The sequence below is a fragment of the Channa argus genome, chromosome 16 (assembly GCF_033026475.1).
Source record: "Channa argus isolate prfri chromosome 16, Channa argus male v1.0, whole genome shotgun sequence".
Lineage (NCBI taxonomy): Eukaryota > Metazoa > Chordata > Actinopteri > Anabantiformes > Channidae > Channa > Channa argus.
Genome location: NC_090212.1, coordinates 15,489,070 through 15,561,158, shown reverse-complemented (window position 1 = coordinate 15,561,158; position 72,089 = coordinate 15,489,070). Strand labels below are relative to the sequence as shown.

General features: G+C 38.9%; 2 protein-coding genes, 1 long non-coding RNA gene and 9 gene segments (V, D, J or C); 10 read left to right on the top strand and 2 right to left on the bottom strand.

Moving 5' to 3' along the window:
• The window catches only part of slc1a8b (solute carrier family 1 member 8b), a 10,928-nt gene extending 9,994 nt beyond the window's left edge, over positions 1–934 (bottom strand). The window contains exons 1-2 of the mRNA XM_067478563.1: positions 243–934; positions 1–108 (exon numbers count right to left, since the gene is read on the bottom strand). The exon at positions 1–108 is cut by the window's left edge and continues 1,784 nt beyond it. The gene's annotated coding sequence lies outside the window, so the exon portion shown is untranslated. The remainder of the gene's footprint in view (positions 109–242) is intronic.
• LOC137101731 (Ig lambda-1 chain C region-like) overlaps positions 1–2,317 on the top strand; it is a 3,877-nt gene extending 1,560 nt beyond the window's left edge. Inside the window, 2 exon segments of the C gene segment in view lie at positions 903–1,007; positions 1,746–2,317. Coding sequence covers positions 903–1,007; positions 1,746–2,065 — 425 coding nt within the window.
• Positions 2,318–11,565: 9,248 nt separating this feature from the next.
• Positions 11,566–18,700, bottom strand: LOC137100906 (Ig kappa chain V-III region MOPC 63-like). The segment is given in 5 exon segments: positions 11,566–11,922; positions 14,205–14,214; positions 15,117–15,135; positions 17,633–17,954; positions 18,047–18,700. Coding segments are annotated over 5 exon segments (723 nt in total).
• LOC137101710 (Ig lambda-1 chain C region-like) lies at positions 15,557–17,370 on the top strand. The segment is given in 3 exon segments: positions 15,557–15,563; positions 15,735–15,839; positions 16,579–17,370. Coding segments are annotated over 3 exon segments (432 nt in total).
• Positions 18,097–22,144, top strand: LOC137101730 (immunoglobulin lambda constant 1-like). The segment is given in 4 exon segments: positions 18,097–18,147; positions 18,359–18,374; positions 20,746–20,850; positions 21,648–22,144. Coding segments are annotated over 4 exon segments (495 nt in total).
• On the top strand, positions 18,394–20,078 carry LOC137101198 (Ig lambda-1 chain C region-like). The segment is given in 3 exon segments: positions 18,394–18,399; positions 18,700–18,811; positions 19,507–20,078. Coding segments are annotated over 3 exon segments (438 nt in total).
• Positions 22,145–23,563: 1,419 nt separating the features above from the next.
• On the top strand, positions 23,564–25,302 carry LOC137101729 (immunoglobulin lambda constant 1-like; the record flags this gene model as incomplete). The annotated part of the segment is given in 3 exon segments: positions 23,564–23,585; positions 23,920–24,024; positions 24,806–25,302. Coding segments are annotated over 3 exon segments (450 nt in total), but the record flags the coding sequence as incomplete, so codon positions are not given.
• A 6,257-nt stretch (positions 25,303–31,559) lies between these two features.
• On the top strand, positions 31,560–35,201 carry LOC137101728 (Ig kappa-b4 chain C region-like). The segment is given in 5 exon segments: positions 31,560–31,566; positions 32,786–32,912; positions 32,996–33,039; positions 33,342–33,446; positions 34,705–35,201. Coding segments are annotated over 5 exon segments (606 nt in total).
• Positions 35,202–46,698: 11,497 nt separating this feature from the next.
• LOC137101727 (Ig lambda-1 chain C region-like) lies at positions 46,699–48,920 on the top strand (the record flags this gene model as incomplete). The annotated part of the segment is given in 2 exon segments: positions 46,699–46,810; positions 47,563–48,920. Coding segments are annotated over 2 exon segments (432 nt in total), but the record flags the coding sequence as incomplete, so codon positions are not given.
• Positions 48,921–49,021: 101 nt separating this feature from the next.
• Positions 49,022–50,617, top strand: LOC137100908 (uncharacterized). Its single transcript, XR_010910963.1, has 3 exons — positions 49,022–49,360; positions 49,697–49,801; positions 50,583–50,617. It is a non-coding gene; the product is annotated as an uncharacterized lncRNA (long non-coding RNA).
• A 6,719-nt stretch (positions 50,618–57,336) lies between these two features.
• LOC137101726 (uncharacterized) lies at positions 57,337–60,978 on the top strand. The gene is made up of 7 exons (XM_067480466.1): positions 57,337–57,343; positions 57,970–58,067; positions 58,215–58,284; positions 58,563–58,689; positions 58,773–58,816; positions 59,119–59,223; positions 60,482–60,978. Exons 1-7 carry the CDS (start codon positions 57,337–57,339, stop codon positions 60,802–60,804), a joined length of 774 nt encoding a protein of 257 aa, XP_067336567.1. The 3' UTR covers positions 60,805–60,978.
• Positions 60,979–65,405: 4,427 nt separating this feature from the next.
• Positions 65,406–68,042, top strand: LOC137101725 (immunoglobulin lambda constant 1-like). The segment is given in 3 exon segments: positions 65,406–65,493; positions 66,651–66,755; positions 67,546–68,042. Coding segments are annotated over 3 exon segments (516 nt in total).
• The last annotated feature ends 4,047 nt before the right edge of the window (positions 68,043–72,089 follow it).

The following is a 72,089-nucleotide window of genomic DNA, read 5'->3' as shown; positions in this document are numbered from 1 at the left end:
CTGACCATTTATCAACCTTTGGGTCTGTTTTACAGGTCAGAGTGACTGTGGATCCAGGAGATTGTGTTACTGCAGCAGGCTGAGTAACAGTAACTTGACTATGAGATCCTGAAAAAGACAGAAAAACTTTATATTAATTGACTCTTCTTAAGATGTAGAATGTGCATGTTTTTAAATTTATCAGTGACTCTATTTCTATAAATGGTTTAAGAAAAATAATTTTCTAAACATTTGTTTCTTACCTGTAAAGCAGCAGCAGAGCAGCGTCCAGATGAGGATGGTGATGAGAGTCATGGTGGTTGTGGTTTCTGCTGTGTTGACTGACAGATCTGAGTCCTGCAGTGTTGAACTCCCAGGACTATAAACCTTCTCAGTTCACTGGAGGATCAGCTGACGATGCAAAGCCTCCTCTCTATGGAAATGATTTCTCTGCTGTCAACACACTGAAGACGATGTGGGACACAACATCAGGACACATACTGCTTGGATTTACACCATCTATCATCTTAATGGAATAATTACAAATATTTCTATTGGTGTAGTTGAACATTTAAGGATAGGTCTCACTGTGGTTGGTATATTGGGTCTATATGCTGGTATATCAGTAAATTATTCACTTTGAATTTTCCTACGAGATCTATAGATTAAATATATAAATTATGCTTGATAACATTTTTAAAATCAGCATGATTTAAACTTATGTTTTTTTAGTAATCTATTATATGATAAAGTGAAAAAAATGCAAAGACAAAAATTAGTTCTCATTGAGGTGTAAAAAATTTAAATATGATTATAAAATGTATTAATAAGGCAAGTTTCTATAGTCCTCAAATCACAAACCCTTTTGCAGTCCAACTTTACAATATTCTGTTATGTAATTTAAAAAATATGATAATTTTCAGTTCAGTGCTGCTTGTTCACAGTGCAGGAGGTTTTTGTACGAGCACTTAATGAGTTTGTATCACTGTGGTACACTTTTGGTGGAGGAACCAAACTCATTATCCACTGTAAGTATCAGAATTTACTTATTTGGTTCAACACGGATTATTACATCAAATATTGCTAAAAAGTCTAACGACAAATCATTTTGGGTAATTTAGATGTTATATTTTTTGGGCTTCTTCATTAGCTGAGGTGGTGATGACTATTGGGATAAACATTGTACTGCAGAGTCAGCAGTTTTGTTATGTTGACAGAAATGTACATTTTAAATTATACTTATACAGTAATCTGTACTTTTTAAATAAAATATTTGTTTCATAAAGTTCAGGTTTTAAATTTATTTACAACAATTGGAAATTCACATTTTTTACATCTGTGATGTTGAAAATGTCTTAAATCGAACAAAGAACCAACATGTCCACCAAACTAAAAAGAAGGTTTTTATGTAAATTTGCTGTAGCTGTAGCTTCACAGGTCGTTAGTCTTAATGTCATGAAAAGGAAGTGAAACAAACAGATGACAAAGTCTGAAACATGTTTTTAACAAATACTTTTTTCTTATTTTTACACCTAACTCATGGTGCATGTTATGTAATTATTCTGACTGGTGATGAGTTTATCAGAAAAAGTCCTCAAACTATTTTTCCATTTGAAAAAACGTGTTAACCCCTCATTTCCTCTCGTTCCTCCTCTTCTCTGTCTGGTCACTGCTCTGTGAACCTCTGTCATGTATTATAACTGTCTCATGTCGATGCTTCAGTAGAAGTTCATCTGCTCCTTGTGTGTCTCTGCTCTCCCCTCCAGCTGGCCCCAAGCTCAGACCCTCGGTCTCCCTGCTCCCCCCCTCCTCTCAGCAGATCTTCGGGGGCTCGGCCACGTTGGCCTGCCTGCTGACTGGCTACTCTCCTCAGGGAGCTGTGGTGAGCTGGGAGGTGGACGGTACAGAGGTGACAGAGGGGGTCCTGAGCAGCTCAGAGGAGGAGAAGAACGGCCGCTTCAGCAGCAGCAGCACCCTGACCCTGAACCAGGAGAACTGGATGAGAGGAGAAGTGTACTCCTGCAGAGTCCTCCATCATGATCACAGCCAGATCCAGTCCCTCCGCAGGAGCCACTGTGAGACCTAAAGGAGCTGAGTGAGGCTCAGGACAGGAGCTGTGTCTGTGGGGAGCAGGAGGCACAAAGCTGCTGCTCTGATCAATATGAGTTTTAATGTTTGTAGGGAAACTAAAGCTTTTTGTGACAGAACAACACTGCTGCAAAGTGTTGGATGACAACAATTTGAAGTAAAGTAACGTGTGAAAAACAGCAGCTACATGTGATTTATGACTGTCACTGATAATTGATGTTATTGCAATAAAGCTCGCTCTGATACACAACATGTTGATGTTTTGTGCTTTATAATGTCACAATGACCAGTAAGAAATGAAACATTGTAGTGAAATATGTCCATATCTACAGAAAATGAAGTTTCACATTCAGACGGTGTAAATACAGATGTCTCTACATTAAACACTGTTAATATAAGTTATATATAACGTAGAAATTAAAATAAGAAAGATGCTGTTTTTGTTGGGTTCAAAAATGGGCAAAAATAGTAACTTGTGTTTTATCAAGTCAAAAATAAAACAAAAATTAGAAACATCTTGTTATTGAAACTTATTTGTCTTTCATATGTTTGTGCTTTTGAAAATGTATTTAGTGCTTGGTGAGGTCAGTGTGAGCTCTGTGTTCACTGGTCTGTGTCAGAGTCTCTTCCTCTTCAGCAGCTGCAGTTGGTTCCTGCTGTAACAGCTCAGTGTCTCTGCAGTTTGACTGAGGAGGTTTTTGTACGACTACAAATCACCGTGTGAACACACCACCACTATGTGCACTCTGACTCTTGACTATGAGATCCTGAAAAACACAGAAAAACTTTATATTAATTGACTTATTAAGATGTAGAATGTGCATGTTTTTAAATTTATCAATGTCTCTATGTACATAAATGGTTTAGGAAAATTATTTTCTAAACATACTGTATTTTCTTACCTGTAAAGCAGCAGCAGAGCAGCGTCCAGATGAGGATGGTGATGAGAGTCATGGTGGTTGCGGTTTCTGCTGTGTTGACTGACAGATCTGAGTCCTGCAGTGTTGAACTCCCAGGACTATAAACCTTCTCAGTTCACTGGAGGATCAGCTGACGATGCAAAGCCTCCTCTCTATGGAAATGATTTCTCTGCTGTCAACACACTGAAGACGACGTGGGACACAAACCAGGAAACATACTGCTTGGATTTACACCATCTATCATCTTAGTGGAATAATTAAAAAATATTTCTATTAGTGTAGTTGAACATTTAAGGATAGGTCTCACTGTGGTTGGTATATTGGGTCTATATGCTGGTATATCAGTAAATTATCTACTTTGATTTTTCTTACATGATCTATAGATTAAATATACAAATTCTGCTCAATTACATTTTCAAAATCAGTATGATTCAGTCATTATGTTTTTTAATAATCTATTATATTATAAAGTGTAAAATATACATGGACACAAATTATTTCTCATTGAGTTGAAAAAATGTAAACATGATTCTAAAAATATATTATTATTACTAAGTTTCTTTAATCCTCACATTACAAAGCTTTCACAGTCTAATATTTTAAAATTCTGTTGTTTTTTTTTAGAAAATATGATTGTTTTCAGTTCAGTGCTGCTTGTTTACAGTGCAGGAGGTTTTTGTACGAGCACTTAATGAGTTTGTATCACTGTGGGTCACTTTTGGTGGAGGAACCAAACTCATCGTCCACTGTAAATATCAGAATGTTCCTATTTGGTTCAACTTTCATATGTTTGTGCTTTTGAACATGTATTTAGTGCTTGGTGAGGTCAGTGTGAGCTCTGTGTTCACTGGTCTGTGTCAGAGTCTCTTCCTCTTCAGCAGCTGCAGTTGGTTCCTGCTGTAACAGCTCAGTGTCTCTGCAGTTTGACTGAGGAGGTTTTTGTACGACTACAAATCACCGTGTGAACACACCACCACTATGTGCACTCTGACTCTTGACTATGAGATCCTGAAAAACACAGAAAAACTTTATATTAATTGACTTATTAAGATGTAGAATGTGCATGTTTTTAAATTTATCAATGTCTCTATGTACATAAATGGTTTAGGAAAATTATTTTCTAAACATACTGTATTTTCTTACCTGTAAAGCAGCAGCAGAGCAGCGTCCAGATGAGGATGGTGATGAGAGTCATGGTGGTTGCGGTTTCTGCTGTGTTGACTGACAGATCTGAGTCCTGCAGTGTTGAACTCCCAGGACTATAAACCTTCTCAGTTCACTGGAGGATCAGCTGACGATGCAAAGCCTCCTCTCTATGGAAATGATTTCTCTGCTGTCAACACACTGAAGACGACGTGGGACACAAACCAGGAAACATACTGCTTGGATTTACACCATCTATCATCTTAGTGGAATAATTAAAAAATATTTCTATTAGTGTAGTTGAACATTTAAGGATAGGTCTCACTGTGGTTGGTATATTGGGTCTATATGCTGGTATATCAGTAAATTATCTACTTTGATTTTTCTTACATGATCTATAGATTAAATATATAAATTATGCTTAATAACATTTTTTAAATCAGCATAATTTAAAGTCATTATGTTTTCTACTAATCTATTATATCTTCTTTTCCTTTCGGCTGTTCCCTTTCAGGAGTCGCCACAGCAAATCATGTGCCTCCATCTAACCCTGTCCTCTGCATCCTCTTCTCTCACACCAACTAACTTCATGTCCTCCCTCACTACATCCATAAATCTCCTCTTTGGTCTTCCTCTAGACCTCCTGCCTGGCAGCTCCAACCTCAGCATCCTTCTACTGATATATTCACAGTCTCTCCTCTGAACATGTCCAAACCACCAAAATCTGGCCTCTCTGACTTTATCTCCAAAACATCTAACATGAGCTCCCCCTCTGATGTCCTCATTCCTGATCCTGTCCATCCTTGTCTCTCCCAAAGAGAACCTCAACATCTTAAGCTCTGCTACCTCCAGCTCTGCTTCCTGTCTTTTCTTCAGTGCCACTGTCTTTAAACCGAACAACATCTCTGGTGTCACCACCGTCTTGAAGACCTTTCCTTTCATTCTCACTGATACTCTTTTATCACACAGCACACCTGACACTTTTCTCCACCTGTTCCAACCTGCCTGCACTCGCCTCTTCACCTCTTTTCCACACTCTCCGTTGCTCTGAACCGTTGACCCTAAGTACTTAAAGTCCTGCACCTTCTTCACCTCTGCTCCCTGTAACCTCACCATTACACCTGGGTCCCTCTCATTGACACACATGTGTTCTGTCTTGCAGCGGCTAAGCTTCATTCCTCTGTTTTCCAGAGCAGACCTCCACCTCTCTAGATTTTCCTCCACCTGCTCTCACTACAAATCACAATGTCATCTGCAAACATCATAGTCCATGGAGATTCCTGTCTAAGCTCATCTGTCAGCCTGTCCATCACCACAGCAAACAAGAAGGGGCTCAGAGCTGATCCTTGAACTCCACTGACGTGGGACACAAACCAGGAAACATACTGCTTGGATTTACACCATCTATCATTCTAATGGAATAATTAAAAATATATTTATTAGCGTAGTTGAACATTTAAGGATAGGTCTCATTGTGGTTGGTATATTGGGTCTATATGCTGGTATATCAGTAAATTATCTACTTTGAATTTTCCTACCAGATCTATAGATTAAATATATAAATTATGTTTAATAATTTTTTTTAAATCAGCATGATTTAAACTTATTATGTTTTTTAGTAATTTATTATATCATAAAGTTAAAAAGATACAAAGACACAAATTATTTCTTATTGAGGGGTAAAAATTTAAATATGATTATAAAAATATATTACTAATGCAACTTTCTGTAGTCCTCACATTACAAAGCATTTTACAGTCCAATTTTGAAATATTCTTTTATGTGATTAAAAAAATATGATTGTTTTCAGTTCAGTGCTGCTTGTTCACAGTGCAGGAGGTTTTTGTACGAGCACTTAATGAGTTTGTATCACTGTGGTGGACTTTTGGTGGAGAACCCAAACTCATCGTTGACTGTAAGTAACAAACGCTTTTACTTTGTACAGCAAATAGAAATTATGAATTTCATAGTGTCTGTCTGGAAATTATTCTTTGAATTTGATAGAGATCCTGATAAAGCTATTGATAGTGTCATTAGCATAATATTGAGACATATACTGTGAAATATTGTGATATGTGGAAAATCATTTCAGTTGTAAGTTTTTGGATTCATTGTGTTTCAGCTTGAGAACTACTGGGTTGTGTTCACTGCACCATTTATTTCCTCATCAGTCTTTTCATCATCTATCTGCACCTGCAACAGGCTGATTTCAGTTCAGTCAAACTGACGGAGGTTTTTGTACGACTCTGAATCACTGTGTGAACACTCCACCACCATGGTCACCAAGACAGTAATAATCTCCAACATCTTCAGCCTGAACTCCACTGATGGTTAGAGTGTAGTGAGAACCAGATCTACTGCCACTGAATCTTGATGGAGTTCCTGAGTTTAGAGTTGATGAACTATATATAAGAAGTTTAGGAGCCTGTCCAGGTTTCTGAAGGTACCAACTGAGATCAGCACCAATATTTGAACTCCCTGTGGCGCTGATAGTAACTGCTTCTCCAAGACTAACAGACTTGGATTTGTCAGTCTGAGTCAGAAAGTTGTTGGCAGAAGACTCTGAAATGAAAAATGTCGTTGTAACAAATTATTGTTTTAGGTTTGATTTGTCTAACGTTATTCAAAGCCAGACTTGAGACATAATTCAAGCTAAGATGAATTTATACCAAATGTAGAAATCAGAGAACAAGAAATGTTTAAAAGTTTCTCACCCTGACTCAGAAAAACCAACATGACCAACAGAGTTATTGGCAACATCGTCCTGATGCAGTTTTCAGAGTGAGAGCATGAAAACAGTTCAGAGTCTCTGTGACAGAAGAACTTAAACTCTGAGGAGCAACAGTGCAGGAAAGTCATGCAAATACATCTGAGCACATCTATGTTTATGAAACTGAGAGGGAGGAATGAGTTCTTGATTTCTTCATTTCTCTGCAGTTTGTGTCTTTTCTGTTCTTCTCTGACCTCTGGGATCATAAGTAGATGCTGACTGCCTCCTACTGACAGCTCAGGTTCACAACAACCACCTGTACAAACTCACATGAGACTGATTTTGCATTTTCATGATCACGTACATCAAACGGTTAATACAGATGTTTCAGTGTAGCATTACGAAAACTAAAATGTATATTTTAAAGAGAGGCTGTAAACATAACTTATAGTCAGTGTTTAAGGGTTTTAATAAACCTTTCTCAACTTTCTATTAAACATGGACAACAACTCCTCAGACAGCTCAGAAATTATTTTCTTTTATCAGTGGTTCGATCCCCGGCTATATGTCAAAGTGTCTCTTGGCAAGACACTGAAACCAGAATTCCCATTCCCATCCCCCTTTTCTCCCACCAAAATAGAAATATTGAATTTCATTATTTCTATAATGTTTATGTCATAAACGAAAAAAAAAAAATCTATATGAACAGTATTAGCACTGCCACCTCACAGCTAGTAGGTTGCAGGTCGTGGCCTTTCTGTATGTAGTTTGCATGTTCTCCCCGTGTTTGCGTGGGTTTCCTGCAGGTACATTCATGTTAGTTTAACTGGTGAATCTAAATCTGCCTGTAGGTGTGAGTGTGAGTGTAAATAGCTGTCTCTCTGTGGCCCTGATATAGACTGGACCCCTCCTCTCATCTGATGACAGTTGGGAAAGGCTCCAGCTCCCCCAGGACCCAAACAGAATAAGAAGTTACAGATAATGGATGGATGTACAGTAAAAACCACGATCACATTACTTGGGGTAAATCTGTCTCTTAGGCTTATGAACAAACATCTACAAAACTCATGAGGATAAAAAGAAATTTGAACAAAAGCTTATTCCGCATAATAATTTTTAAAATGTCTATTACAAATTTCATCAGTGTGAAACTCAACATTTGCCACTAAATGTTGATTGAGCATTTTGCCGTTGTCCATTTGTTTCAGACTTCAGGAACTTCATGGACTGTAAAGGATGTTCCTGTAAATATTAAAAACAATAATTATGTTTGTAATTATGTTAGTTTGTTCCATTAATCATGAGCCATCAAAACAGACATAAGCTCTACACACAGCAACAGCATTAAAGGCCTCACACATGGTAGTTCTGTGGATTGGATGGATGAGGCTCCAGCATCGTCCTCCTCAATCCTTCTCACAGTGGCTGCAGAATTCAATTCAATTTCACCATATTTTGATGTCCAGCAAAGACAGTAGCTGGCGGCTAATGAGCTTTTTTCTGGCTCACTGACGATCAATCTCATCGTCGCCTTCAAACTCCCTGTCAGACTCTGAATTGACAGAAATGTAACCTCATGTTCTCTGAGTTCTTCCTCTTCAGTAAACTTTCTGCTGCGTTATAACCAAAAGTAAAGATTTTACTCAGTAGATAGTAGCATGTTCACAGAGCAGGTGGTTTTTGTACAGCAACTTAATGAGCTTGTGTCACTGTGGTGAACTTTTGGTGGAGGAACCAAAATTTTCATTGAATGTAAATACTGTAAAATTTAGAATTTTACTTTCTACAACATATAGAAAGTTTTCATTGAATGTTTTGTTTTTATTGAGACTGTGATCACTTCAGTGTTTGTCAAACACTGCTGATCTCATAGCCTGAAACTAAACATTTTAGAATTCAGTATTAAGATAAATAAAATTAGAGAAACAGAATTTCTGAACTTATCTAATACAATTCTTTTTTTAAATTAAGTAGTGTATGCACAGGTACTACCCTTCACTTTTACATTTGATTATGATCACTGATCACTGATAAAAGCAGGAGAACATATCTCAAATGTAGATAATATCTTGTAGGAAAATGTGGAGAACAAATACTCTAGTTTCAGTTTCTTCAAACTGAAATTTTTTAAATCTAAATTAATAAAATAGTGCAATGAAAATACTTCCACGTCTGATACCACATTGTTGTTCCTGGAAGCGGTCGTCCATGTCAGAGTTTGCTACAGAAACAGCTGCAACTGAACTAATAATGTGTGATCAGACTGAAGGAGGTTTTTGTATGACTCTGTATCACTGTGTGAACACGGGGCCTCTATATGCTCCCATACAGTAATAATCTCCTACATCTTCAGTTTGAACTCCATTGATTGTCAGAGTGAATTCAGGTTCAGATCCACTGCTGCTGAAGTGACTCGGAGTATCAGATTGGCGACTACTTATTTTATAAAACAGGAGTTTGGGAGGTTGTCCAGGTTTGTGCAGGTACCAACTGAGATCATCATCGACTCCTGAACTGGCTGTACAGCTCAGAGACGCCGTCTCTCCCAGACCAACAGACTTTGACACTGGAGACTGAGTCACTGACGGACTGGAACCTGCTCCTGGAAATTAAAAAAAAGTTTTTAACAGTGACAGACACTGGACAACTATTTCATTAAATACAAAAAATACAATACATGTAACTTGCATTTAAACGCTTTTAATCCCTATTTAACAGTGAGAAACACGTCATCTGACCTTGAAGTGTGAGCAGCAGCAGTGTGCTCAGCAGTGGAGTCAGTACCATCATCATTAGGATTAATCTCACTGTCGCAGACTCTGCACAGACTTGTCTCAGTGCTTCATCTTAAACTAGTTTAGGAGCAGTGATGCACAGCAGTCATTCAAAACACAACCTGCTCAGTCAAATAAACACCTGTGAGTGTGTGATTAACACACACTCAGCAGCGACATGTGAATGTGATTAATAACATGATTAATAGCATGTTGATTTTTGTGTTTTTGCTAATGATGCTCAACTCTGTGAGAACTGTTTCTCTTTTACAAACTGATGTTAAATTGATAATTTCATAGTAAAAAAGCAAAAAATACAATAAAACTTGGGCAGTGATGTAAATAAATTATTATGACAGCAAAATTATATTTCTCTAAGGTATTCAGGGAAAAATGTGGATAATGTACATATATGATCTTAATTTGTGTACAATATATTTGTAGTTATGAATCAGTATTTAGTGCTTGGTGAGGTCAGTGTGAGCTCTGTGTTCACTGGTCTGTGTCAGAGTCTCTTCCTCTTCAGCAGCTGCAGTTGGTTCCTGCTGTAACAGCTCAGTGTCTCTGCAGTTTGACTGACGAGGTTTTTGTACGACTACAAATCACCGTGTGAACACTGGTCCACTGTGGAAACTCTGACAGTAATAAACTGCTGCATCTTCAGCCTGAACTCCACTGATGGTCAAAGTGAAGTCAGTGCTGCTTCCACTGCCACTAAACCGAGCTGGTGTTTCTGATTCACGTGTGCTCCCAGATTTTATCAGGAGCTTTGGAGGTTGTCCGGGTTTCTGCTGATACCAGTGCAGACAGTCACGACCACTACACCACTTAGCAACAGCTTGGTTTACATTACAGCTTATAGTGACAGTGGATCCTGCAGTAAAAGTCTTTACTGGAGGCTGAGTCACAGTCACCTGACCGCTACATCCTACAGACAAAAACAAATCCTTCATTTATCAGCAGAAACAAATGAGAGAAAAAGCAGCACATCATGTTTGAAATGTTGCTGAGTGAATGAACCTGTAAAGCAGCAGCAGAGCAGCGTCCAGATAAAAAATATTATTAAAAAAATATTTCTATTAGTGTAGTTGAACATTTAAGGATAGGTCTCACTGTGGTTGGGTATATATGCTGGTATATCAGTAAATTATCTGCTTGGAATTTTCTTACATGATCTATAGATTAAATATATAAATTATGCTTAATAACATTTTTTAAATCAGCATAATTTAAAGTCATTATGACGTTCACACGGTGATTTGTAGTCGTACAAAAACCTCCTCAGTCAAACTGCAGAGACACTGAGCTGTTACAGCAGGAACCAACTGCAGCTGCTGAAGAGGAAGAGACTCTGACACAGACCAGTGAACACAGAGCTCACACTGACCTCACCAAGCACTAAATACATGTTCAAAAGCACAAATATATGAAAGGCAAATTAGAGAAGTTTCAATAAAAAGATGTTTCTAATTTAAGTTACATGTTTTAATCAGTTTAATATATGTTACCTGAACACATATAAAAGTTTAGATTTTTGACCCAACAAAAACAACATCTGTCTTATTTTAATTCCTACGTTACATATAACTTAGATTAACAGTGTTTAAGGTAGAGACATCTGTATTTACACCATCGGAATGTGAAACTTCATTTTCTGTAGATATGGACATATTTCACTACAATGTTTAATTTCTTACTGGTCATTGTGACATTATAAAGCACAAAACATCAACATGTTGTGTATCAGAGCGAGCTTTATTGCAATAACATCAATTATCAGTGACAGTCATAAATCACATGTAGCTGCTGTTTTTCACACATTACTTTGCTTCAAATTGTTGTCATCCAACACTTTGCAGCAGTGTTGTTCTGTCACACAAAGCTTTAGTTTCCCTACAAAAATTAAAACTCATATTGATCTGAGCAGCAGCTTTGTGCCTCCTGCTCCCCACAGACACAGCTCCTGTCCTGGGCCTCACTCAGCTCCTTTAGGTCTCACAGTGGCTCCTGCGGAGGGACTGGATCTCGCTGTGATCATGATGGAGGACTCTGCAGGAGTACACTTCTCCTCTCATCCAGTTCTCCTGGTTCAGGGTCAGGGTGCTGCTGCTGCTGAAGCGGCCGTTGTTCTCCTCCTCTGAGCTGCTCAGGACCCCCTCTGTCACCTCTGTACCGTCCACCTCCCAGCTCACCACAGCTCCCTGAGGAGAGTAGCCAGTCAGTAGGCAGGCCAACGTGGCCGAGCCCCCGGAGATCTGCCGAGACAAGGGAGGGAGCAGAGATACCGAGGGTCTGAGTTTGGGGCCAGCTGGAGGGGAGAGCAGAGACACACAAGGAGCAGATGAACTTCTACTGAAGCATCGACATGAGACAGTTATGATACATGACAGAGGTTCACAGAGCAGTGACCAGACAGAGGAGAGGAGGAACGAGAGGAAATGAGGGGTTAACACGTTTTTTCAAATGGTGGGTATATATGCTGGTATATCAGTAAATTATCTGCTTGGAATTTTCTTACATGATCTATAGATTAAATATATAAATTATGCTTAATAACATTTTTTAAATCAGCATAATTTAAAGTCATTATGTTTTTTAATAATCTATTATATCTTCTTTTCCTTTCAGCTGTTCCCTTTCAGGTGTCGCCACAGCAAATCATGTGCCTCCATCTAACCCTGTCCTCTGCATCCTCTTCTCTCACACCAACTAACTTCATGTCCTCCCTCACTACATCCATAAATCTCCTCTTTGGTCTTCCTCTAGACCTCCTGCCTGGCAGCTCCAACCTCAGCATCCTTCTACTGATATAATCACAATTTCTTCTCTGAACATGTGCAAACCACCTCAATCTTGTCACAGTCCCTGGTTTTGGACTAGTTTTGTTTAAATTGATTTCCTGTTTTTGGCTTTTATTTTGTTGCTCCTCCCGTGTCCCTTCCTTTGAGTCTGTTTAGTATCTTTACCTTCCTCGTTTTGTTCTAATTGGTTTCACCTGTTCCCCAGTTTATTTATACCCAGCTTTCCCCACTGCTCACTGCCAGATCGTCTCCCCTGCTTCCCTAGAGATCTCTCCTTGTGAACTACCCATTTGGACTTTGTCTTTTCCTGCTTCCCCTGTGCACCTGTGGATTACCCCTTTGGACTTTGCCCTCTTGTGCCCTGTTCCTTGAGTTTTGTTCTGAGGTTTGGTTTTCCGTTTATTTCAGCGTATATTTGTTGTTTAGGTTTTCTGTGTTATTTCCTCTAGTTTCTTACTTCCCTTGCCTTCCCTGTGTGGTTATAGTTTAGTTAATCTCCTCTCTCCAGCTGTTTAAGTTCTTGGTCTGTTTTACTTAGTTTATGTTGTGAGTGTTAGCGTGTGTTTTCCCGTCCTCCTTACGGAGTGATTTTCTGTTGTTGCCTTTTGTTTAAATAAACTTTAATTTATTATAACCCCTTGCCGTCTCCTCCTTTTCGGGTCCTGCAAAAATTAAAACACAATAGAAAGTGTGACAAATCTGGCCTCTGACTTTATCACCAAAACATCTAACATGAGCTCCCCCTCTGATGTCCTCATTCCTGATCCTGTCCATCCTTGTCTCTCCCAAAGAGAACCTCAACATCTTAAGCTCTGCTACCTCCAGCTCTGCCTCCTGTCTTTTCTTCAGTGCCACTGTCTCTAAGCCGAACAACATCTCTGGTCTCACCACCGTCTTGAAGACCTTTCCTTTCATTCTCGCTGATACTCTTTTATCACACAGCACACCTGACACTTTTCTCCACCTGTTCCAACCTGCCTGCACTCGCCTCTTCACCTCTTTTCCACACTCTCCATTGCTCTGAACCATTGACCCTAAGTACTTAAAGTCCTGCATCTTCTTCACCTCTGCTCCTTGTGACCTCACCGTTACACCTGGGTCCCTCTCATTCACACGTATTCTGTTTTGCTGCGGCTAAGCTTCATTCCTCTGTTTTCCAGAGCAGACCTCAATCTCTCTAGAATTTCCTCCACCTGCTCCCTGCTTTCACTACAAATCAGAATCTCATCTGCAAACATCATAGTCCATGGAGATTCCTGTCTAAGCTCATCTGTCAGCCTGTCCATCACCAGAGCAAACAAGAAGGGGCTCAGAGCCGATCCTTGATGCAGACCCACCTCCACCTTGAACTCCTCTGTCACACCTACAGCACACCTCACCACTGTCTTACAGCTCTCATACATGTCCTGCACCACTCTAACATACTTCTCTGCCACTCCAGACGTCCTCATACAACACCACAGCTCCTGTCTCTGCACCCTGTCATACGCTTTCTCTAAATGTACGAAGACACAATGCAACTCCCTCTGACCTTCTCTGTACTTCTCCATCAGCATCCTCAAAGCAAATACTGCATCTGTTGTTCTCTTTCTAGGCATGAAACTATATTGCTGCTCACAAATGTTCACCTCTGCCCTTAGCCGAGCTTCCACTACTCTTTCCCACAACTTCATTGTGTGGCTCATCAGCTTTATTCCTCTGTAGTTGCCACAGCTCTGCACATCATTTACCTTGTTCTTAAAAATTCGTACCAGTACACTTCTCCTCCAGTCCTCAGGCATCCTCTCACTCTTCAAGATCTTGTTAAACAAACTAGTCAGAAACTCTCCTGCCACCTCTCCTAGACACTTCCATACCTCCACAGGTATGTCATCAGGACCAACTGCCTTTCCACTCTTCATCCTCTTCATCGTCCTCCTCACTTCACTCTTACTAATCTTTGCTACTTCCTGCTCCACACCAGTCACCTCTTCTACTCTTCGTTTCCTTTCATTTTCCTCAGTCTGTCTCAGCTCCTCCCTGAAAACTACACGTCATTCTTCCTTTTTCAACTTCCACCACTTCGTCCTCTGCTCTGCCTTAGTCCTCTTCATCTTCCTCACCACCAGTATCATTTTACACACCACCATCCTGTGTTGTCTGGCTACACTCTCCCCTACCAATGCTTTACAGTCACTGATCTCTTTCAGATTACAACGTCTACACAAGATGTCGTCCACCTGAGTGTTTCTACCTCCGCTCTTATACGTCACCCTATGTTCCTGCCTCTTCTGGAAGAAAGTGTTCACTACAGCCATTTCCATCCTCTTTGCAAAGTCTACCACCATCTGTCCTTCTGTGTTCCTGTCCTGAAGTCCAAACCTGCCCATCACATTCTCATCACCTCTGTTCCCTTCACCTACATCCCCATTGAAATCTGCTCCAATCACCACTCTCTCACCTCTGAGGATGCTCTGCATCACTTCATCTAATTTCTCCTTCTCTTCTAACTCACATCCTACCTGTGGGGCATAACCACTCACAACATTGAACATCACCACTTCAATTTCCAGCTTCAGACTCATCAACCTGTCTGATACTCTAATCACCTCTAGAACATTCCTCACCAACTCCTCTTTCAGGATAACTCCTACTCCATTTCTCCACCTATCTGACCCATGGTAGAACAACTTGAACCCTGCTCCTAAGCTTCTAGCCTTGCTACCTTTCCACCTGGTCCCCTGGACACACAGTATGTCCACCTTCCTTCTCTGCATCATGTCAACCAACTCTCTGATCTTCCCTGTCATAGTCCCAACATTTAAAGTCCCTACTGTCAGTCCTACATTCTTAGCTTTCCTCTTCTCTCTCTGCCTACGAACACACCTTCCTCCTCTCCTTCTTCGTCATCGACCAACAGTAGTCCAATTTCCACCGGTACCCTGTAGGTCAACAGCACCGGTGGCGGCCGTTGTTAACCTGGGCCCCGACCGATCCGGTATGGAAGTCATTGTCACGATTCGCATGTTTAATCTGGCATGTGTTTTACGTCGGATGCCCTTCCTGCCACAACACTCTGCATTTATCCAGACTTGGGACTGGCACAAGAAAACACTGACCTGTTGCCCCCTTGCGGTTGCATTTTTAATAATCTATTATATGATGAAGTGTATAAGACACAAAGACACAAATTATTTCTAATTAAGGTGTAAAAATTAAACAATGATTATAAAAATATATAATTATTAGTAAGTTTCTTTAATCCTCACATTACAAGCTTTCACAGTCTTATATTGTAAAATTCAGTTGTTTTATTTTTAGAAAATATGATAGTTTTCAGTTCAGTGCTGCTTGTTCACAGTGCAGGAGGTTTTTGTACAAGCACTTAATGAGTTTGTATCACTGTGTTGGACTTTTGGTGGAGGAACCAAACTCATCATCCACTGTAAGAATCAGAATTTACTTATTTGGTTCAACACGGATTATTACATCAAATATTGCTGAAAAGTCTAACAACAAATCATATTTTGTAATTTAAATGTTATATTTTTTGGGCTTCTTCATTAGCTGAGGTGGTGATGACTATTGGGATAAACATTGTACTGCAGAGTCAGCAATTTTGTTATGTTGACAGAAATGTACATTTTAAATTATACTTATACACTAATCTGTACTTTTTAAATAAAATATTTGGTTTATAAAGTTCAGGTTTTAACATTCTTACACATTTGCAACAATCAGAAAATGAAATTTTTTACATCTGTCTTAAATCAAACAAAGAACCAACATGTCCACCAAACTAAAAAGCAGGTTTTTATGTAAGTTTGCTGTAGCTGTAGCTTCACAGGTCGTTAGTCTTAATGTCATGAAAAGGAAGAGAAACAAACAGATGACAAAGTCTGAAACATCTTTTTAACAAATACTTTTTTCTTATTTTTACACCTAACTCATGGTGCATGTTATGTAATTATTCTGACTGGTGATGAGTTTATCAGAAAAAGTCCTAAAACAATTTTTCCATTTGAAAAAACGTGTTAACCCCTCATTTCCTCTCGTTCCTCTTCTTCTCTGTCTGGTCACTGCTCTGTGAACCTCTGTCATGTATCATAACTGTCTCACGTCGATGCTTCTGTCCTGCAGTAGAAGTTCATCTGCTTCTTGTGTGTCTCTGCTCTCCCCTCCAGCTGGCCCCAAGCTCAGACCCTCGGTCTCCCTGCTCTCCCCCTCCTCCCAGCAGATTGCCGGGGGCTCGGCCACGTTGGCCTGCCTGCTGACTGGCTACTCTCCTCAGGGAGCTGTGGTGAGCTGGGAGGTGGACGGTACAGAGGTGACAGAGGGGGTCCTGAGCAGCTCAGAGGAGGAGAAGAACGGCCGCTTCAGCAGCAGCAGCACCCTGACCCTGAACCAGGAGAACTGGATGAGAGGAGAAGAGTACTCCTGCAGAGTCCTCCATCATGATCACAGCCAGATCCAGTCCCTCCGCAGGAGCCACTGTGAGACCTAGAGGAGCTGAGTGAGGCTCAGGACAGGAGCTGTGTCTGTGGGGAGCAGGAGGCACAAAGCTGCTGCTCTGATCAATATGAGTTTTAATGTTTGTAGGGAAACTAAAGCTTTGTGTGAAAGAACAACACTGCTGCAAAGTGTTGGATGACAACAATTTGAAGTAAAGTAATGTGTGAAAAACAGCAGCTACATGTGATTTATGACTGTCACTGATAATTGATGTTATTGCAATAAAGCTCGCTCTGATACACAACATGTTGATGTTTTGTGCTTTATAATGTCACAATGACCAGTAAGAAATTAAACATTGTAGTGAAATATGTCCATATCTACAGAAAATGAAGTTTCACATTCAGATGGTGTAAATACAGATGTCTCTACATTAAACACTGTTAATATAAATTATATATAACGTAGGAATTAAAATAAGACAGATGCTGTTTTTGTTGGGTCAAAAATCTAAACTTTTATATGTGTTCAGGTAACATATATTAAACTGATTAAAACGTGTAACTAAAATTAGAAACATCTTTTTATTGAAACTTCTCTAATTTGTCTTTCATATGTTTGTGCTTTTGAACATGTATTTAGTGCTTGGTGAGGTCAGTGTGAGCTCTGTGTTCACTGGTCTGTGTCAGAGTCTCTTCCTCTTCAGCAGCTGCAGTTGGTTCCTGCTGTAACAGCTCAGTGTCTCTGCAGTTTGACTGACGAGGTTTTTGTATGACTACAAATCACCGTGTGAACACTGGTCCACTGTGGAAACTCTGACAGTAATAAACTGCTGCATCTTCAGCCTGAACTCCACTGATGGTCAAAGTGAAGTCAGTGCTGCTTCCACTGCCACTAAACCGAGCTGGTGTTCCTGATTGCAACTTTTTCACAAATCTTATCAGGAGCTTTGGAGGTTGTCCAGATTTCTGTTGATACCAGAACATACCCTCATCTCCATCTGACCATCTGTAAACAGCTTGGTTGACATTACAGCTCATAGTGACAGTGGATTCTGCAGTAAAAGTCTTTACTGGAGGCTGAGTCACAGTCACCTGACCGCTGCATCCTACAGACAAAAACAAATCCTTCATTTATCAGCAGAAATAAATAAGAGAAAAAGCAGCACATCATGTTTGAAATGTTGCGGAGTGAATGAACCTGTAAAGCAGCAGCAGAGCAGCGTCCAGATGAGGATGGTGATGAGAGTCATGGTGGTTGTGGTTTCTGCTGTGTTGACTGACAGATCTGAGTCCTGCAGTGTTGAACTCCCAGGACTATAAACCTTCTCAGTTCACTGGAGGATCAGCTGACGATGCAAAGCCTCCTCTCTATGGAAATGATTTCTCTGCTGTCAACACATTGAAGACGACGTGGGACACAAACCAGGAAACATACTGCTTGGATTTACACCATCTATCATATTAATGGAACAATTAAAAATATATTTATTAGTGTAGTTGAATATTTAAGGATAGGTCTCACTGTGGTTGGTATATTGGGTCTATATGCTGGTATATCAGTAAATTATCTGCTTTGAATTTTCCTACGAGATTTATAGATTAAATATATAAATTATGCTTAATAACATTTTTAAAATCAGCATAATTTAAACTTATATTTTTTTAGTAATCTATTATATAATAAAGTGAAAAAGATACAAAGACAAAAATTAGTTCTCATTGAGGTGTAAAAAATTTAAATATGATTATAAACATATATTAATAACACAAGTTTCTATAGTCCTCAAATCACAAACCCTTTTGCAGTCCAACTTTACAATATTCTGTTATGTAATTTAAAAAATATGATAGTTTTCAGTTCAGTGCTGCTTGTTCACAGTGCAGGAGGTTTTTGTACGAGCACTTAATGAGTTTGTATCACTGTGGTACACTTTTGGTGGAGGAACCAAACTCATCATCCACTGTAAGTATCAGAATTTACTTATTTGGTTCAACACGGATTATTACATCAAATGTTGCTGAAAAGTCTAAAGACAAATCATTTTGGGTAATTTAGATGTTATATTTTTTGGGCTTCTTCATTAGCTGAGGTGGTGATGACTATTGGGATAAACATTGTACTGCAGAGTCAGCAATTTTGTTATGTTGACAGAAATGTACATTTTAAATTATACTTATACAGTAATCTGTACTTTTTAAATAAAATATTTGTTTCATAAAGTTCAGGTTTTAACATTCTTACACATTTGCAACAATCAGAAAATGAAAGTTTTTACATCTGTGATGTTGAAAATGTCTTAAATCGAACAAAGAACCAAAATGTCCACCAAACTAAAAAGAAGGTTTTTATGTAAGTTTGCTGTAGCTGTAGCTTCACAGGTCGTTAGTCCTAATGTCATGAAAAGGAAGTGAAACAAACAGATGACAAAGTCTGAAACATGTTTTTAACAAATACTTTTTTCTTATTTTTACACCTAACTCATGGTGCATGTTATGTAATTATTCTGACTGGTGAATAATTTCCTCTCGTTCCTCCTCTTCTCTGTCTGGTCACTGCTCTGTGAACCTCTGTCATGTATCATAACTGTCTCATGTCGATGCTTCTGTCCTGCAGTAGAAGTTCATCTGCTTCTTGTGTGTCTCTGCTCTCCCCTCCAGCTGGCCCCAAGCTCAGACCCTCGGTCTCCCTGCTCCCCCCCTCCTCCCAGCAGATCTCTGGGGGCTCGGCCACGTTGGCCTGCCTGCTGACTGGCTACTCTCCTCAGGGAGCTGTGGTGAGCTGGGAGGTGGACGGTACAGAGGTGACAGAGGGGGTCCTGAGCAGCTCAGAGGAGGAGAAGAACGGCCGCTTCAGCAGCAGCAGCACCCTGACCCTGAACCAGGAGAACTGGATGAGAGGAGAAGAGTACTCCTGCAGAGTCCTCCATCATGATCACAGCCAGATCCAGTCCCTCCGCAGGAGCCACTGTGAGACCTAGAGGAGCTGAGTGAGGCCCAGGACAGGAGCTGTGTCTGTGGGGAGCAGGAGGCACAAAGCTGCTGCTCTGATCAATATGAGTTTTAATGTTTGTAGGGAAACTAAAGCTTTGTGTGAAAGAACAACACTGCTGCAAAGTGTTGGATGACAACAATTTGAAGTAAAGTAATGTGTGAAAAACAGCAGCTACATGTGATTTATGACTGTCACTGATAATTGATGTTATTGCAATAAAGCTCGCTCTGATACACAACATGTTGATGTTTTGTGCTTTATAATGTCACAATGACCAGTAAGAAATTAAACATTGTAGTGAAATATGTCCATATCTACAGAAAATGAAGTTTCACATTCAGATGGTGTAAATACAGATGTCTCTACATTAAACACTGTTAATATAAATTATATATAACGTAGGAATTAAAATAAGACAGATGCTGTTTTTGTTGGGTCAAAAATCTAAACTTTTATATGTGTTCAGGTAATGTGTCTATTAAACTGATTAAAACATAGTGTAACTAAAATTATAAAACATCTTTTTATTAGAAATTGTCTAACTTGTCTTTCATATGTTTGTGCTTTTGAACATTTCTCTGAACATCTATATGCTGGTATATCAGTAAATTATCTACTTTGAATTTTCCTACGAGATCTATAGATTAAATATATAAATTATGCTTAATAACATTTTTAAAATTAGCATGATTTAAATTAATAATGTTTTTTTAGTAATCTATTATATGATAAAATGAAAAAGATACAATGACACAATTTTTTTCTCACTGAGGTGTAAAAAGTAAAATATGAGTATAAAAATACATTATTAATGCAAATTTCTATAGTCCTCACATTCCAAAGCTTTTCACAGTCCAATATTGAAATATTCTGTTATGTAATTAAAACAATATGATAGTTTTCAGTTCAGTGCTGCTTGTTCACAGTGCAGGAGGTTTTTGTACGAGCACTTAATGAGTTTGTATCACTGTGGTGGACTTTTGGTGGAGGAACCAAACTCATCGTTGACTGTAAGTAACAAACACTTTTACTTTGTACAGCAGATAGAAATTATACATTTTATAGTTTTATAAATTGAGAATGTGATCAGTTTCAGTGATGGTATGTTGTTAATGAAATTTATCAAACAATGCTGATCACACAACCAGAGAAGATTCTTTAGCAGAAATCAATATTAATAAGTAATTGATAAGGAAGTTTTTAAAAACAGAATTTATTTGTTATTTACTATAATTTTGACATTAATTTCAATTTATTTTCTGTTTAAAAATGTTTTGTAGTAAAATGAACATGTAAAAACCAAAAATATCAACAAAATAGTAGTAAATAGGTTATTTTCATATTGTATATTTTGAAACTACGATATAAAATAAAATTGTTATTTAACGTCTGATTCTTGTTAATGCAAATAAGTTTTTATCAGTAAATGCAGCTTAACTTTGTGTTCACGGTTCAGTTATTTTCCATGTAGTTAAAAGGAAGTGAAAGACACAGATGATAAAGGTTTGAAGTGTTTTCACATCAGTGTTTCAGCTCTGTCAGGTTCAACATGAGAAAATCATCACAGGGACGAGTTACTGACTGTCACTCATCTTAAAACAGATGTGAACATGTATCAATAATTATTTTCAACAAGTTGAATCATGTGTCTGATGGTCTGATACTGAGAGATTCATCAGTGCCACAGTGGAACAAGTTCTTCAGTTTGATTTAATCCAATATAAGAAATGATCAGTACTTCATGTTTCTCTATTGAAAAACTTTCTTGTCATTCCTTCCCCCTCTCCTCCCCCTCTCTCTCCTCCAGTGGGTGTGGTGCGGCCCACCCTGACCGTCCTCCCCCCCTCCAGAAAGGAGCTGCAGCAGGGCAGTGCCACAGTGGTGTGTCTGGCCAGCGGGGGCTTCCCCTCAGCCTGGAGTCTGGGCTGGAAGGTGGGGGGCAGCAGCAGCTCCTCAGGGGTGTCACACAGCCCGGAGCTCCTGGAGGGGAACGGCCGCTACAGCAGGAGCAGCACCCTGAGCCTCAATGCAGAGCAGTGGAGGGGGGCGGGCTCAGTGAGCTGTGAGGCCAGTCTGACAGGACAGAGCCCTGTCACTCAAACCCTGAACCCTGATCACTGCTCAGAGTAGAGGAACAACAATGAACCTCTGCTGAGACTAATTCTGCCTGTAGAGACAAATAAAACATGCTGAACTGTTTCATTTTCATTTGGTATTTTCTTTATGGTTTAGATATTATTACAGTCACATGCTGTGTGTTGTGTGCTTTTCTAAGAGAAATAAAGATTTGATTCAATCATGTCATTTCTGGTTGACATTTATTTACAGTCTATTTTATTTTAATGTGACATCTCCAATTGATCATCACAGGATTTGGTTTAACATCTCTATCTGTTTTATTTTCTGAAGAAAACAGCTCAGCTGACATATTGATGTAAATCTGATTACTACTTCTATAAGTGCAGTTTTCACAAGTCACAATCTGCTCAGTCAAATAAACATCTATGAGTGTGTGATAAACACACACTCAGCAGCTACATGTGAATGTGATTATTGACATGAATATTAACATATTAAGGTGTTTTTGCTAAAGATGCACATCTCTGTGAAAAATGTTTAAAAACTACTAATAAATTGATAATTTAATAGTAAAAAAGCAAAAAACAATTTGAGCAGTAATGGTAAAAAGAAGATATAAATAGTATGAAGGCAAAAATTAAAAATATTATAGGTGTTCTGGGAAAAATCTTCAGGTTTTTAGAAAGTGGATAATGTACATTTATATTTTAAGATTTATTTTTTAATAACATTATACTAATTTTTGTAAAATATATTTATAGTTATGAATCAGTATTTAGTGCTTGGTGAGGTCAGTGTGAGCTCTGTGTTCACTGGTCTGTGTCAGAGTTTCTTCCTCTTCAGCAGCTGCAGTTGGTTCCTGCTGTAACAGCTCAGTGTCTCTGCAGTTTGACTGAGGAGGTTTTTGTACGACTACAAATCACCGTGTGAACACTGGTCCACTGTGGACACTCTGACAGTAATAAACTGCTGCATCTTCAGCCTGAACTCCACTGATGGTCAAAGTGAAGTCAGTGCTGCTTCCACTGCCACTAAACCGAGCTGGTGTTCCTGATTCACGTACGTTTAAATGTCTTATTAGAAGCTTTGGAAATTGTCCAGATTTCTGTTGGTACCAGTGTATGCAGAGGTTAACACCGTTACAAATATAAACAGGCTGGCTGACTTTACAGCTCATAGTGACAGTGGATCCTGCAGTAAATGTCTTTACTGGAGGCTGAGTCACAGTCACCTGACCGCTGCATCCTACAGACAAAAACAAATCCTTCATTTATCAGCAGAAATAAATAAGAGAAAAAGCAGCACATCGTGTTTGAAATGTTGCGGAGTGAATGAACCTGTAAAGCAGCAGCAGAGCAGCGTCCAGATGAGGATGGTGATGAGAGTCATGGTGGTTGTGGTTTCTGCTGTGTTGACTGACAGATCTGAGTCCTGCAGTGTTGAACTCCCAGGACTATAAACCTTCTCAGTTCACTAAAGGATCAGCTGACGATGCAAAGCCTCCTCTCTATGGAAATGATTTCTCTGCTGTCAACACACTGAAGACGACGTGGGACACAAACCAGGAAACATACTGCTTGGATTTACACCATCTATCATCTTAGTGGAATAATTAAAAAATATTTCTATTAGTGTAGTTGAACATTTAAGGATACGTCTCACTGTGGTTGGTATATTGGGTCTATATGCTGGTATATCAGTAAATTATCTGCTTTGAATTTTCTTACAAGATCTTTAGATTAAATATACAAATTCTGCTCAATTACATTTTCAAAATCAGTATGATTCAGTCATTATGTTTTTTAATAATCTATTATATTATAAAGTGTAAAAAATACAAGGACACAAATTATTTCTCATTGAGTTGTAAAAAATTCAAACATGACAACAAAAATATATTATTAATCCAAGTTTCTACAGTCCTCACATTCCAAAGCCTTTCACAGTCGAAGTTTGGCAATATTCTGTTATGCAATTAAAACAAATATGATTGTTTTCAGTTCAGTGCTGCTTGTTCACAGTGCAGGAGGTTTTTGTACGAGCACTTAATGAGTTTGTATCACTGTGGTGGACTTTTGGTGGAGGAACCAAACTCATCGTTGACTGTAAGTAACAAACACTTTTACTTATTACAGCAAATAGAAATTATACATTTTATAGTTTTTTAAATTGAGAATGTGATCAGTTTCAGTGTTGGTATGTTGTTAATGAAATTTATCAAACAATGCTGATCACACAACCAGAGAAGATTCTTTAGCAGAAATCAATATTAATTCAGTGCTGATGATAAGGAAGTTTTTAAAAACAGAATTTATTTCTTATTCAGTAAAATTTTGATATTATTTCAATTTATTTTCTGTTGTTTTGTAGTAAAATGAACATGTAAAATCAAAAATATCAACAAAATATAATAGTTAAAATTGGTCATTTTTAAACTACAAGAAAAAATAAAATATTTATTTAACATCTGATTCTTGTTAAAGACAAATAGGTTTTTATCAGTAAATGCAGCTTAACTTTGTGTTCACGGTTCAGTTATTTTCCATGTAGTTAAAAGGAAGTGAAAGACACAGATGATAAAGGTTTGAAGTGTTTTCACATCAGTGTTTCAGCTCTGTCAGGTTCAACATGAGAAAATCATCACAGGGACGAGTTACTGACTGTCACTCATCTTAAAACAGATGTGAACATGTATCAATAATTATTTTCAACAAGTTGAATCATCTGTCTGATGGTCTGATACTGAGAGATTCATCAGTGCCACAGTGGAACAAGTTCTTCAGTTTGATTTAATCCAATATAACAAATGATCAGTACTTCATGTTTCTCTATTGAAAAACTTTCTTGTCATTCCTTCCCCCTCTCCTCCCCCTCTCTCTCCTCCAGTGGGTGTGGTGCGGCCCACCCTGACCGTCCTCCCCCCCTCCAGAAAGGAGCTGCAGCAGGGCAGTGCCACAGTGGTGTGTCTGGCCAGCGGGGGCTTCCCCTCAGCCTGGAGTCTGGGCTGGAAGGTGGGGGGCAGCAGCAGCTCCTCAGGGGTGTCACACAGCCCGGAGCTCCTGGAGGGGAACGGCCGCTACAGCAGGAGCAGCACCCTGAGCCTCAATGCAGAGCAGTGGAGGGGGGCGGGCTCAGTGAGCTGTGAGGCCAGTCTGAAAGGACAGAGCCCTGTCACTCAAACCCTGAACCCTGATCACTGCTCAGAGTAGAGGAACAACAATGAACCTCTGCTGAGACTAATTCTGCCTGTAGAGACAAATAAAACATGCTGAACTGTTTCATTTTCATTTGGTATTTTCTTTATGGTTTAGATATTATTACAGTCACATGCTGTGTGTTGTGTGCTTTTCTAAAAGAAATAAAGATTTGATTCAATCATGTCATTTCTGGTTGACAGTTATTTAGAGTCTATTTTATTTTAATGTGACATCTCCAATTGATCATCACAGGATTTGGTTGAACATCTCTAAATGTTTTATTTTCTGAAGAAAACAGCTCAGCTGACATATTGATGTAAATCTAATTTCCACTTCTATAAGTGCAGTTTTTATAGGATGTAACAACACTGTGTTGGGCTAAAAGATGTTCCTGGAATCTGGGTGGAAATGATGGAAATCTGTTGTTGAAGTGAAACAACCATTAACAAAGTTTGAAACACAAATATGAATCCTGTCACTTCCTGTCTGGAAATGATTCTTTGAATTTGATAGAGATCCTGATAAAGCAAGTGTTAGTTAATTAGTATAATATTGAGACATATACTTTGTTCAGAGTCTCTGTGACAGGTTCACAACCAACACCTGTACAAACTGACATGAGACTGATTTTGCATTTTCATAATCATGTACATCAAACTGTTAATACAGATGTTTCAGTGTAGCATTACAAAACATAAAGTATATTTTAAAAGAGAGGCCGTAAACATAACTTATAGTCAGTGTTTAAGGGTTTTAATAAACCTTTATCAACTTTCAATTAAACATGGACAACAACTCCCCAGAGAGCTCTCTGGGTGTCTCTGGGCAAGACACTGAACTCCCCATTCACATCCCCCTTACTCCCACCAAAATAGAAATATTGAATGTTATTATTTGTATAATAATCTATAATAGACTGGAGACCTGTCCAGCATGGACCCCGCCTCTTGTCTGATGACAGTTGGGAAAGGCTCCAGCTCCCGCAGGACCCAAACGGAATAAGAAGTTACAGATAATGGAGGGATTTACATTAAAAAACAAATTTTATACATTACAGTTTAAACTAACTTTAACAAAGAAACGTATGTTGTCTTAAAACACGATCAAACTACTTTGAATTACTTTAAATCTGTCTCTTTAGGCTTCTGAACAAACCTCTACAAAACTCACGAGGATAAAAAGAAATTTGAATAAAAGATTATTCGGCATAATCATTTTTAAAATGTCATCAGTGTGAATCAGTATTTAGTGCTTGGTGAGGTCAGTATGAGCTCTATGTTCACTGGTCTGTGTCAGAGTCTGATAACTGATGTTATTGCAATAAAGCTCGCTCTGATACACAACATGTTGATGTTTTGTGCTTTATAATGTCACAATGACCAGTAAGAAATTAAACATTGTAGTGAAATATGTCCATATATACAGAAAATGAAGTTTCACATTCCGACGGTGTAAATACAGATGTCTCTACATTAAACACTGTTGATATAAATTATATATAACGTGGCAATTAAAATAAGAAAGATGCTGTTTTTGTTGAGTCAAAAAACTAAACTTTTATATGTGTTCAGGTAACGTGTCTATTAAACAAATTAAAACATAGTGTAACTAAAATTATAAAACATCTTTTTATTAGAAATTGTCTAATTTGTCTTTCATATGTTTGTGCTTTTGAACATGTATTTAGTGCTTGGTGAGGTCAGTGTGAGCTCTGTGTTCACTGGTCTGTGTCAGAGTCTCTTCCACTTCAGCAGCTGCAGTTGTTTCCTGCTGTAACAGCTCAGTGTCTCTGCAGTTTGACTGAAGAGGTTTTTGTATGACTACAAATCACCGTGTGAACGTCCAAGTGCCATCATCTAATTCATGTGTACTCTGACAGTAATAAACTGCTGCATCTTCAGCCTGAACTCCACTGATGGTCAAAGTGAAGTCAGTGCTGCTTCCACTGCCACTAAACCGAGCTGGTGTTTCTGATTCCAGGTTTTTCACATATGTTATCAGGAGCTTTGGAGGTTGTCCAGATTTCTGCTGATACCAGAACATAGCCTCATCTCCATCAGAATATGTAAAAACAGCTTGGTTGACGTTACAGCTCATAGTGACAGTGGATCCTGCAGTAAAAGTCTTTACTGGAGGCTGAGTCACAGTCACCTGACCGCTGCATCCTACAGACAAAAACAAATCCTTCATTTATCAGCAGAAATAAATGAGAGAAAAAGCAGCACATCATGTTTGAAATGTTGCTGAGTGAATGAACCTGTAAAGCAGCAGCAGAGCAGCGTCCAGATGAGGATGGTGATGAGAGTCATGGTGGTTGTGGTTTCTGCTGTGTTGACTGACAGATCTGAGTCCTGCAGTGTTGAACTCCCAGGACTATAAACCTTCTCAGTTCACTGGAGGATCAGCTTACGATGCAAAGCCTCCTCTCTATGGAAATGATTTCTCTGCTGTCAACACACTGAAGATGACGTGGGACACAAAGCAGGAAACATACTGCTTGGATTTACACCATCGATCATCTTAATGGAATAAATAAAAATATTTTTATTAGTGTAGTTGAACATTTAACGAGAGGTCTCACTGTGGTTGGTATATTGGGTCTATATGCTGGTATATATGTAAAGTATCTACTTTGATTTTTCTTACATGATCTATAGATTAAATATATAAATTATGCTTAATAACATTTTTAAAATGAGCATAATTTAAAGTCATTATGTTTTTTATTAATCTATTATATCTTCTTTTCCTTTAAGCTGTTACCTTTGATGTGTCGCCACAGCGAATCTTGTGCCTCCATCTAACTCTGTCCTCTGCATCCTCTTCACTCACACCAACTAACTTCATGTCCTCCCTCACTAAATCCATAAATCTCCTCTTTGGTCTTCCTCTAGACCTCCTGCCTGGCAGCTCCAACCTCAGCATCCTTCTCCCGATATATTCACAGTTTCTCCTCTGAACATGTCCAAACCACCTCAATCTGGCCTCTCTGACTTTATCTCCAAAACATCTAATGTGAGCTGTCCCTCTGATGTCCTCATTCCTGATCCTGTCCATCCTCATCTCTCCCAAAGAGAACCTCAACATCTTAAGCTCTGCTACCTCCAGCTCTGCCTCCTGTCTTTCTTCAGTACCACTGTCTCTAAGCCGAACAACATCTCTGGTCTCACCACTGTCTTGAAGACCTTTCCTTTCATTCTTGCCGAAACTGTTTTATCACACAACACACCTGACACTTTTCTCCACCCGTTCCAACCTGCCTGCACTCGCCTCTTCACCTCTTTTCCACACTCTCCGTTGCTCTGAACCGTCGACCCTAAGTACTTAAAGTCCTGCACCTTCTTCACCTCTGCTCCCTGTAACCTCACCGTTACACCTGGGTCCCTCTAATTCACACACATGTATTCTGTCTTGCTGCGGCTAAGCTTCATTCCTCTGTTTTCCAGAGCAGACCTCCACCTCTCTAGATTTTCCTCCACCTGCTCCCTGCTCTCACTACAAATCACAATGTCATCTGCAAACATCATAGTCCATGGAGATTCCTGTCTAAACTCATCTGTCAGCCTGTCCATCACCAGAGCAAACAAGAAGGGGCTCAGAGCCGGTCCTTGATCCAGACCCGACTCCACCTTGAACTCCTCTGTCACACCTACAGCACACATCACCACGGTCTTACAGCTCTCATACATGTCCTGCACCACTTTAACATATTTCTCTGCTGCTCCAGACGTCCTCATACAATACCACAGCTCCTGTCTCTGCACCCTGTCATACGCTTTCTCTAAATGTACGAAGACACAATGCAACTCCCTATGAACTTCTCTGTACTTCTCCATTAGCATCATCAAAGCAAATACTGCATCTGTTGTTCTCTTTCAAGCCACCTGAGTGTTTCTACCTCTGGTCTTATACGTCACCCTATGTTCCTGCCTCATCTGGAAGAAAGTGTTCACTACAGCCATTTCCATCCTTTTTACAAAGTCTACCACCATCTGTCCTTCTGTGTTCCTGTCCTGAAGACCAAACCTGCCCATCACATTCTCATATCCTCTGTTCCCTTCACCTACATCCCCATTGAAATCTGCAGCAATCACCACTCTCTCACCTCTGGGGATGCGCTGCATCATCTAACTCACTCCAGAATTTCTCCTTCTCTTCTAACTCACATCCTACCTGTGGGGCATAACCATTCACAACATTGATCATCACCCCTTCAATTTCCAACTTCAGACTCATCAACCTTTCTGATACTCTAATCACCTCTAGAACATTCCTCACCAACTCCTCTTTCAGGATAATTCCTACTCCATTTCTCCTCCTATCTGACCCATGGTAGAACAACTTGAACCCTGCTCCTAAGCTTCTAGCCTTGCTACCTTTCCACCTGGTCTCCTGGACACACAGTATGTCCACCTTCCTTCTCTGCATCATGTCAACCAACTCTCTGATCTTCCCTGTCATAGTCCCAACATTCAAAGTCCCTACTGTCAGTCCTACATTTTTAGCTTTCCTCTTCTCTCTCTGCCTATGAACACACCTTCCTCCTCTCCTTCTTCTTCTTCGACCAACAGTAGTCCAATTTCCACCGGTACCCTGTAGGTCAACAGCACCGGTGGCGGCCATTGTTAACCCGGGCCCCTACCGATCCGGTATGGAAGTCACTGTCATTCGCATGTTTAATCTGGCATGTGTTTTACGTCGGATGCCCTTCCTGCCACAACACTCTGCATTTATCCAGACTTGGTACTTGCACAAGAAGACACTGGCCTGTTTCCCCCTTGCAGTTGCATTTTTAATAATCTATTATATGATGAAGTGTAAAAGACACAAATACACAAATTATTTCTCATTAAGATGTAAATATTGAACAATGATTATAAAAATATATCATTCTTAGTAAGTTTCTTTAATCCTCCCATTACAAAGCTTTCACAGTCTTATATTGTAAAATTCAGTTGTTTTATTTTTAGAAAATATGATAGTTTTCAGTTCAGTGCTGTTTGTTCACACTGCAGGAGGTTTTTGTACGAGCACTTAATGAGTTTGTGTCACTGTGGTGGACTTTTGGTGGAGGAACCAAACTCATTATCCACTGTAAGAATCAGAATTTACTTATTTGGTTCAACACGGATTATTATATCAAATATTGCTGAAAAGTCTAACAACAAATCATCTTGGATAATTTAGATGTTATATTTTTTGGGCTTCTTCATTAGCTGAGGTGGTGATGACTATTGGATAAACATTGTACTGCAGAGTCAGCAGTTTTGTTATGTTGACAGAAATGTACATTTTAAATTGTACTTATACAGTAATCTGTACTTTTTAAATAAAATATTTGTTTCATAAAGTTCAGGTTTTAACATTCTTACACATTTGCAACAATATGAAAATGAAATTTTTTACATCTGTGATGTTGAAAATGTCTTAAATCGAACAAAGAACAAACATGTCCACCAAACTAAAAAGTAGGTTTTTATGTAAGTTTGCTGTAGCTGTAGCTTCACGGGTCGTTAGTCTTAATGTCATTAAAAGGAAGTGAAACAAACAGATGACAAAGTCTGAAACATGTTTTTAACAAATACTTTTTTTCTTATTTTTACACCTAACTCATGGTGCATGTTATGTAATTATCCTGAGTGGTGATCAGTTTATCAGAGAAAATTCTAAAACAATTTTTCCATTTGAAAAAACGTGTAAACCCTTCATTTCCTCTCGTTCCTCCTCTCCTCTGTCTGGTCACTGATCTGTGAACCTCTATCATGTATCATAACTGTCTCACGTCGATGCTTCAGTAGAAGTTCATCTGCTCCTTGTGTGTCTCTGCTCTCCCCTCCAGCTGGCCCCAAGCTCAGGCCCTCGGTCTCTATGCTCCCCCCCTCCTCTTGGCAGATCTCCGGGGGCTCGGCCACGTTGGCCTGCCTGCTGACTGGCTACTCTCCTCAGGGAGCTGTGGTGAGCTGGGAGGTGGACGGTACAGAGGTGACAGAGGGGGTCCTGAGCAGCTCAGAGGAGGAGAAGAACGGCCGCTTCAGCAGCAGCAGCACCCTGACCCTGAACCAGGAGAACTGAATGAGAGGAGAAGTGTACTCCTGCAGAGTCCTCCATCATGATCACAGCCAGATCCAGTCCCTCCGCAGGAGCCACTGTGAGACCTAGAGGAGCTGAGTGAGGCCCAGGACAGGAGCTGTGTCTGTGGGGAGCAGGAGGCACAAAGCTGCTGCTCTGATCAATATGAGTTTTAATGTTTGTAGGGAAACTAAAGCTTTGTGTGACAGAACAACACTGCTGCAAAGTGTTGGACGACAACAATTTGAAGTAAAGTAATGTGTGAAAAACAGCAGCTACATGTGATTTATGACTGTCACTGATAATTGATGTTATTACTATAAAGCTCGATCTGATACACAACATGTTGATGTTTTGTGCTTTGTAATGTCACAATGACCAGTAAGAAATTAAACATTGTAGTGAAATATGTCCATATCTACAGAAAATGAAGTTTCACATTCAGATGGTGTAAATACAGATGTCTCTACATTAAACACTGTTAATCTAAGTTATATCTCTACTACTCTCCTTTCGGCTTATCCCGAGAGTTCAGGGTCGCCACAGCGGATCCGCATGTTGATTTAGCACAGTTTTTATGCCGGATGCCCTTCCTGACACAACCCTCCCCAATTTCTACCGGGCTTGGACCAGCACAGCTGGGGAGGGGAATGGGCTGTTAGGGGTTCAGTATCTTGCCTAGGGACACTTCGACATATAGCCAGGGCCGGGGATCGAACCACTCACCCTGTGGTCCTTTACCAACTGAGCTATAGCCGCCCCTTTAATCTAAGTTATATATAACGTGGCAATTAAAATAAGAAAGTTGCTGTTTTTGTTGGGTTTAAAAATGGGCAAAAATAGTAACTAGTAACTGTTTTTTTCAAGTCAAAAATAAAAAAATAAAAAAAAAATTAGAAACATCTTTTTATTAAAACTTATTTGTCTTTCATATGTTTGTGCTTTTGAACATGTATTTAGTGCTTGGTGAAGTCAGTGTGAGCTCTGTATTCACTGGTCTGTGTCAGAGTCTCTTCCTCTGCAGCAGCTGCAGTTGGTTCCTGCTGTAACAGCTCAGTGTCTCTGCAGTTTGACTGAGGAGGTTTTTGTACGACTACAAATCACCGTGTGAACACACCACCACTGTGGTAACTCTGACAGTAATAAACTGCTGCATCTTCAGCCTGAACTCCACTGATGGTCAAAGTGAAGTCAGTGCTGCCTCCACTGCCACTAAACCGAGCTGGTGTTTCTGATTCACGTGTGCTCACAGATTTTATCAGGAGCTTTGGAGTCTGTCCGGATTTCTGCTGATACCAGTGCAGACAGTCACCACTACACCAGTTAGCAACAGCTTGGTTTACATTACAGCTCATAGTGACAGTGGATTCTGCAGTAAATGTCTTTACTGGAGGCTGAGTCACAGTCACCTGACCTCTGCATCCTACAGACAAAAACAAATCCTTCATTAATCAGCAGAAATAAATGAGAGAAAAAGAACCACATCATGTTTGAAATGTTGCTGAGTGAATGAACCTGTAAAGCAGCAGCAGAGCAGCGTCCAGATGAGGATGGTGATGAGAGTCATGGTGGTTGTGGTTTCTGCTGTGTTGACTGACAGATCTGAGTCCTGCAGTGTTGAACTCCCAGGACTATAAACCTTCTCAGTTCACTGGAGGATCAGCTGACGATGCAAAGCCTCCTCTCTATGGAAATGATTTCTCTGCTGTCAACACACTGAAGACGACGTGGGACACAAACCAGGAAACATACTGCTTGGATTTACACCATCTATTATCTTAATGAAATAATTAAAAACATTTAAGGATAGGTCTCACTGTGGTTGGTATATTGGGTCTATATGCTGGTATATCGGTAAATTATCTGCTTTGAATTTTCTTACGAGATCTATAGTTTAAATATATAAATTATGCTTAATAACATTTTTAAAATCAGCATGATTTAAAGTCATTATTTTTTTTAGTAATCTATTATATTAAAAAGTGAAAAAGATACAAAGACACACATTATTTCTCATTGAGGTGTAAAAAATTCAAACATGACAACAAAATTATATTATTATTCCAAGTTTCTATAGTCCTCACATTACAAAGCTTTTCACAGTCCAAATTTTGCAATATTCTGTTATGTAATTAAAACAATATAATTGTTTTCAGTTCAGTGCTGCTTGTTCACAGTGCAGGAGGTTTTTGTACGAGCACTTAATGAGTTTGTATCACTGTGGTACACTTTTGGTGGAGGAACCAAACTCATTGTTGACTGTAAGTAACAAACACTTTTACTTTGTACAGCAGATAGAAATTATACATTTTATAGTTTTTTAAAGTGAGAATGTGATCAGTTTCAATGTTGGTATGTTGTTAATGAAATTTATCAAACAATGCTGATCACACAACCAGAGAAGATTCTTTAGCAGAGATCAATTCTAATTCAGTGCTGATGATAAGGATGTTTTTAAAAACAGAATTTTTTTGTTGTTTACTATAATTTTGATATTAATTTCAATTTTATTATTGTAAAATGAACATGTAAATTCAAAAGCATCAATAAAATAGTAAGTAGTAATAATACTACTAATAATAGTAAATTGTTTATTTTCCTTATTGTATATTTTGAAACTACAATATAAAATATCATATTTATTTAACATCTGATTCCTGTTAAAGACAAATATGTTTTTATCAGTAAATGCAGCTTAACTTTGTGTTCACGGTTCAGTTATTTTCCATGTAGTTAAAAGGAAGTGAAAGACACAGATGATAAAGTTTATAGTTTTTTAAGTTGAGAATGTGATCAGTTTCAGTGTTGGTGTGTTGTTAATGAAATTTATCAAACAATGCTGATCACACAACCAGAGAAGATTATTTAGCAGAGATCAATATTAATTCAGTAATGATGATAAGGAAGTTTTTAAAAACAAAATTTAGTTGTTATTTAGTATAATTTTGATATTAATTTCAATTTATTTTCTGTTTAAAAATGTTTTGTAATACAATGAACATGTAAAAACAAAAAACACAAAAAAAATATTAGTAAATACTTTGATTTCATAATTGTTTATTTTGAAACTACAATAAAAAATGTAATATTTATTTAACGTCTGATTCCCGTTAAAGACAAATATGTTTTTATCAGTAAATGCAGCTTAACTTTGTGTTCACGGTTCAGTTATTTTCCATGTAGTTAAAAGGAAGTGAACTACACACATGATAAAGGTTTGAAGTGTTTTCACATGAGTGTTTCAGCTCAGTCAGGTTCAACATGAGAAAATCATCACAGGGACGAGTTACTGACTGTCACTCATCTTAAAACAGATGTGAACATGTATCAATAATTATTTTCAACAAGTTGAATCATCTGTCTGATGGTCTGATACTGAGAGATTCATCAGTGCCACAGTGGAACAAGTTCTTCAGTTTGATTTAATCCAATATAAGAAATGATCAGTATGTCATGTTTCTCTGTTGAAAAACTTTCTTGTCATTCCTTCCCCCTCTCCTCCCCCTCTCTCTCCTCCAGTGGGTGTGGTGCGGCCCACCCTGACCGTCCTCCCCCCCTCCAGAAAGGAGCTGCAGCAGGGCAGTGCCACAGTGGTGTGTCTGGCCAGCGGGGGCTTCCCCTCAGCCTGGAGTCTGGGCTGGAAGGTGGGGGGCAGCAGCAGCTCCTCAGGGGTGTCACACAGCCCGGAGCTCCTGGAGGGGAACGGCCGCTACAGCAGGAGCAGCACCCTGAGCCTCAATGCAGAGCAGTGGAGGGGGGCGGGCTCAGTGAGCTGTGAGGCCAGTCTGACAGGACAGAGCCCTGTCACTCAAACCCTGAACCCTGATCACTGCTCAGAGTAGAGGAACAACAATGAACCTCTGCTGAGACTAATTCTGCCTGTAGAGACAAATAAAACATGCTGAACTGTTTCATTTTCATTTGGTATTTTCTTTATGGTTTAGATATTATCACAGTCACATGCTGTGTGTTGTGTGCTTTTCTAAGAGAAATAAAGATTTGATTCAATCATGTCATTTCTGGTTGACATTTATTTACAGTCTATTTTATTTTAATGTGACATCTCCAATTGATCATCACAGGATTTGGTTTAACATCTCTATCTGTATTATTTTCTGAAGGAAACAACTCAACTGACATATTGATATAAATCTGATTTATACTTCTATAAGAGCAGTTTTTCTAGGACACAACCTGTTCAGTCAAAGTAACATCTGTGAGTGTGTGATAAACACTCAGCAGCTACATGTGAATGTGATTATTGAAATGAATATTAACATGTTAAGGTGTTTTTGCTAATGATGCACATCTCTGTGAAAAATGTTTGTCTCTTAAAGACTACTAATAAATTGATAATTTATTAGTAACCAAGCAAAAAATAGGTTGCAATTTGAGCAGCAATAGTAAAAAGAATTCATAAATAGTATGAAGGCAAAAATGTGTTCTGGGAAAAATCTTCAGGTTTTTAGAAAGTGGATAATGTACAGTTATATTTTAAGATTTATTTTTTAATAACATTATACTAATTTTTGTAAAATATATTTATAGTTATGAATCAGTATTTAGTGCTTGGTGAGGTCAGTGTGAGCTCTGTGTTCACTGGTCTGTGTCAGAGTCTCTTCCTCTTCAGCAGCTGCAGTTGGTTCCTGCTGTAACAGCTCAGTGTCTCTGCAGTTTGACTGAGGAGGTTTTTGTACGACTACAAATCACCGTGTGAACACACCACCACTATGTGCACTCTGACAGTAATAAACTGCTGCATCTTCAGCCTGAACTCCACTGATGGTCAAAGTGAAGTCAGTGCTGCTTCCACTGCCACTAAACCGAGCTGGTGTTTCTGATTCACGTGTGCTCACATATCTTATCAGGAGCTTTGGAGGTTGTCCAGATTTTTGCTGATACCAGAAAATATACTCATCTCTATCACTATCTACATAAACAGCTTGGTTGACTTTACAGCTCATAGTGACAGTGGATCCTGCAGTAAAAGTCTTTACTGGAGGCTGAGTCACAGTCACCTGACCGCTGCATCCTACAGACAAAAACAAATCCTTCATTTATCAGCAGAAATAAATGAGAGAAAAAGCAGCACATCATGTTTGAAATGTTGCTGAGTGAATGAACCTGTAAAGCAGCAGCAGAGCAGCGTCCAGATGAGGATGGTGATGAGAGTCATGGTGGTTGTGGTTTCTGCTGTGTTGACTGACAGATCTGAGTCCTGCAGTGTTGAACTCCCAGGACTATAAACCTTCTCAGTTCACTGGAGGATCAGCTGACGATGCAAAGCCTCCTCTCTATGGAAATGATTTCTCTGCTGTCAACACACTGAAGACGACGTGGGACACAAACCAGGAAACATACTGCTTGGATTTACACCATCTATCATCTTAATGGAATAATTAAAAAAATATTTCTATTAGTGTAGTTGAACATTTAAGGATATATCTCACTGTGGTTGGTATATTGGGTCTATATGCTGGTATATCAGTAAATTATCTACTTTGATTTTTCTTACATGATCTATAGATTAAATATATAAATTATGCTTCTTTTTTTCCTTTCGGCTGTTCCCTTTCAGGTGTCGCCACAGCAAATCATGTGCCTCCATCTAACCCTGTCCTCTGCATCCTCTTCTCTCACACCAACTAACTTCATGTCCTCCCTCACTACATCGATAAATCTCCTCTTTGGTCTTCCTCTAGACCTCCTGCCTGGCAGCTCCAACCTCAGCATTCTTCTACTGATATATTCACAGTCTCTCCTCTGAACATGTGCAAACCACCTCAATCTGGCCTCTCTGACTTTATCTCCAAAACATCTAACATGAGCTGTCCCTCTGATGTCCTCATTCCTGATCCTGTCCATCCTTGTCTCTCCCAAAGAGAACCTCAACATCTTAAGCTCTGCTACCTCCAGCTCTGCCTCCTGTCTTTTCTTCAGTGCCACTGTCTCTAAGCCGAACAACATCTCTGGTCTCACCACCGTCTTGAAGACCTTTCCTTTCATTCTCACTGATACTCTTTTATCACACAACACACCTGACACTTTTCTCCACCTGTTCCAACCTGCCTGCACTCGCCTCTTCACCTCTTTTCCACACTCTCCGTTGCTCTGAACCGTTGACCCTAAGTACTTAAAGTCCTGCACCTTCTTCACCTCTGCTCCCTGTAACCTCACCGTTCCCCCTGGGTCCCTCTCATTGACACACATGTATTCTGTCTTGCAGCGGCTAAGCTTCATTCCTCTGTTTTCCAGAGCAGACCTCCACCTCTCTAGATTTTCCTCCTCCTGCTCCCTGCTCTCACTACAAATCACAATGTCATCTGCAAACATCATAGTCCATGGAGATTCCTGTCTAAGCTCATCTGTCAGCCTGTCCATCACCAGAGCAAACAAGAAGGGGCTCAGAGCTGATCCTTGATGCAGACCCACCTCCACCTTGAACTCCTCTGTCACACCTACAGCACACCTCACCACGGTCTTACAGCTCTCATACATGTCCTGCACCACCCTAACATACTTCTCTGCCGCTCCAGACTTCCTCATACAATACCACAGCTCCTGTCTCTGCACCCTGTCATACGCTTTCTCTAAATGTACGAAGACACAATGCAACTCCCTATGACCTTCTCTGTACTTCTCCATCAGCATCCTCAAAGCAAATACTGCATCTGTTGTTCTCTTTCTAGGCCACCTGAGTGTTTCTACCTCCGGTCTTATACGTCACCCTATGTTCCTGCCTCATCTGGAAGAAAGTGTTCACTACAGCCATTTCCATCCTTTTTACAAAGTCTACCACCATCTGTCCTTCTGCATTCCTGTCCTGAAGACCAAACCTGCCCATCACATTCTCATCACCTCTGTTCCCTTCACCTACATCCCCATTGAAATCTGCAGCAATCACCACTCTCTCACCTCTGGGGACGCGCTGCATCATCTAACTCACTCCAGAATTTCTCCTTCTCTTCTAACTCACATCCTACCTGTGGGGTATAACCACTCACAACATTGAACATCACCCCTTCAATTTCCAGCTTCAGACTCATCAACCTGTCTGATACTCTAATCACCTCTAGAACATTCCTCACCAACTCCTCTTTCAGGATAACTCCTACTCCATTTCTCCACCTATCTGACACATGGTAAAACAACTTGAACCCTGCTCCTAAGCTTCTAGCCTTGCTACCTTTCCACCTGGTCCCCTGGACACACAGTATGTCCACCTTCCTTCTCTGCATCATGTCAACCAACTCTCTGATCTTCCCTATCATAGTCCCAACATTTAAAGTCCCTACTGTCAGTCCTACATTCTTAGCTTTCCTCTTGTCTCTCTGCCTACGAACACACCTTCCTCCTCTCCTTCTTCGTCTTCAACCAACACTAGTCCAATTTCCACCGGTACCCTGTAGGTCAACAGCACCGGTGGCGGCCGTTGTTAACCTGGGCCCCGACCGATCCGGTATGGAAGTCATTGTCACGATTCGCATGTTTAATCTGGCATGTGTTTTACGTCGGATGCCCTTCCTGCCACAACACTCTGCATTTATCCAGACTTGGGACTGGCACAAGAAAACACTGACCTGTTGCCCCCTTGCGGTTGCATTTTTAATAATCTATTATATGATGAAGTGTAAAAGACACAAATACACAAATTATTTCTCATTAAGGTGTAAAAATTGAACAATGATTATAAAAATATATCATTCTTAGTAAGTTTCTTTAATCCTCACATTACAAAGCTTTCACAGTCTTATATTGTAAAATTCAGTTGTTTTATTTTTAGAAAATATGATTGTTTTCAGTTCAGTGCTGTTTGTTCACACTGCAGGAGGTTTTTGTACGAGCACTTAATGAGTTTGTATCACTGTGGTGGACTTTTGGTGGAGGAACCAAACTCATTATCCACTGTAAGAATCATAATTTACTTATTTGGTTCAAAACGGATTATTACATCAAATATTGCTGAAAAGTCTAACAACAAATCATATTGTGTAATTTAGATGTTATATTTTTTGGTCTTCTTTATTAGCTGAGGTGGTGATGACTATTGGATAAACATTGTACTGCAGAGTCAGCAGTTTTGTTATGTTGACAGAAATGTACATTTTAAATTATACTTATACAGTAATCTGTACTTTTTAAATAAAATATTTGTTTCATAAAGTTCAGGTTTTAACATTCTTACACATTTGCAACAATCAGAAAATGAAATTTTTTACATCTGTGATGTTGAAAATTTCTTAAATTGTACAAAGAACCAACATGTCCACCAAACTAAAAAGAAGGTGCACTCATGGTGCATGTTATGTAATTATTCTGACTGGTGATGAGTTTATCAGAAAAAGTCCTAAAACAATTTTCCCATTTGAAAAAACGTGTTAACCCCTCATTTCCTCTCGTTCCTCCTCTCCTCTGTCTGGTCACTGCTCTGTGAACCTCTGTCATGTAACATAACTGTCGCACGTCGATGCTTCTGTCCTGCGGTAGAAGTTCATCTGCTTCTTGTATGTCTCTGCTCTCCCCTCCAGCTGGCCCCAAGCTCAGACCCTCGGTCTCTCTGCTCCCCGCCTCCTCTCAGCAGATTGCCGGGGGCTCGGCCATGTTGGCCTGCCTGCTGACTGGCTACTCTCCTCAGGGAGCTGTGGTGAGCTGGGAGGTGGACGGTACAGAGGTGACAGAGGGGGTCCAAAGTGTTGGATGACAACAATTTGAAGTAAAGTAACGTGTGAAAAACAGCAGCTACATGTGATTTATGACTGTCACTGATGATTGATGTTATTGCAATAAAGCTCGCTCTGATACACAACATGTTGATGTTTTGTGCTTTATAATGTCACAATGACCAGTAAGAAATTAAACATTGTAGTGAAATATGTCCATATGTACAGAAAATGAAGTTTCACATTCCGACGGTGTAAATACAGATGTCTCTACATTAAACACTGTTAATATAAGTTATATATAACGTAGGAATTAAAATAAGACAGATGCTGTTTTTGTTTGGTCAAAAATCTAAGCTTCTATATGTGTTCAGGTAACGTGTCTATAAAACTGATTATAACATAGTGTAACTAAAATTAGAAACATCTTTTTAATGAAACTTCTCTAATTTGTCTTTCATATGTTTGTGCTTTTGAACATGTATTTAGTGCTTGGTGAGGTCAGTGTGAGCTCTGTGTTCACTGGTCTGTGTCAGAGTCTCTTCCTCTTCAGCAGCTGCAGTTGGTTCCTGCTGTAACAGCTCAGTGTCTCTGCAGTTTGACTGAGGAGGTTTTTGTACGACTACAAATCACCGTGTGAACACACCACCACTGTGGTAACTCTGACAGTAATAAACTGCTGCATCTTCAGCCTGAACTCCACTGATGGTCAAAGTGAAGTCAGTGCTGCTTCCACTGCCACTAAACCGAGCTGGTGTTTCTGATTCACGTGTGCTCACATATCTTATCAGGAGCTTTGGAGGTTGTCCAGATTTTTGCTGATACCAGAAAATATACTCATCTCTATCACTATCTACATAAACAGCTTGGTTGACTTTACAGCTCATAGTGACAGTGGATCCTGCAGTAAAAGTCTTTACTGGAGGCTGAGTCACAGTCACCTGACCGCTGCATCCTACAGACAAAAACAAATCCTTCATTTATCAGCAGAAATAAATGAGAGAAAAAGCAGCACATCATGTTTGAAATGTTGCTGAGTGAATGAACCTGTAAAGCAGCAGCAGAGCAGCGTCCAGATGAGGATGGTGATGAGAGTCATGGTGGTTGTGGTTTCTGCTGTGTTGACTGACAGATCTGAGTCCTGCAGTGTTGAACTCCCAGGACTATAAACCTTCTCAGTTCACTGGAGGATCAGCTGACGATGCAAAGCCTCCTCTCTATGGAAATGATTTCTCTGCTGTCAACACACTGAAGACGACGTGGGACACAAACCAGGAAACATACTGCTTGGATTTACACCATCTATCATCTTAGTGGAATAATTAAAAAATATTTCTATTAGTGTAGTTGAACATTTAAGGATAGGTCTCACTGTGGTTGGTATATTGGGTCTATATGCTGGTATATCAGTAAATTATCTACATTGAATTTTCCTACGAGATCTATAGATTTAATATATAAATTATGCTTAATAACATTTTTAAAATCAGCATGATTATTATAAATTAATAATTTTTTTTAGTAATGTATGTATATGATAAAGTGAAAAAGATACAATGACACAAATTATTTCTCATTGAGGTGTAAAAAGTAAAATATGATAATAAAAATATATTATTAATGCAAATTTCTATAGTACTCATATTAAAAAGCTTTTCACAGTCCAATATTGAAATATTCTGTGATATAATTAAAACAATATGATAGTTTTCAGTTCAGTGCTGCTTGTTCACAGTGCAGGAGGTGTTTGTACGAGCACTTAATGAGTTTGTATCACTTTGGTACACTTTTGGTGGAGGAACCAAACTCATCCTTGACTGTAAGTAACAAACACTTTTACTTTGTACAGCAGATATAAATTATACGTTTTATAGTTTTATAAATAGAGAATGTGATCAGTTTCAGTGTTGGTATGTTGTTAATGAAATTTATCAAACAATGCTGATCACACAAACAGAGACGATTCTTTAGCAGAGATCAATATTAATTCAGTACTGATGATAAGGAAGTTTTTAAAAACAGAATTTATTTGGTATTTACTATAATTTTTATATTAATTTCAATTTATTTTCTGTTTAAAAGTTATTTGTAGGAAAATGAACATGTAAAAACCAAAAACACAAAAAATAGTAGTAAATACTTTAATTTTATAATTGTTTATTTTGAAACTACGATATAAAATATAATATTTATTTCACGTCTGATTCCTGTTAAAGACAAATAGGTTTTTATCAGTAAATGCAGCTTAACTTTGTGTTCACGGTTCAGTTATTTTCCATGTAGTTAAACAGAAGTGAAAGACACAGATGATAAAGGTTTGAAGTGTTTTCACATCAGTGTTTCAGCTCCGTCAGGTTCAACATGAGAAAATCATCACAGGGACGAGTTACTGACTGTCACTCATCTTAAAACAGATGTGAACATGTATCAATAATTATTTTCAACAAGTTGAATCATGTGTCTGATGGTCTGATACTGAGAGATTCATCAGTGCCACAGTGGAACAAGTTCTTCAGTTTGATTTAATCCAATATAACAAATGATCAGTACTTCATGTTTCTCTGTTGAAAAACTTTCTTGTCATTCCTTCCCCCTCTCCTCCCCCTCTCTCTCCTCCAGTGGGTGTGGTGCGGCCCACCCTGACCGTCCTCCCCCCCTCCAGAAAGGAGCTGCAGCAGGGCAGTGCCACAGTGGTGTGTCTGGCCAGCGGGGGCTTCCCCTCAGCCTGGAGTCTGGGCTGGAAGGTGGGGGGCAGCAGAAGCTCCTCAGGGGTGTCACACAGCCCGGAGCTCCTGGAGGGGAACGGCCGCTACAGCAGGAGCAGCACCCTGAGCCTCAATGCAGAGCAGTGGAGGGGGGCGGGCTCAGTGAGCTGTGAGGCCAGTCTGACAGGACAGAGCCCTGTCACTCAAACCCTGAACCCTGATCACTGCTCAGAGTAGAGGAACAACAATGAATCTCTGCTGAGACTAATTCTGCCTGTAGAGACAAATAAAACATGCTGAACTGTTTCATTTTCATTTGGTATTTTCTTTATGGTTTAGATATTATTACAGTCACATGCTGTGTGTTGTGTGCTTTGCTAAGAGAAATAAAGATTTGATTCAATCATGTCATTTCTGGTTGACAGTTATTTAGAGTCTATTTTATTTTAATGTGACATCTCCATTTGATCATCACAGGATTTGGTTGAACATCTCTATCTGTTTTATTTTCTGAAGGAAACAGCTCAGCTGACATATTGATATAAATCTGATTTCCACTTCTATAAGTGCAGTTTTTATAGGATGTAACAACACTGTGTTGGGCTAAAAGATGTTTCTGGAATCTGGGTGGAAATGATGGAAATCTGTTGTTTAAGTGAAACAACCATTAACAAAGTGTGAAACACAAATATGAATCCTGTCACTTCCTGTCTGGAAATGATTCTTTGAATTTGATAGAGATCCTGATAAAGCTACTGATAGTTAATTAGCATAATATTGAGACATATACTGTGAAATATTGTGATATGTGGAAAATCATTAAGTAAGTTGGAGTTTTTAGATTCATTGTGTTTCATCTTGAGAACTACTGGGTTGTGTTCACTGCACCATTTATTTCCTCATTAGTCTTTTCATCATCTCTCTGCACCTGCAACAGGCTGATTTCAATTCAGTCAAACTGAAGGAGGTTTTTGTACGACTCTGAATCACTGTGTGAACACTCCACCACCATGGTAACCAAGACAGTAATAATCTCCAACATCTTCAGCCTGAACTCCACTGATGGTTAGAGTGTAGTGAGAACCAGATCTACTGCCACTGAATCTTGATGGAGTTCCTGAGTTTAGAGTTGATGAACTATATATAAGAAGTTTAGGAGCCTGTCCAGGTTTCTGAAGGTACCAACTGAGATCAGCACCAATATTTGAACTCCCTGTGGCGCTGATGGTAACTGCTTCTCCAAGACTAACAGACTTGGATTTGTCAGTCTGAGTCAGAAAGTTGTTGGCAGAAGACTCTGAAATGAAAAATGTCGTTGTAACAAATTATTGTTTTAGGTTTGATTTGTCTAACGTTATTCAAAGCCAGACTTGAGAGATAATTCAAGCTAAGATGAATTTATACCAAATGTAGAAATCAGAGAACAAGAAATGTTTAAAAGTTTCTCACCCTGACTCAGAAAAACCAACATGACCAACAGAGTTATTGGCAACATCGTCCTGATGCAGTTTTCAGAGTGAGAGCATGAAAACAGTTCAGAGTCTCTGTGACAGAAGAACTTAAACTCTGAGGAGCAACAGTGCAGGAAAGTCATGCAAATACATCTGAGCACATCTGTGTTTATGAAACTGAGAGGGAGGAATGAGTTCTTGATTTCTTCATTTCTCTGCAGTTTGTGTCTTTTCTGTTCTTCTCTGACCTCTGGGATCATAAGTAGATGCTGACTGCCTCCTACTGACAGCTCAGGTTCACAACAACCACCCGTACAAACTCACATGAGACTGATTTTGCATTTTCATGATCACGTACATCAAACTGTTAATACAGATGTTTCAGTGTAGCATTACAAAAACTAAAATGTATATTTTAAAGAGAGGCTGTAAACATAACTTATAGTCAGTGTTTAAGGGTTTTAATAAACCTTTCTCAACTTTCAATTAAACATGGACAACAACTCCTCAGAAAGCTCAGAAATAAATTTCTTTTATGTACAACTCCATTAAAGGTATTAACAAACTATCTGGTCCTGAAGATCATGTGGTTCATAAAGTTACCAGATCATTTCTGACATGGATCATGCAGTACAATCATTTTGTTCACATTTATACAACTTTTTTATTTTATTTTATATTACACCAACTGTTCAGTTGTGTTTTTACATTATGTTAATTTATCTTTTAATTTTACTGCATCTCTGTGTCAACATCTGTTTACATATTTATGTATTTATATATCAGTGTTTGTTTGTGACCATGTCACCATTCATCATAAAGCTTTAATCTGTGCATATTTTTAATGTCATTGTTGCTGAGCAGCTTCCGTTAACTGAGGAAGTGGATGAAAGTGGTAACAATTCTTCACAGGTAAGAAAATTTACACATTAGTTTGACTTCTATTTTTAAAAAATTCTTTTTTTTGACTTTGTTGAGTTCAACATAAAATAAATGTCATATCTTTCTCTTTACAATAAATTAGACTCAAACATTTGATTAAAGTCAAACAAAGACAATGGCCACCAAGTACCAAAATAGAAATAATAATGTCATTATTTGTATAATGTTTATGTTATAATCTATATGTACAGTTTTAGCACTGCTGTCTCACAGTTGTGTGTTTGCACCCCAGCCGGCTGTGGCCTTTCTGTATGGAGTTTGCATGTTCTCCCCGTGCTTGTGTAGGTTTCCTGCAGGTACATGCATGTTAGGTTGATTGGTGAATCTAAAACTGCCCGTATGTGTGAGTGTGAGTGTGAATGGTTGTCCATCTGTGAATGTCTCTGTGGCTCTGAGATAGACTGGAGACCTGTCCAGCATGGATCCCGCCTTTCATCCGATGACAGTTAGGAAAGGCTCCAGCTCCGCCATGACCTAAATAGAATAAGCAGTTACAGATACAGATACAGATAATGGAGGGATGTACAGTAAAAACCATGATCACATTACTTGGGGTAAATCTGTCTCTTTAGACTTATGAACAAACATCTACAAAACTCATGAGGATAAAAAGAAATTTGAACAAAAGCAGAATAATTTCTAAAACGGCTGTTACAAATGTCATCAGTGTGAATCAGTATTTAGTGCTTGGTGAGGTCAGTGTGAGCTCTGTGTTCACTGGTCTGTGTCAGAGTCTCTTCCTCTTCAGCAGCTGCAGTTGGTTCCTGCTGTAACAACTCAGTGTCTCTGCAGTTTGACTGAGGAGGTTTTTGTACGACTACAAATCACCGTGTGAACACTGGTCCACTGTGGTAACTCTGACAGTAATAAACTGCTGCATCTTCAGCCTGGACTCCATTTATGGTCAAAGCAGCGTTTACACCATCTCCTCTTCCAGTAAAACGAACTGGAACTTCACCACTGGATGGTTTGTGTATACCTTTGTAAATCAGCAGTTTAGGAGCTTGTCCAGATTTCTGCTGATACCAATGAACTTGACTGGCTCCATCTGACCACGTATAAACTTTTGGATTTGTTTGACAGGTCAGAGTGACAGTCGATTCTGGAGAAGTTGTCACTGTAGGAGGCTGAGCCACAGTCACCTGACTACTGGATCCTGAAAAAAAAAAAAATTCATATTTAATTAATTAATCAAACAATCGGTCACAAATACAAACATTATTTATATAGCACCTATCGTTCAGGATATATTAATTCAAAGTGATTTATTTTGCCCAGAAAACATAAAACAATCAGTCCAATGAAGAACAAAAACTATTTCAAAGCAGAATTCCGTACATTTGGTTGTTATGCTATTTTCTTTATTTTTCAGTGGTTTATACAAAAGTATTTACAGCTTAAAATACGGTATAATATTTACAAAATTGCTGACCTCTGAGGCAGAAGCAGAGCAGCGTCCAGACGAGGATGGTGATGAGAGTCATGGTGGTTGTGGTTTCTATAAATTAAATATATAAATTACTCTTGATAACATTTTTAATATCAGCATGATTTAAACTTATGTTTTTAGTAATCTATTATATGATAAAGTGAAAAAGATACAAAGACACAAATTATTTCTCACTGAGGTGTAAAAAATTTAAATATGATTATAAAAAATATATTATTAACGCAAGTTTTTATAGTCGTCACATTACAAACCCTTTTGCAGTCCAACTTTGCAATAGTCTGTTCTGTAATTTAAAAATATGATTGTTTTCAGTTCAGTGCTGCTTGTTCACAGTGCAGGAGGTTTTTGTACGAGCACTTAATGAGTTTGTATCACTGTGTTGGACTTTTGGTGGAGGAACCAAACTCATCATCCACTGTAAGTATCATAATTTACTTATTTGGTTCAACACAGATTATTACATCAAATATTGCTGAAAAGTCTAACGACAAATCATTTTGGGTAATTTAGATGTTATATTTTTTGGGCTTCTTCATTAGCTGAGGTGGTGATGACTATTGAATAAACACTGTACTGCAGAGTCAGCAGTTTTGTTATGTTGACAGAAATGTACATTTTAAATTGTACTTATACAGTAATCTGTACTTTTTAAATAAAATATTTGTTTCATAAAGTTCAGGTTTTAACATTCTTACACATTTGCAACAATCAGAAAATGAAATTTTTTACATCTGTGATGTTGAAAATGTCTTAAATCGAACAAAGAACCAACATGTCCACCAAACTAAAAAGCAGGTTTTTATGTAAGTTTGCTGTAGCTGTAGCTTCACAGGTCGTTAGTCTTAATGTCATGAAAAGGAAGTGAAACAAACAGATGACAAAGCCTGAAACATGTTTTTAACAAATACTTTTTTCTTATTTTTACACTTAACTCATGGTGCATGTTATGTAATTATTCTGACTGGTGATGAGTTTATCAGAAAAAGTCCTAAAACTATTTTTCCATTTGAAAAAACGTGTTAACCCCTCTTTTCCTCTTGTTCCTCTTCTCCTCTGTCTGGTCACTGCTCTGTGAACCTCTGTCAGGTATCATAACTGTCTCACGTCGATGCTTCTGTCCTGCAGTAGAAGTTCATCTGCTCCTTGTGTGTCTCTGCTCTCCCCTCCAGCTGGCCCCAAGCTCAGACCCTTGGTCTCTCTGCTCCCCCCCTCCTCTCAGCAGATCGCCGGGGGCTCGGCCACGTTGGCCTGCCTGCTGACTGGCTACTCTCCTCAGGGAGCTGTGGTGAGCTGGGAGGTGGACGGTACAGAGGTGACAGAGGGGGTCCTGAGCAGCTCAGAGGAGGAGAAGAACGGCCGCTTCAGCAGCAGCAGCACCCTGACCCTGAACCAGGAGAACTGGATGAGAGGAGAAGTGTACTCCTGCAGAGTCCTCCATCATGATCACAGCCAGATCCAGTCCCTCCGCAGGAGCCACTGTGAGACCTAGAGGAGCTGAGTGAGGCCCAGGACAGGAGCTGTGTCTGTGGGGAGCAGGAGGCACAAAGCTGCTGCTCTGATCAATATGAGTTTTAATGTTTGTAGGGAAACTAAAGCTTTGTGTGACAGAACAACACTGCTGCAAAGTGTTGGATGACAACAATTTGAAGTAAAGTAACGTGTGAAAAACAGCAGCTACATGTGATTTATGACTGTCACTGATAATTGATGTTATTGCAATAAAGCTCGATCTGATACACAACATGTTGATGTTTTGTGCTTTATAATGTCACAATGACCAGTAAGAAATTAAACATTGTAGTGAAATATGTCCATATCTACAGAAAATGAAGTTTCACATTCCGACGGTGTAAATACAGATGTCTCTACATTAAACACTGTTAATAAAAATTATATATAACGTAGGAATTAAAATAAGACAGATGCTGTTTTTCTTGGGTCAAAAATCTAAACTTTTATATGTGTTCAGGTAACATGTATATTAAACTGATTAAAACATGTAACTAAAATTAGAAACATTTTTTTATTGAAACTTCTCTAATTTATCTTTCATATATTTGTGCTTTTGAAAATGTATTTAGTGCTTGGTGAGGTCAGTGTGAGCTCTGTGTTCACTGGTCTGTGTCAGAGTCTCTTCCTCTTCAGCAGCTGCAGTTGGTTCCTGCTGTAACAGCTCAGTGTCTCTGCAGTTTGACTGAGGAGGTTTTTGTACGACTACAAATCACCGTGTGAACACACCACCACTGTGGTAACTCTGACAGTAATAAACTGCTGCATCTTCAGCCTGAACTCCACTGATGGTCAAAGTGAAGTCAGTGCTGCTTCCACTGCCACTAAACCGAGCTGGTGTTCCTGATTGCAACTTTTTCACAAATCTTATCAGGAGCTTTGGAGGTTGTCCAGATTTCTGTTGATACCAGAACATACCCTCATCTCCATCTGACCATCTGTAAACAGCTTGGTTGACATTACAGCTCATAGTGACAGTGGATCCTGCAGTAAAAGTCTTTACTAGAGGCTGAGTCACAGTCACCTGACCGCTGCATCCTACAGACAAAAACAAATCCTTCATTTATCAGCAGAAATAAATAAGAGAAAAAGCAGCACATCATGTTTGAAATGTTGCGGAGTGAATGAACCTGTAAAGCAGCAGCAGAGCAGCGTCCAGATGAGGATGGTGATGAGAGTCATGGTGGTTGTGGTTTCTGCTGTGTTGACTGACAGATCTGAGTCCTGCAGTGTTGAACTCCCAGGACTATAAACCTTCTCAGTTCACTGGAGGATCAGCTGACGATGCAAAGCCTCCTCTCTATGGAAATGATTTCTCTGCTGTCAACACACTGAAGACGACGTGGGACACAAACCAGGAAACATACTGCTTGGATTTACACCATCTATCATCTTAATGGAATAATTACAAATATTTCTATTGGTGTAGTTGAACATTTAAGGATAGGTCTCACTGTGGTTGGTATATTGGGTCTATATGCTGGTATATCAGTAAATTATCTACTTTGAATTTTCCTACGAGATTTATAGATTAAATATATAAATTATGCTTAATAACATTTTTAAAATAAGTATGATTCAAAGTCATTATGTTTTTTAATAATCTATTATATGATAAAGTGAAAAAGATACAAAGACACAAATTAGTTCTCATTGAGGTGTAAAAAATTCAAACATGACAACAAAAATATATTATTAATCCAAGTTTCTACAGTCCTCACATTCCAAAGCCTTTCACAGTCGAAGTTTAGCAATATTCTGTTATGCAATTAAAACAAATATGATTGTTTTCAGTTCAGTGCTGCTTGTTCACAGTGCAGGAGGTTTTTGTACGAGCACTTAATGAGTTTGTATCACTGTGGTGGACTTTTGGTGGAGGAACCAAACTCATCGTTGACTGTAAGTAACAAACACTTTTACTTTGTACAGCAAATAGAAATTATACATTTTATAGTTTTTTAAAGTGAGAATGTGATCAGTTTCAATGTTGGTATGTTGTTAATGAAATTTATCAAACAATGCTGATCACACAACCAGAGAAGATTCTTTAGCAGAAATCAATATTAATTCAGTGCTGATGATAAGGAAGTTTTTAAAAACAGAATTTATTTCTTATTCAGTAAAATTTTGATATTATTTCAATTTATTTTCTGTTGTTTTGTAGTAAAATGAACATGTAAAATCAAAAATATCAACAAAATATAATAGTTAAAATTGGTCATTTTTAAACTACAAGAAAAAATAAAATATTTATTTAACATCTGATTCCTGTTAAAGACAAATAGGTTTTTATCAGTAAATGCAGCTTAACTTTGTGTTCACGGTTCAGTTATTTTCCATGTAGTTAAAAGGAAGTGAAAGACACAGATGATAAAGGTTTGAAGTGTTTTCACATCAGTGTTTCAGCTCTGTCAGGTTCAACATGAGAAAATCCTCACAGGGACGAGTTACTGACTGTCACTCATCTTAAAACAGATGTGAACATGTATCAATAATTATTTTCAACAAGTTGAATCATGTGTCTGATGGTCTGATACTGAGAGATTCATCAGTGCCACAGTGGAACAAGTTCTTCAGTTTGATTTAATCCAATATAACAAATGATCAGTACTTCATGTTTCTCTATTGAAAAACTTTCTTGTCATTCCTTCCCCCTCTCCTCCCCCTCTCTCTCCTCCAGTGGGTGTGGTGCGGCCCACCCTGACCGTCCTCCCCCCCTCCAGAAAGGAGCTGCAGCAGGGCAGTGCCACAGTGGTGTGTCTGGCCAGCGGGGGCTTCCCCTCAGCCTGGAGTCTGGGCTGGAAGGTGGGGGGCAGCAGCAGCTCCTCAGGGGTGTCACACAGCCCGGAGCTCCTGGAGGGGAACGGCCGCTACAGCAGGAGCAGCACCCTGAGCCTCAATGCAGAGCAGTGGAGGGGGGCGGGCTCAGTGAGCTGTGAGGCCAGTCTGACAGGACAGAGCCCTGTCACTCAAACCCTGAACCCTGATCACTGCTCAGAGTAGAGGAACAACAATGAACCTCTGCTGAGACTAATTCTGCCTGTAGAGACAAATAAAACATGCTGAACTGTTTCATTTTCATTTGGTATTTTCTTTATGGTTTAGATATTATTACAGTCACATGCTGTGTGTTGTGTGCTTTTCTAAAAGAAATAAAGATTTGATTCAATCATGTCATTTCTGGTTGACAGTTATTTAGAGTCTATTTTATTTTAATGTGACATCTCCAATTGATCATCACAGGATTTGGTTGAACATCTCTAAATGTTTTATTTTCTGAAGAAAACAGCTCAGCTGACATATTGATGTAAATCTAATTTCCACTTCTATAAGTGCAGTTTTTATAGGATGTAACAACACTGTGTTGGGCTAAAAGATGTTCCTGGAATCTGGGTGGAAATGATGGAAATCTGTTGTTGAAGTGAAACAACCATTAACAAAGTTTGAAACACAAATATGAATCCTGTCACTTCCTGTCTGGAAATGATTCTTTGAATTTGATAGAGATCCTGATAAAGCAAGTGTTAGTTAATTAGTATAATATTGAGACATATACTTTGTTCAGAGTCTCTGTGACAGGTTCACAACCAACACCTGTACAAACTGACATGAGACTGATTTTGCATTTTCATAATCATGTACATCAAACTGTTAATACAGATGTTTCAGTGTAGCATTACAAAACATAAAGTATATTTTAAAAGAGAGGCCGTAAACATAACTTATAGTCAGTGTTTAAGGGTTTTAATAAACCTTTATCAACTTTCAATTAAACATGGACAACAACTCCCCAGAGAGCTCTCTGGGTGTCTCTGGGCAAGACACTGAACTCACAATTCACATCCCCCTTACTCCCACCAAAATAGAAATATTGAATGTTATTATTTGTATAATAATCTATAATAGACTGGAGACCTGTCCAGCATGGACCCCGCCTCTTGTCTGATGACAGTTGGGAAAGGCTCCAGCTCCCCCAGGACCCAAACGGAATAAGAAGTTACAGATAATGGAGGGATTTACATTAAAAAACAAATTTTATACATTACAGTTTAAACTAACTTTAACAAAGAAACGTATGTTGTCTTAAAACACGATCAAACTACTTTGAATTACTTTAAATCTGTCTCTTTAGGCTTCTGAACAAACCTCTACAAAACTCACGAGGATAAAAAGAAATTTGAATAAAAGATTATTCGGCATAATCATTTTTAAAATGTCATCAGTGTGAATCAGTATTTAGTGCTTGGTGAGGTCAGTATGAGCTCTATGTTCACTGGTCTGTGTCAGAGTCTGATAACTGATGTTATTGCAATAAAGCTCGCTCTGATACACAACATGTTGATGTTTTGTGCTTTATAATGTCACAATGACCAGTAAGAAATTAAACATTGTAGTGAAATATGTCCATATATACAGAAAATGAAGTTTCACATTCCGACGGTGTAAATACAGATGTCTCTACATTAAACACTGTTAATATAAATTATATATAACGTGGCAATTAAAATAAGAAAGATGCTGTTTTTGTTGAGTCAAAAAACTAAACTTTTATATGTGTTCAGGTAACGTGTCTATTAAACAAATTAAAACATAGTGTAACTAAAATTATAAAACATCTTTTTATTAGAAATTGTCTAATTTGTCTTTCATATGTTTGTGCTTTTGAACATGTATTTAGTGCTTGGTGAGGTCAGTGTGAGCTCTGTGTTCACTGGTCTGTGTCAGAGTCTCTTCCACTTCAGCAGCTGCAGTTGTTTCCTGCTGTAACAGCTCAGTGTCTCTGCAGTTTGACTGAAGAGGTTTTTGTATGACTACAAATCACCGTGTGAACGTCCAAGTGCCATCATCTAATTCATGTGTACTCTGACAGTAATAAACTGCTGCATCTTCAGCCTGAACTCCACTGATGGTCAAAGTGAAGTCAGTGCTGCTTCCACTGCCACTAAACCGAGCTGGTGTTTCTGATTCCAGGTTTTTCACATATGTTATCAGGAGCTTTGGAGGTTGTCCAGATTTCTGCTGATACCAGAACATAGCCTCATCTCCATCAGAATATGTAAAAACAGCTTGGTTGACGTTACAGCTCATAGTGACAGTGGATCCTGCAGTAAAAGTCTTTACTGGAGGCTGAGTCACAGTCACCTGACCTCTGCATCCTACAGACAAAAACAAATCCTTCATTAATCAGCAGAAATAAATGAGAGAAAAAGCAGCACATCATGTTTGAAATGTTGCTGAGTGAATGAACCTGTAAAGCAGCAGCAGAGCAGCGTCCAGATGAGGATGGTGATGAGAGTCATGGTGGTTGTGGTTTCTGCTGTGTTGACTGACAGATCTGAGTCCTGCAGTGTTGAACTCCCAGGACTATAAACCTTCTCAGTTCACTGGAGGATCAGCTTACGATGCAAAGCCTCCTCTCTATGGAAATGATTTCTCTGCTGTCAACACACTGAAGATGACGTGGGACACAAAGCAGGAAACATACTGCTTGGATTTACACCATCGATCATCTTAATGGAATAAATAAAAATATTTTTATTAGTGTAGTTGAACATTTAACGAGAGGTCTCACTGTGGTTGGTATATTGGGTCTATATGCTGGTATATATGTAAAGTATCTACTTTGATTTTTCTTACATGATCTATAGATTAAATATATAAATTATGCTTAATAACATTTTTAAAATGAGCATAATTTAAAGTCATTATGTTTTTTATTAATCTATTATATCTTCTTTTCCTTTAAGCTGTTACCTTTGATGTGTCGCCACAGCGAATCTTGTGCCTCCATCTAACTCTGTCCTCTGCATCCTCTTCACTCACACCAACTAACTTCATGTCCTCCCTCACTAAATCCATAAATCTCCTCTTTGGTCTTCCTCTAGACCTCCTGCCTGGCAGCTCCAACCTCAGCATCCTTCTCCCGATATATTCACAGTTTCTCCTCTGAACATGTCCAAACCACCTCAATCTGGCCTCTCTGACTTTATCTCCAAAACATCTAATGTGAGCTGTCCCTCTGATGTCCTCATTCCTGATCCTGTCCATCCTCATCTCTCCCAAAGAGAACCTCAACATCTTAAGCTCTGCTACCTCCAGCTCTGCCTCCTGTCTTTCTTCAGTACCACTGTCTCTAAGCCGAACAACATCTCTGGTCTCACCACTGTCTTGAAGACCTTTCCTTTCATTCTTGCCGAAACTGTTTTATCACACAACACACCTGACACTTTTCTCCACCCGTTCCAACCTGCCTGCACTCGCCTCTTCACCTCTTTTCCACACTCTCCGTTGCTCTGAACCGTCGACCCTAAGTACTTAAAGTCCTGCACCTTCTTCACCTCTGCTCCCTGTAACCTCACCGTTACACCTGGGTCCCTCTAATTCACACACATGTATTCTGTCTTGCTGCGGCTAAGCTTCATTCCTCTGTTTTCCAGAGCAGACCTCCACCTCTCTAGATTTTCCTCCACCTGCTCCCTGCTCTCACTACAAATCACAATGTCATCTGCAAACATCATAGTCCATGGAGATTCCTGTCTAAACTCATCTGTCAGCCTGTCCATCACCAGAGCAAACAAGAAGGGGCTCAGAGCCGGTCCTTGATCCAGACCCGACTCCACCTTGAACTCCTCTGTCACACCTACAGCACACATCACCACGGTCTTACAGCTCTCATACATGTCCTGCACCACTTTAACATATTTCTCTGCTGCTCCAGACGTCCTCATACAATACCACAGCTCCTGTCTCTGCACCCTGTCATACGCTTTCTCTAAATGTACGAAGACACAATGCAACTCCCTATGAACTTCTCTGTACTTCTCCATTAGCATCATCAAAGCAAATACTGCATCTGTTGTTCTCTTTCAAGCCACCTGAGTGTTTCTACCTCTGGTCTTATACGTCACCCTATGTTCCTGCCTCATCTGGAAGAAAGTGTTCACTACAGCCATTTCCATCCTTTTTACAAAGTCTACCACCATCTGTCCTTCTGTGTTCCTGTCCTGAAGACCAAACCTGCCCATCACATTCTCATATCCTCTGTTCCCTTCACCTACATCCCCATTGAAATCTGCAGCAATCACCACTCTCTCACCTCTGGGGATGCGCTGCATCATCTAACTCACTCCAGAATTTCTCCTTCTCTTCTAACTCACATCCTACCTGTGGGGCATAACCATTCACAACATTGATCATCACCCCTTCAATTTCCAACTTCAGACTCATCAACCTTTCTGATACTCTAATCACCTCTAGAACATTCCTCACCAACTCCTCTTTCAGGATAATTCCTACTCCATTTCTCCTCCTATCTGACCCATGGTAGAACAACTTGAACCCTGCTCCTAAGCTTCTAGCCTTGCTACCTTTCCACCTGGTCTCCTGGACACACAGTATGTCCACCTTCCTTCTCTGCATCATGTCAACCAACTCTCTGATCTTCCCTGTCATAGTCCCAACATTCAAAGTCCCTACTGTCAGTCCTACATTTTTAGCTTTCCTCTTCTCTCTCTGCCTATGAACACACCTTCCTCCTCTCCTTCTTCTTCTTCGACCAACAGTAGTCCAATTTCCACCGGTACCCTGTAGGTCAACAGCACCGGTGGCGGCCATTGTTAACCCGGGCCCCTACCGATCCGGTATGGAAGTCACTGTCATTCGCATGTTTAATCTGGCATGTGTTTTACGTCGGATGCCCTTCCTGCCACAACACTCTGCATTTTTCCAGACTTGGTACTTGCACAAGAAGACACTGGCCTGTTTCCCCCTTGCAGTTGCATTTTTAATAATCTATTATATGATGAAGTGTAAAAGACACAAATACACAAATTATTTCTCATTAAGATGTAAATATTGAACAATGATTATAAAAATATATCATTCTTAGTAAGTTTCTTTAATCCTCCCATTACAAAGCTTTCACAGTCTTATATTGTAAAATTCAGTTGTTTTATTTTTAGAAAATATGATAGTTTTCAGTTCAGTGCTGTTTGTTCACACTGCAGGAGGTTTTTGTACGAGCACTTAATGAGTTTGTGTCACTGTGGTGGACTTTTGGTGGAGGAACCAAACTCATTATCCACTGTAAGAATCAGAATTTACTTATTTGGTTCAACACGGATTATTATATCAAATATTGCTGAAAAGTCTAACAACAAATCATCTTGGATAATTTAGATGTTATATTTTTTGGGCTTCTTCATTAGCTGAGGTGGGGATGACTATTGGATAAACATTGTACTGCAGAGTCAGCAGTTTTGTTATGTTGACAGAAATGTACATTTTAAATTGTACTTATACAGTAATCTGTACTTTTTAAATAAAATATTTGTTTCATAAAGTTCAGGTTTTAACATTCTTACACATTTGCAACAATATGAAAATGAAATTTTTTACATCTGTGATGTTGAAAATGTCTTAAATCGAACAAAGAACAAACATGTCCACCAAACTAAAAAGTAGGTTTTTATGTAAGTTTGCTGTAGCTGTAGCTTCACGGGTCGTTAGTCTTAATGTCATTAAAAGGAAGTGAAACAAACAGATGACAAAGTCTGAAACATGTTTTTAACAAATACTTTTTTTCTTATTTTTACACCTAACTCATGGTGCATGTTATGTAATTATCCTGAGTGGTGATCAGTTTATCAGAGAAAATTCTAAAACAATTTTTCCATTTGAAAAAACGTGTAAACCCTTCATTTCCTCTCGTTCCTCCTCTCCTCTGTCTGGTCACTGATCTGTGAACCTCTATCATGTATCATAACTGTCTCACGTCGATGCTTCAGTAGAAGTTCATCTGCTCCTTGTGTGTCTCTGCTCTCCCCTCCAGCTGGCCCCAAGCTCAGGCCCTCGGTCTCTCTGCTCCCCCCCTCCTCTTGGCAGATCTCCGGGGGCTCGGCCACGTTGGCCTGCCTGCTGACTGGCTACTCTCCTCAGGGAGCTGTGGTGAGCTGGGAGGTGGACGGTACAGAGGTGACAGAGGGGGTCCTGAGCAGCTCAGAGGAGGAGAAGAACGGCCGCTTCAGCAGCAGCAGCACCCTGACCCTGAACCAGGAGAACTGAATGAGAGGAGAAGTGTACTCCTGCAGAGTCCTCCATCATGATCACAGCCAGATCCAGTCCCTCCGCAGGAGCCACTGTGAGACCTAGAGGAGCTGAGTGAGGCCCAGGACAGGAGCTGTGTCTGTGGGGAGCAGGAGGCACAAAGCTGCTGCTCTGATCAATATGAGTTTTAATGTTTGTAGGGAAACTAAAGCTTTGTGTGACAGAACAACACTGCTGCAAAGTGTTGGACGACAACAATTTGAAGTAAAGTAATGTGTGAAAAACAGCAGCTACATGTGATTTATGACTGTCACTGATAATTGATGTTATTACTATAAAGCTCGATCTGATACACAACATGTTGATGTTTTGTGCTTTGTAATGTCACAATGACCAGTAAGAAATTAAACATTGTAGTGAAATATGTCCATATCTACAGAAAATGAAGTTTCACATTCAGATGGTGTAAATACAGATGTCTCTACATTAAACACTGTTAATCTAAGTTATATCTCTACTACTCTCCTTTCGGCTTATCCCGAGAGTTCAGGGTCGCCACAGCGGATCCGCATGTTGATTTAGCACAGTTTTTATGCCGGATGCCCTTCCTGACACAACCCTCCCCAATTTCTACCGGGCTTGGACCAGCACAGCTGGGGAGGGGAATGGGCTGTTAGGGGTTCAGTATCTTGCCTAGGGACACTTCGACATATAGCCAGGGCCGGGGATCGAACCACTCACCCTGTGGTCCTTTACCAACTGAGCTATAGCCGCCCCTTTAATCTAAGTTATATATAACGTGGCAATTAAAATAAGAAAGTTGCTGTTTTTGTTGGGTTTAAAAATGGGCAAAAATAGTAACTAGTAACTGTTTTTTTCAAGTCAAAAATAAAAAAATAAAAAAAAAATTAGAAACATCTTTTTATTAAAACTTATTTGTCTTTCATATGTTTGTGCTTTTGAACATGTATTTAGTGCTTGGTGAAGTCAGTGTGAGCTCTGTATTCACTGGTCTGTGTCAGAGTCTCTTCCTCTGCAGCAGCTGCAGTTGGTTCCTGCTGTAACAGCTCAGTGTCTCTGCAGTTTGACTGAGGAGGTTTTTGTACGACTACAAATCACCGTGTGAACACACCACCACTGTGGTAACTCTGACAGTAATAAACTGCTGCATCTTCAGCCTGAACTCCACTGATGGTCAAAGTGAAGTCAGTGCTGCCTCCACTGCCACTAAACCGAGCTGGTGTTTCTGATTCACGTGTGCTCACAGATTCTATCAGGAGCTTTGGAGTCTGTCCGGATTTCTGCTGATACCAGTGCAGACAGTCACCACTACACCAGTTAGCAACAGCTTGGTTTACATTACAGCTCATAGTGACAGTGGATTCTGCAGTAAATGTCTTTACTGGAGGCTGAGTCACAGTCACCTGACCTCTGCATCCTACAGACAAAAACAAATCCTTCATTAATCAGCAGAAATAAATGAGAGAAAAAGAACCACATCATGTTTGAAATGTTGCTGAGTGAATGAACCTGTAAAGCAGCAGCAGAGCAGCGTCCAGATGAGGATGGTGATGAGAGTCATGGTGGTTGTGGTTTCTGCTGTGTTGACTGACAGATCTGAGTCCTGCAGTGTTGAACTCCCAGGACTATAAACCTTCTCAGTTCACTGGAGGATCAGCTGACGATGCAAAGCCTCCTCTCTATGGAAATGATTTCTCTGCTGTCAACACACTGAAGACGACGTGGGACACAAACCAGGAAACATACTGCTTGGATTTACACCATCTATTATCTTAATGAAATAATTAAAAACATTTAAGGATAGGTCTCACTGTGGTTGGTATATTGGGTCTATATGCTGGTATATCGGTAAATTATCTGCTTTGAATTTTCTTACGAGATCTATAGTTTAAATATATAAATTATGCTTAATAACATTTTTAAAATCAGCATGATTTAAAGTCATTATTTTTTTTAGTAATCTATTATATTAAAAAGTGAAAAAGATACAAAGACACACATTATTTCTCATTGAGGTGTAAAAAATTCAAACATGACAACAAAATTATATTATTATTCCAAGTTTCTATAGTCCTCACATTACAAAGCTTTTCACAGTCCAAATTTTGCAATATTCTGTTATGTAATTAAAACAATATAATTGTTTTCAGTTCAGTGCTGCTTGTTCACAGTGCAGGAGGTTTTTGTACGAGCACTTAATGAGTTTGTATCACTGTGGTACACTTTTGGTGGAGGAACCAAACTCATTGTTGACTGTAAGTAACAAACACTTTTACTTTGTACAGCAGATAGAAATTATACATTTTATAGTTTTTTAAAGTGAGAATGTGATCAGTTTCAATGTTGGTATGTTGTTAATGAAATTTATCAAACAATGCTGATCACACAACCAGAGAAGATTCTTTAGCAGAGATCAATTCTAATTCAGTGCTGATGATAAGGAAGTTTTTAAAAACAGAATTTTTTTGTTGTTTACTATAATTTTGATATTAATTTCAATTTTATTATTGTAAAATGAACATGTAAATTCAAAAGCATCAATAAAATAGTAAGTAGTAATAATACTACTAATAATAGTAAATTGTTTATTTTCCTTATTGTATATTTTGAAACTACAATATAAAATATCATATTTATTTAACATCTGATTCCTGTTAAAGACAAATATGTTTTTATCAGTAAATGCAGCTTAACTTTGTGTTCACGGTTCAGTTATTTTCCATGTAGTTAAAAGGAAGTGAAAGACACAGATGATAAAGTTTATAGTTTTTTAAGTTGAGAATGTGATCAGTTTCAGTGTTGGTGTGTTGTTAATGAAATTTATCAAACAATGCTGATCACACAACCAGAGAAGATTATTTAGCAGAGATCAATATTAATTCAGTAATGATGATAAGGAAGTTTTTAAAAACAAAATTTAGTTGTTATTTAGTATAATTTTGATATTAATTTCAATTTATTTTCTGTTTAAAAATGTTTTGTAATACAATGAACATGTAAAAACAAAAAACACAAAAAAAATATTAGTAAATACTTTGATTTCATAATTGTTTATTTTGAAACTACAATAAAAAATGTAATATTTATTTAACGTCTGATTCCCGTTAAAGACAAATATGTTTTTATCAGTAAATGCAGCTTAACTTTGTGTTCACGGTTCAGTTATTTTCCATGTAGTTAAAAGGAAGTGAACTACACACATGATAAAGGTTTGAAGTGTTTTCACATGAGTGTTTCAGCTCAGTCAGGTTCAACATGAGAAAATCATCACAGGGACGAGTTACTGACTGTCACTCATCTTAAAACAGATGTGAACATGTATCAATAATTATTTTCAACAAGTTGAATCATGTGTCTGATGGTCTGATACTGAGAGATTCATCAGTGCCACAGTGGAACAAGTTCTTCAGTTTGATTTAATCCAATATAAGAAATGATCAGTACTTCATGTTTCTCTATTGAAAAACTTTCTTGTCATTCCTTCCCCCTCTCCTCCCCCTCTCTCTCCTCCAGTGGGTGTGGTGCGGCCCACCCTGACCGTCCTCCCCCCCTCCAGAAAGGAGCTGCAGCAGGGCAGTGCCACAGTGGTGTGTCTGGCCAGCGGGGGCTTCCCCTCAGCCTGGAGTCTGGGCTGGAAGGTGGGGGGCAGCAGCAGCTCCTCAGGGGTGTCACACAGCCCGGAGCTCCTGGAGGGGAACGGCCGCTACAGCAGGAGCAGCACCCTGAGCCTCAATGCAGAGCAGTGGAGGGGGGCGGGCTCAGTGAGCTGTGAGGCCAGTCTGACAGGACAGAGCCCTGTCACTCAAACCCTGAACCCTGATCACTGCTCAGAGTAGAGGAACAACAATGAACCTCTGCTGAGACTAATTCTGCCTGTAGAGACAAATAAAACATGCTGAACTGTTTCATTTTCATTTGGTATTTTCTTTATGGTTTAGATATTATTACAGTCACATGCTGTGTGTTGTGTGCTTTTCTAAGAGAAATAAAGATTTGATTCAATCATGTCATTTCTGGTTGACATTTATTTAGAGTTTATTTTATTTTAATGTGACATCTCCAATTGATCATCACAGGATTTGGTTTAACATCTCTATCTGTTTTATTTTCTGAAAAAAACAGCTCAGCTGACATATTGATGTAAATCTGATTTCCACTTCTATAAGTGCAGTTTTTATAGGATGTAACAACACTGTGTTGGGCTAAAAGATGTTTCTGGAACCTGGGTGGAAATGATGGAAATCTGCTGTTTAAGTGAAACAACCATTAACAAAGTATGAAACACAAATATGAATCCTGTCACTTCCAGTCTGGAAATGATTAATTTAATTTGATAGAGATCCTGATAAAGCTACTGATACTATCATCAGCATAATATTCAGACATATACTGTTAAATATTGTCATATGTGGAAAATCATTTCAGTTGTAAGTTGGAGTTTTTAGATTCATTGTGTTTCAGCTTGAGAACTACTGGGTTGTGTTCACTGCACCATTTATTTCCTCATCAGTCTTTTCATCATCTCTCTGCACCTGCAACAGGCTGATTTCAATTCAGTCAAACTGAAGGAGGTTTTTGTACGACTCTGAATCACTGTGTGAACACTCCACTACCATGGTTACCAAGACAGTAATAATCTCCAACATCTTCAGCCTGAACTCCACTGATGGTTAGAGTGTAGTGAGAACCAGATCTACTGCCACTGAATCTTGATGGAGTTCCTGAGTTTAGAGTTGATGAACTATATATTAGAAGTTTAGGAGCCTGTCCAGGTTTCTGAAGGTACCAACTGAGATCAGCACCAATATTTGAACTCCCTGTGGCGCTGATGGTAACTGCTCCTCCAAGACTAACAGACTTGGATTTGTCAGTCTGAGTCAGAAAGTTGTTGGCAGAAGATTCTGAAATGAAAAATGTCGTAACAAATTATTGTTTTAGGTTTGATTTGTCTAACATTATTCAAAGCCAGACTTGAGACATAATTCAAGCTAAGATGAATTTATACCAAATGTAGAAATCAGAGAACAAGAAATGTTAAAAAGTTTCTCACCCTGACTCAGAAAAACCAACATGACCAACAGAGTTATTGGCAACATCGTCCTGATGCAGTTTTCAGAGTGAGAGCATGAAAACAGTTCAGAGTCTCTGTGACAGAAGAACTTAAACTCTGAGGAGCAACAGTGCAGGAAAGTCATGCAAATACATCTGAGCACATGTGTGTTTATGAAACTGAGAGGGAGGAATGAGTTCTTGATTTCTTCATTTCTCTGCAGTTTGTGTCTTTTCTGTTCTTCTCTGACCTCTGGGATCATAAGTAGATGCTGACTGCCTCCTACTGACAGCTCAGGTTCACAACAACCACCTGTACAAACTCACATGAGACTGATTTTGCATTTTCCTGATCGTGTACATCAAACTGTTAATACAGATGTTTCAGTGTAGCATTCTTCTTTTCCTTTCGGCTGCTACCTTTCAGGTGTCGCCACAGCGAATCATGTGCCTCCATCTAACTCTATCCTCTGCATCCTCTTCACTCACACCAACTAACTTCATGTCCTCCCTCACTACATCCATAAATCTCCTCTTTGGTCTTCCTCTAGACTTCCTGCCTGGCAGCTCCAACCTCAGCATCCTTCTCCCGATATATTCACAGTTTCTCCTCTGAACATGTCCAAACCACCTCAATCTGGCCTCTCTGACTTTATCTCCAAAACATCTAACATGAGCTGTCCCTCTGATGTACTCATTCCTGATCCTGTCCATCCTCGTCACTCCCAAAGAGAACCTCAACATCTTAAGCTCTGCTACCTCCAGCTCTGCCTCCTGTCTTTTCTTCAGTGCCACTGTCTCTAAGCCGAACAACATTGCTGGTCTCACCACCGTCTTGAACATCTTTCCTTTCATTCTCGCTGATACTCTTTTATCACACAACACACCTGACACTTTTCTCCACCCGTTCCAACCTGCCTGCACTCGCCTCTTCACCTCTTTTCCACACTCACCGTTGCTCTGAACCGTTGACCCTAAGTACTTAAAGTCCTGCACCTTCTTCACCTCTGCTCCCTGTAACCTCACTGTTCCACTTGGGTCCCTCTCATTGACACACATGTATTCTGTCTTACTGCGACTAAGCTTCATTCCTCTGTTTTCCAGAGCAGACCTCCACCTCTTTAGATTTTCCTCCACCTGCTCCCTGCTCTCACTACAAATAACAATGTCATCTGCAAACATCATAGTCCAGGGAGATTCTTGTCTAACCTCATCTGTCAGTCTGTCCATCACCAGAGCAAACAAGAAGGGGCTCAAAGCCGATCCTTGGTGCAGACCCACCTCCACCTTGAACTCCTCTGGCTTGTGCCCCCTTGCGGTTGCATTGTTTCAGTGTAGCATTACAAAAACTAAAATGTATATTTTAAAGAGAGGCTGTAAACATAACTTATAATCAGTGTTTAAGCGTTTTAATAAACCTTTCTCAACTTTCAATTAAACATGTACAACAACTCCTCCGACAGCTCAGAAATTATTTTCTGTTATCAGTAGTTTGATCCCCGGCTATATGTCAAAGTGTCTCTTGGCAAGACACTGAACCCAGATTTCCCATCCCCCCTTTCTCCCACCAAAATAGAAATATTGAATTTCAATATTTCTATAATGTTTTTGTTATAAAGGAAAGAAGAAAATAATAAAATCTATATGTACATTATTAGCACTCCCACCTCACAGCTAGTAGGTTGCGGGTCGTGGCTTTTCTGTATGGAGTTTGCATGTTCTCCCCGTGTTTGCGTGGGTTTCCTGCAGGTACATGCATGTTAGGTTAATTGGTGAATCTAAAACTGCCTGTAGGTGTAAGTGTGAGTGTGAATGGTTGTCTCTCTGTGGCCCTGATATAGACTGGAGACCTGTCCAGCATAGACCCCTCCTCTTGTCTGATGACAGTTGGGAAAGGCTCCAGCTCCCCCAGGACCCAAACACAATGAGAAGTTACAGATAATGGATGGATGTACAGTAAAAACCACGATCACATTACTTGGGGTAAATCTGTCTCTTTAGGCTTATGAACAAACATCTACAAAACTCATGGGGATAAAAAGCCATTTGAACAAAAACTTATTCCGCATAATAATGTCTATTACAAATTTCATCAATGTGAAACTCAACATTTGCCACTAAATGTTGATTGAGCATTTTGCCGTTGTCTATTTGTTTCAGACTTCAGGAACTTCATGGACTGTTAAAGTTACCTTAAATATTAAAAACAATCCTTATATTTGTAATTATGTTAGTTTGTTCCATTAATCATGAGCCATCAAAACAGACATAAGCTCTACACACAGCAACAGCATTAAAGGCCTCACACATGGTAGTTATGTGGATTGGGTGGATGAGGCTCCAGCATCGTCCTTGTGAATTCTTCTCACAGTGGCTGCAGAATTCTATTCAATTTCACCATATTTTGATGTCCAGCAAAGACAGTAGCTGGCGCCTAATGAGCTTTTTTCGGGCTCACTGACGATCAATCTCATCGTCGCCTTCAAACTCACTGTCAGACTCTGAATTGACAGAAATGTAACCCTCATGTTCTCTGAGTTCTTACTCTTCATTAAACTTTCTGCTGCGTTATAACCAAAAGTAAAGATTTTACTCAGTAGATAGTAGCATGTTCACAGAGCAGGTGGTTTTTGTACAGCAACTTAATGAGCTTGTGTCACTGTGGTGAACTTTTCGTGGAGGAACTTTTCATTGAATGTAAATACTGTAAAATTTGGAATTTTACTTTCTACAACATATAGAACCCTTTGTCAAACACTGCTGATCTCATAGCCTGAAACTAAACATTTAAGAATTCAGTATTAAGATAAATAAAAAATCTAGCAACAGAATTTCTATTGAATTTGAACTTATCTAACACAATTGTTTTTTTAATTTAAGTAGTGTATGCACAGGTACCACCCTTCACTTTTACATTTGATTATGATCACTGATCACTGATAAAAGCAGTTTTCTGTGTGCATTGTATATTCTGTTTGTAATTCTTCATAGACTATAAAGAAGGCACTTAGAAAAGACATTAAATGCAGGAGAACATATCTCAAATGTAGATAATATCTTGTAGGAAAATGTGGAGAACAAATACTCTAGTTTCGGTTTCTTCAAACTGAAATTTTAAAAATCTAAATGAATAAAATAGTGCAATGACAATGCTTCCACGTCTGATACCACATTGTTGTTCCTGGAAGCGGCCGTCCATGTCAGAGTTTGCCACAGAAACAGCTGCAACTGAACTAATAATATGTGATCTGACTGAAGGAGTAAATAAATATTATAGGTGTTCTGGGAAAAATCTTCAGGTTTTTAGAAAGTGGATTATGTACATTTATATTTTAAAATTTATTTTTTAATAAAATGATGCTAATTTGTGTAAAATATATTTGTAGTTATGAATCAGTATTTAGTGCTTGGTGAGGTCAGTGTGAGCTCTGTGTTCACTGGTCTGTGTCAGAGTCTCTTCCTCTTCAGCAGCTGCAGTTGGTTCCTGCTGTAACAGCTCAGTGTCTCTGCAGTTTGACTCAGGAGGTTTTTGTACAACTACAAATCACAGTGTGAACGTCAAAGTGCCATCATCTAATTCATGGTAACTCTGACAGTAATAAACTGCTGCATCTTCAGCCTGAACTCCACTGATGGTCAAAGTGAAGTCAGTGCTGCCTCCACTGCCACTAAACCGAGCTGGTGTTTCTGATTCACGTGTGCTCACAGATTCTATCAGGAGCTTTGGAGTCTGTCCGGATTTCTGCTGATACCAGTGCAGACAGTCACCACTACACCAGTTAGCAACAGCTTGGTTTACATTACAGCTCATAGTGACAGTGGATTCTGCAGTAAATGTCTTTACTGGAGGCTGAGTCACAGTCACCTGACCGCTGCATCCTACAGACAAAAACAAATCCTTCATTGATCAGCAGAAATAAATGAGAGAAAAAGCAGCACATCATGTTTGAAATGTTGCTGAGTGAATGAACCTCTAAAGCAGCAGCAGAGCAGCGTCCAGATGAGGATGGTGATGAGAGTCATGGTGGTTGTGGTTTCTGCTGTGTTGACTGACAGATCTGAGTCCTGCAGTGTTGAACTCCCAGGACTATAAACCTTCTCAGTTCACTGGAGGATCAGCTGACGATGCAAAGCCTCCTCTCTATGGAAATGATTTCTCTGCTGTCAACACACTGAAGACGACGTGGGACACAAACCAGGAAACATACTGCTTGGATTTACACCATCTATCATCTTAATGGAATAATTAAAAATATTTTTATTAGTGTAGTTGAACATTTAAGGATAGGTCTCACTGTGGTTGGTATATTGGGTCTATATGCTGGTATATCAGTAAATTATCTACTTTGAATTTTCTTTCAAAATCTATAGATTAAATATATAAATTATGCTTAATAACATTTTTAAAATCAGCATGATTTAAAGTCATTATGTTTTTTTAGTAATCTATTATATTATAAAGTGAAAAAGATACAAAGACACACATTATTTCTCATTGAGGTGTAAAAACTTTAAATGAATATAAAAATATAATACTAATGCAAGTTTCTATAGTCCTCACATTACAAAGCTTTTCACAGTCCAATTTTGAAATATTTTTGTTTTGTAATTAAAAAAATATGATTGTTTTAAGTTCAGTGCTGCTTGTTCACAGTGCAGGAGGTTTTTGTACGAGCACTTAATGAGTTTGTATCACTGTGGAGGACTTTTGGTGGAGGAACCAAACTCATCGTTGACTGTAAGTAACAAACACTTTTACTTTGTACAGCAGATAGAAATTATACATTTTATAGTTTTTAAATTGAGAATGTGATCAGTTATGTTGTTAATGAAATTTATCAAACAATGCTGATCATACAACCAGAGAAGATTCTTTAGCAGAGATCAATATTAATTCAGTGCTGATGATAAGGAAGTTTTTTGTTTTTTAAATTTAGTTGTTATTTAGTATAATTTTGATATTAATTTTTATTTATTTTCTGTTTAAAAATGTTTTGTAATAAAATAAACATGTAAAAACCAAAAACATCAAAAAATAGTAGTAAATACTTTAATTTTATAATTGTTTATTTTGAAACTACAATAAAAAATTTTATATTTATTTAACGTCTGATTCCTGTTAAAGACAAATAAGTTTTTATTAGTAAATGCAGCTTAACTTTGTGTTCACGGTTCAGTTATTTTCCATGTAGTTAAAAGGAAGTGAACTACACAGATGATAAAGGTTTGAAGTGTTTTCACATGAGTGTTTCAGCTCTGTCAGGTTCAACATGAGAAAATCATCACAGGGACGAGTTACTGACTGTCACTCATCTTAAAACAGATGTAAACATGTATCAATAATTATTTTCTACAAGTTGAATCATGTGTCTGATGATCTGATACTGAGAGAGTCATCAGTGCCACACTGGAACAAGTTCTTCAGTTTAATTTAATCCAATATAACAAATGATCAGTACTTCATGTTTCTCTGTTGAAAAACTTTCTTGTCATTCCTTCCCCCTCTCCTCCCCCTCTCTCTCCTCCAGTGGGTGTGGTGCGGCCCACCCTGACCGTCCTCCCCCCCTCCAGAAAGGAGCTGCAGCAGGGCAGTGCCACAGTGGTGTGTCTGGCCAGCGGGGGCTTCCCCTCAGCCTGGAGTCTGGGCTGGAAGGTGGGGGGCAGCAGCAGCTCCTCAGGGGTGTCACAGAGCCCGCAGCTCCTGGAGGGGAACGGCCGCTACAGCAGGAGCAGCACCCTGAGCCTCAATGCAGAGCAGTGGAGGGGGGCGGGCTCAGTGAGCTGTGAGGCCAGTCTGACAGGACAGAGCCCTGTCACTCAAACCCTGAACCCTGATCACTGCTCAGAGTAGAGGAACAACAATGAATCTCTGCTGAGACTAATTCTGCCTGTAGAGACAAATAAAACATGCTGAACTGTTTCATTTTCATTTGGTATTTTCTTTATGGTTTAGATATTATTACACTCACATGCCGTGTGTTGTGTGCTTTTCTAAGAGAAATAAAGATTTGATTCAATCATGTCATTTCTGGTTGACATTTATTTAGAGTTTATTTTATTTTAATGTGACATCTCCAATTGATCATCACAGGATTTGGTTTAACATCTCTATCTGTTTTATTTTCTGAAGGAAACAGCTCAGCTGAAATATTGATGTAAATCTGATTTCCACTTCTATAAGTGCAGTTTTTATAGGATGTAACAACACTGTGTTGGGCTAAAAGATGTTTCTGGAATCTGGGTGGAAATGATGGAAATCTGTTGTTGAAGTAAAACAATCAAATTATGAATCCTGTCACTTCCTGTTTGGAAATGATTCTTTGAATTTGATAGAGATCCTGATAAAGCTACTGATAGTATAATTAGCATAATATTGAGACATATACTGTGAAATATTTTGATATGTGGAAAATCATTAGGTAAGTTGGAGTTTTTAGATTCATAGTGTTTCAGCTTGAAAACTACTGGATTGTGTTCACTGCACCATTTATTTCCTCATTAGTCTTTTCATCATCTCTCTGCACCTGCAACAGGCTGATTTCAGGTCAGTCAAACTGAAGGAGGTTTTTGTACGACTCTTAATCACTGTGTGAACACTCCAGCACTATGTGCACCAAGACAGTAATAATCTCCAACATCTTCAGCCTGAACTCCACTGATGGTTAGAGTGTAGTGAGAACCAGATCTACTGCCACTGAATCTTGATGGAGTTCCTGAGTTTAGAGTTGATGAACTATATATTAGAAGTTTAGGAGCCTGTCCAGGTTTCTGAAGGTACCAACTGAGATCAGCACCAATATTTGAACTCCCTGTGGCGCTGATGGTAACTGCTCCTCCAAGACTAACAGACTTGGATTTGTCAGTCTGAGTCAGAAAGTTGTTGGCAGAAGATTCTGAAATGAAAAATGTCGTTGTAACACATTATTGTTTTAGGTTTGATTTTTCTAATATTATTCAAAGCCAGACTTGAGACATAATTCAAGCTAAGATGAATTTATACCAAATGTAGAAATCAGAGAACAAGAAATGTTAAAAAGTTTCTCACCCTGACTCAGAAAAACCAACATGACCAACAGAGTTATTGGCAACATCGTCCTGATGCAGTTTTCAGAGTGAGAGCATGAAAACAGTTCAGAGTCTCTGTGACAGAAGAACTTAAACTCTGAGGAGCAACAGTGCAGGAAAGTCATGCAAATACATCTGAGCACATGTGTGTTTATGAAACTGAGAGGGAGGAATGAGTTCTTGATTTCTTCATTTCTCTGCAGTTTGTGTCTTTTCTGTTCTTCTCTGACCTCTGGGATCATAAGTAGATGCTGACTGCCTCCTACTGACAGCTCAGGTTCACAACAACCACCTGTACAAACTCACATGAGACTGATTTTGCATTTTCCTGATCGTGTACATCAAACTGTTAATACAGATGTTTCAGTGTAGCATCACAAAAACTAAAATGTATATTTTAAAAGAGAGGCTGTAAACATAACTTATAGTCAGTGTTTAAGGGTTTTAATAAACCTTTCTCAACTTTCAATTAAACATGGACAACAATTCCTCAGACAGCTCATTAATTATTGTCTTTTATGTACAACTCCATTAAAGGTATTAATAAACTATCTACTCCTGAACATCGTGTTTATATAACTTTTTTCCTTTATTTTATATTACACCAACTGTTCAGTTGTGTTTTTACATTATGTTTATTTATCTTTTATTTTTACTGTATCTCTGTGTCAACATCTGTTTACATATGCTTATGCATTTATTTATTAGTGTTTGTTTGTGACCATGTCACCATTCATCATAAAGTTTTAATTTGTGCATTTATTTTAATGTCATTGTAGCTGAGCAGCTTCCGTTAACTGAGGAAGTGGATGAAAGTGGTAACAATTCTTCACAGGTAAGAACATTTACTCATTAGTTTGACTTTTATTTAAAAGAAAATTCTTTTTTTTGACTTTGTTGAGTTCAACATAAAATAAATGTCATATCTTTCTCTTCACAATAAATTAGACTCAAACATTTGATTAAAGTCAAACAAAGACAATTGCCACCAAGTACTTTTATCTCACCAAAATAGAAATAATAATGTCATTATTTGTATAATGTTTATGTTATAATCTATATGTACAGTTTTAGCGCTGCCGTCTCACAGTTGTGTGTTTACACCCCAGCTGGCTGTGGCCTCTCTGTATGGAGTTTGCATGTTCTCCTCGTGCTTGCGTGGGTTTCCTGCAGGTACATGCATGTTAGGTTAATTGGTGAATCTAAAACTGCCTGAAGGTGTGAGTGTGAGTGTGAATGGTTGTCTCTCTGTGAATGTCTCTGTGGCTCTGAGATGGACTGGAGACCTGTCCAGCATAGACCCCTCCTCTTGTCCGATGACAGTTGGGAAAGGCTCCAGCTCCCCCACGACCCAAACACAATGAGAAGTTACAGATAATGGATGAATGTACAGTAAAAACCACGATCACATTATTTGGGGTAAATCTGTCTCTTTAGCCTTATGAACAAACATCTACAAAACTCATGAGGGTAAAAAGCAATTTGAACAAAAGCTTATCCTGCATAATTTTTAAAATGTTTATTACAAATTTCATCAGTGTGAAACTCAACATTTGCCACTAAATGTTGATTGAGCATTTTGCTGTTGCCCATTGCTTTCAGACTATAGAAACTTCATGGACTGCAAAGGATGTTCCTGTAAATATTAAAAACAATTTTATGTTTGTAATTATGTTAGTTTGTTCCATTAATCATGAACCACCAAAACAGACATAAGTTGTACACACAGCAACAGCATTAAAGGCCTCACACATGGTAGTTCTGTGGATTGGGTGGATGAGGCTCCAGCATCGTCCTCCTCAATCCTTCTTACAGTTGCTGCAGAATTCAATTCAATTTCACCATATTTTGATGTCCAGCATAGAAAGTAGCTGGCGGCTAATGAGCTTTTTTCATGCTCACTTACGATCAGTCTCATCATCGCCTTCAAACTCACTGTCAGACTCTGAATTGACAGAAATGGAACCCTCATGTTCTCTGAGTTCTTCCTCTTCAGTAAACTTTCTGCTGCGTTATAACCAAAACTAAAGATTTTACTCAGTAGATAGTAGCATGTTCACAGAGCAGGTGGTTTTTGTACAGCAACGTAATGAGCTTGTTTCACTGTGGTGAACTTTTGGTGGAGGAACCAAACTTTTAATTGAATGTAAATACTGTAAAATTTGGAATTGTACTTTCTACAACATATAGAAAGTTTTAATTGAATGTTTTGTTTTTATTGAGACTGTGATCACTTCAGTGTTTGTCAAACACTGCTGATCTCATAGCCTGAAACTAAACATTTCAGAATTCAGTATTAAGATAAATAAAAATCTAGCAACAGAATTTCTATTGAATTTGAACTTATCTAACAAATTATTTTTTTAAATTAAGTAGTGTATGCACAGGTACCACCCTTCACTGTTACATTTGATTATGATCACTGATCACTGATAAAAGCAGTTTTCTGTGTGCATTGTATATTCTGTTTGTAATTCTTCATACACTAAGAAGAAGGCACTTAGAAAATACAGTAAATGCAGGAGAACATATCTCAAATGTAGATAATATCTTGTAGGAAAATGTGGAAAACAAAAACTCTAGTTTCAGTTTCTTCAAACTGAAATTTTAAAAATCTAAGTTAATAAAATAGTCAAATGACAATGCTTCCACGTCTGATACCACATTGTTGTTCCTGGAAGCGGTCGTACATGTCAGAGTTTGCTACAGAAACAGCTTCAACTGAACTGATAATATGTGATCTGATTGAGGGAGTAAATAAATATTATAGGTTTTCTGGGAAATATCTTTTTAGATCTTTTTAGAAAGTGGATTATGTACATTTATATTTTAAGATTTATTTTTTTAATAAAATTATGCTAATTTGTGTAAAATATATTTGTAGTTATGAATCAGTATTCAGTGCTTGGTGAGGTCAGTGTGAGCTCTGTGTTCACTGGTCTGTGTCAGAGTCTCTTCCTCTTCAGCAGCTGCAGTTGGTTCCTGCTGTAACAGCTCAGTGTCTCTG

What these genes read in the sequence shown, in the direction of transcription:
- LOC137101726 (XM_067480466.1), top strand. An exon ending in TTGTACGACTACAAATCACC is followed by an intron (nt 58,068 to 58,214) that starts GTGTGAACACAC and finishes GTGTGCTCACAG; the next exon opens with ATTCTATCAGGAGCTTTGGA. An exon ending in GTCTATATGCTGGTATATCG is followed by an intron (nt 58,817 to 59,118) that starts GTAAATTATCTG and finishes AATTGTTTTCAG; the next exon opens with TTCAGTGCTGCTTGTTCACA.